Source organism: Ictalurus punctatus, chromosome 5 (genome assembly GCF_001660625.3).
Source record: "Ictalurus punctatus breed USDA103 chromosome 5, Coco_2.0, whole genome shotgun sequence".
Lineage (NCBI taxonomy): Eukaryota > Metazoa > Chordata > Actinopteri > Siluriformes > Ictaluridae > Ictalurus > Ictalurus punctatus.
The window spans coordinates 14,452,344-14,524,432 of record NC_030420.2 but is presented as its reverse complement, the minus strand read 5'-3'; the positions used below and the strand labels follow the sequence as shown (position 1 = coordinate 14,524,432).

Sequence of the window (72,089 nt, the reverse complement as noted above, 5' to 3'; positions counted from 1 at the left end):
AAATATCATATTGGAGTAGGTCGGGCAATTGATTATATGAGTTTGTTAGAAAAAACACTTTCCTTTGCTCCCAGCCACTTGAAACTCGCTGTATAGCGTTTTCAGGGTCTGAAGAGCACCAGTGTGTATGGACACACAGGATGAACATATATAAGTTTTGTTTGGGCTTATTTGATGAAAAGTGACTTTCTACACGTCAGTTGTCACTTTTTTCACCTTATCATACTTTATTATCAATTTATTGATTTTAATGTAAACAATCATATTTCGTATCATTTAAGGTCAGAAACATGTTATAGTATTATATTATGTCATAAATATATGAAAAATATCATTTTGGAGGCCGTCACGAAATTAATTATATGAGTTTATTAGAAAAACCACTTTCCTTTGCTCTTAGCTGCTTGAAACTCGCTGTACAGCCTTTTCAGCTTCTGAAGAGCACCAGTGTGTATGGACACACAGGACGAATGTGAATAAGTTTTGTTAGGGCACATTCCATGAAAAGTGACTTTCTACACTTCAATTTTCACTTTTTTCTCCTAATCATTCTTTATTATCAAGTTATAGATTTCAATGTAAACAATCATATTTCGCATCATTTAAGGTCAGAAACATTTCACAGTATTATATTATTTCATAAATTTTTGAAAAATATTGTACTGGAGGACGTCACGCAATTAATTTTATGACTTTGTTAGAAAACCCACTTTCCTTTGCTCCCAGCCGCTTGAAAATTGCTGAATAGTGTTTTCAGCGTCTGAAGAGCACCAGTGTGCACGGACACACAGGACGAATGTCAATAAGTTTTGTTATGGCACATTTGATGAAAAGTGACTTTCTACACTTCAAGTGTCACTTTTTTCACTTTATCATACTTTATTATCAAGTTATAGATTTTAATGTAGACATTCATATTTCGTATCATTTACGGTCAGAAACATGTTGTAGTATTATATTATGCCATAAATATGTGAAAAATATCATATTAGAGGACGTCACCCAATTAATTATATGAGTTTATGTTTATGATGTAATATGATATGTTTCACATGTTTATGATGTAATATATGTTTCACATGTTTATGACTTAATATGATTCTATGATGTTTCACATGTTTATATGATATGTTTCATATAAACATGTCATATTAAGTCATAAACCTGTGAAACATGTCTTAGTGTCATAATAAGTCATACACATGTTTCACATATTTATGACTTATTATGATACTATGACATTTTTCACATGTTTATGAGTTAATACGATATGTTTCACATGTTTTTGACTTAATATTACATGTTTCACATGTGTATGACTTAACATGAGATGTTGCCCATGTTTATGAATTAATATGACATGTTTCACATGTTTATGATGTAATATGATATGTTTCACAATTTTATGACTTATTATGATACTAAGACATGTTTCACATGTTTATGATTAAATATGACATGTTTCACATGTTCATGACTTAATATGATACTAAGACATGTTTCACATATTTATGACGTAACATGAGCTCTTTCAAATGTTTATGACTTAATATGATATGTTTCAAATGTTTATTACTTAATGACATATGTTTATGACTTATATGATACTATGATGTGTTTCACAAGTTTATGACTCAATATGACATATTTCACTTGTTTATGACTTAATATGATGTTTCACTTGTTTATGACTTATTATGACATGTTTCACTTGTTTATGACTTAATATGATGTTTCACATGTTAATGACATTAAATGTTATGTCTGTTTTGTTTATGATTAAATATATGTTTCACATGTTTATGACTTAGTACGATACGTTTCACATGCTTATGACTTAATACGATGTTTTACTTATTTATGACTTAATATGATACTATGATGTGTTTCTCATATTTATGACTTAATACGATGTTTCACTTGTTTATGACATAATATGATACTAAATAAATTTCACATGCTTATGACTTAATACAATAAGTTTTACAAGATTATGACTTAATATGATATGTTTCACATGTTTATGATTTAATATGAAATGTTTCACTTGTTTATGACTTAATACTATACGTTTCTCATGTTTATGACTTAATGTGATACTATGGCGTGTTTCACATGTTTATCACTTAATACGATAAGTTTCACATGTTTATGACTTACTTTGATACTATGACGTGTTTTACATGTTTATGACTTAATATGGCATGTTTCACATGTTTATGACTTAATATGATATGTTTCACATGTTAATGACTTATTATGATATTAAGACGTTTCACATGTTTATAACTTAATATGACATGTTTCACATGGTTATGACAATGCGATATGTTTCACAATTTTATGACTTAATATGATATTTCACATGTTTATGAGTTAATATGATATGTTTCACATGTTTATGATGTAATATGATATGTTTCAAATGTTTATGACTCAATATGACTTGTTTCACATGTTTATGACTTAATATGAGATGTTTCACGTTTATGACTTAATATGATATGTTCACATGTTTATGACTTAATGTGATATTTCACATATTTTGACTTAATATAATATTTTAAACATGTTTAAGACATAATATGTTTCCCATGTTTATGACTTAATATGATACTATGACGTGTTTCACATGTTTATGACTTAACATGATTTGTTTCACATGTTTATGACTTAATATGATATGATGTTTTCACATATTTATGAATTAATGACATGTTTCACATGTTTATGACTCAATATAACATGTTTCACATGTTCATGACTTATTACGATATGTTTCACATGCTTATGACTTATTATGATAATATGACGTGTTTCACATATTTATGACTTAATATGATACTATGATGGGTTTCACTTGCTCATGACTTAATACGATACGTTTCACATGTTTATGACTTAATATGTTACTATGATGTTTTCACATATTTATGACTTAATATGACACGTTTCACATGTTTATGATTTAATACGATACGTTTCACATTTTTCTGATGTTATATGATATCTTTCACATGTTTATGATGTTATATGATATGTTTCACATGTTTATGACTTAATATGACACTAAGACATGTTTCGCATATTTATGACTTAATATGAGATGTTTCACATGTTTTTGACTTATTATGATACTATGACGTGTTTCACATGTTTATGACTTAATATGACATGTTTCACATGTTTATGACAGTAGTTATATCATACACCTTCTGTCAAACTGTCAACGTAGTGTGTGCTGATTTATGACCCTTTGTGCTTCCCTGGCCGACATTTCTGTAGGTAATTTATGAGCGGGGTGGGGGTAACCCACTGTATCAGTGGGTCAATCTGTGTGTCTGGGTCTGTGTTGGGGGTGTGTGGTGAGTAGCCCACAGAAAGGTGTTTATGTTAATGAGACTGGTTATCAATGGTTAATATTGGGCATACGTTTGTGTTACTATGTGGGGGGATTTCATTTGTGTAACCACATTGTTAGAAAAAGCATGATGTTTGAATGTGTACATATATGAGTAGAATATTTGTTTGTGAAATAAATGAAAACAAATGTTGATTACATTTTTGGGAGCCCGGTTTGATTTTGAATCAAAAATTTAGGAGGTAAAACGTTTTTTAATAAAAGAATCTGATTAAAAGCATCGTGCGTATTACATGTCTTTCAAACATAACCCTTTAGGAGGTAAAAATGATTAAAAGTGCTGTTTAAAAGAATCGCCCATATTACATGACTTTTAAATATCATCCTTATGAAATAAATGTTAAAGTGTTGGCTAAAAGAATCACACATATTGTTTAAACCAGAAGGAAAGTTTTCGCGAGATGTCTTCCAGTCGCTGGGTAAAGCATTAATTATGTTAAAAACCCGTTCACCTGTCTCTTGCTCTCTTTCTCTCTCTACACACACACATACACACACATGTTTCACCGGCAGACAGTTTCTGTAGATCGTGTAAATTTATGACTCTACCACCCTGTCCTGTAGGCCATGTGCATCTAATTTATGACTTTTTGTGTTTTTTCCTGACCGACAGTTTGTGGGGCACGCTTATTTTAGGACCAGGGGTGTGGTGTAATCCTATCAATTTGTTTATGATAATGAGTTAGTGTCTGGGGGTGTTAATGGTTTTAAATATCGGCTTAAGACATTGTAGTTAAACCACAGAAGATACAATGGCTGCTCTGAGATCTCCTAATATCCCTAGAAGACTGTCCTGCATTACACCTATAAGAGAATCTGATGAAAAGCGTGAGGAGTTAAGTTTTGCTCCAAGAAAACAACAATGACAAGGTGTTAGATTGTCAAAAATTCTTCATGCGAATGATGTTTTAAAGGCGCTGATGTTTAACCCTGAGCAGGGCGTTACCAACTCCGAAGACCGTGTCTTAAGACCGCCTCATGCTGCGATGATTAAAACGGAGTGGAAGATATTACATTGAACACATACACAAGACGTCTCAAGATTCTGCATATGACTGCTACAGCAACACCCCGGAAACAGCACCGGCTTTGCCTGATGACAACACAAACATGTGACAACAGTTGGCTAGATAATTTCTGCAAGGAATTAGGAAATCACAACCTAAGTTTCCTTACAACTCTGTATGGAACCACCGGTACTTTAGCAGGTGCATCTGTCTACGCTGGTATTGATGACACAGACGGCTGTATTCGGTCTGACGCATTCAAGATTATAAAAGCAACAGTCGTGGTCCTTCTGGAACATCTTATCAACAGAAAGCTGAAAGAGCTCTGTTTGGGATGCAAAGTGAATTACCTGAGTCAGATAAAGACACTCGTGTCTGTTCGAACCTCACGTGTATTTCTTTGACAAATACTTTGAGGAACAATCACGTAATCCGGTCAAACCCGGACTTAAACATTTCATTGCTCAATTATTGAGTCGTGTGGTTTGGGGATTCACCCCCAGAGTATTCAGGGGTCAGTGGACGGCGTGGAACAATACATCATGGAAAGGCTTCATGAAGTCAGAGAGAAACTTGTGCATGTCAGCAGCGAGCAGATTGTCTATGACGCCGTGGACAGCTGGAAGGGGATCGCACCAGTCGTTTGAGATGGGAAATGCGTGTAGTGCTATAGGGTTAGCATAGAGTCTGCTTAATACAGTGGTATTAGGTGTGAGATGTCCAGCATGATGTACAAATGCCTTACGGACTGTGCTGATGTACCTGTTGCTGTAAACGGATGCGATGTTGAACTGAGACATTTAACAAATCTCATGAATCAGATGTGTCTTGTGAGAGGTACGGTGTGCGACTGGTCTGCTTTGTTGCATATGTGTGTTAATGCATGCGATCCAATTTGGGCTTCTATCACAAAAATACTAGATGTTGTGACTGAATGTGGCAGACGTGTTAGAATTGTAGACATTTTATGTATGTGTACATATGAGCATGATTTCTGTGTAATCCTTCTGTTGAGAAATGAGCAGACTGTTGTCTGTGAATTAATGCATACATTTATCGCATATATTGTTGAGAAAAACACTGTGATGAGTATAAAATTTCTACATTCCCTCAATGATGTATGATAACGTTTGTGCTCTTTTACTGAAATAAATACCATTACATTATTACCATTATTACCTCAGATATAACCATCTGAGTTATTCTTTTGTGGAGGCTAAAATGTTGATATGTCAGAAGAAATGAAAAAGGTGTATTATACACCTTCAAACGCGGGATCTTTTGGGGTAAAAAACATTTAAAAGACAGCGTTTTAAAAAGAAACAGGGATTTAACAGATAAACAAATTTCAGTTTGGCTTGCCAGTGAAGATGCTTGTTACGCAGAACTGCTCTGTTAAAATACAAAACAAAACGTGTTTTTGTTTATAGTATTGATATGCAGTTTCAAACCGATCTGGTCGATATGTCTGCATACGTCAAGGAAAACAACAACGTTCATTTTCTGTTGACGTGCATAGACATGTTTAGTAAATATGCATGGACTTGGGTTTTAAAAAACAAATCTGGGGTTGAGGTGTCTAAAGCTTGTGAATCTATATTCGGATTGCCCTCAAAATTCGCGTCATGGAAAGAATTGGTTGATGTACAGGCACCCATAAAACAAACGAAAACTCGTAGATAGCACACATTCATGTGGAAATTCAACCATGGCTGAGGGTGGCTTTTATGTAACGCTCCCCTGTAATGCCTCAATGGCTGTTTATCCAGAAAATCATATCTCATGTTATAAAACTCGATTATCGAAAACTATCAATCTAAAAGGAGAATGGCAAGTCGGGTTAATCGAATTTGAATATCCGGTCTCGTGGTACACATTTAATGAGGAAGATGCTACGTACATTTTCAACTATGGTGAAACAACAAAGACTGAGAATCGGGTCACCGAATATAATGTTGAAGGCAATATATCAAATGCGTCTTACAGGTTAAAGACGATATTATGATGGCATCGTTTTTTTGATCAGGGAGATCATGACACCACGTGCGAGTCTTGGCTATGATCATGTTAAAAATAAAGTGTTTCTGAAAGGCCCTCCAAAGGTGGCCAATATTTTAGTATTAAAAACAGGGGTAGCTATTGAAACTATGGACCATACTCTTGAAAGGTCTGGTATGACTTATGCGCCCTATCAGGCTGACATTAATGCAGGGTTTTACAGTATGTATATTTATATCGATATCATAGAATACCAGACCGTGGGTGATTTCTACGTATCGCTCCTAAGATGTGTACAGATAGAGGATGAGAATCACAAGATTGTTAGTGTTAGATATGACACTCCACATTATGTATCGGTTAATAAATCATCTGTCAGCAAGATAACCATACAAGTGAAAGACGATTAAAATCAAGATGTGCGCTTCAGTTACGGGAAGGTATATGCCAAGCTACATTTTAGGCCTGTGAAACAATTTGTTTTAAAAAAAAAATCATATTTCAACAATCACCACACAGACCCTCTGTTTTATGTTGCGTATTACCAGAATCAAGCATGGAACGGACTCTCCGGCTACGCAGGGGGTGGTGTTATGTATGGATCTGGGTTAGGGGGTATGTTTAGAGGCCTCTTTAGAATGGCTATTCCGTTGCTAAAACATGGTTTTAGCATAGCCAAGCCGCATCTTACATCAGCTGCAAAAAACATACTAAACGATGTTGTTAGCAGCACATTATCGCATACACTTAATAATAATAATAATTATTACTCTCAACAACAACTCTCAACAACTCTCAAGATGGGTCCGGACTAATGGTGATGGCTCGCAGAAGAGCATCTAGACTGCCAGGGGTTCGGAGGAATGGCTAATTGATGAAGAAAAGAAAACATAACACAGAGAAATCGTCAGTTGTAAAATGCAAACAAAAGAAGACAGAAATCAGCTCTACAGCAAAAAGACCAAATACCTGCATTAAAAAAATATTTTAGACCATGTCTTTACTACACAACATGTCAGAAGAATGCTTAAAAACCGAACTGGATCTATTCACAATGTCGCTGACTCAAACCGTTATTGAAAAAAATACATATATAGAAGTACCCCCGTTGTCAGCTATATCAGAAACATCACCTCTGGAGTTTTTTATAGCGGGGACTGGAGAGGAAACACACTGTTTTTTTTATGTCTCAGAATCACTAATGCAGATGGTACAGACATTGCAGATGGAGCCCCCGTGGGACTTATTAACTATGCCGGATCTACAATATTTTCACAAGTGGACGTGTCATTTGGAGACTGTCTCATATCAAAAGGCTCCAACACATATCCTTATCGTTGCATAATAGAGTGTCTTACCAATTATAGAAAAAATGCTCTTGAAACGCTATTCTCAGTGGGACTCTTTTACAAAGACACGGCTGGTCACAAGGACGTAACGGACCCCGCTGGTGATAATAGAGGTTAGACCAAATGAGCTGCCTTTACCAACGCCAGTAATGTATTTGAACTACTAGTACCCATTCACAGCGACATATTCTTTCAAGAAAAACTAATGCTTAATGGTGTGGACATTAAAATTCGCATGACGATGACAAAAGATGAATTCTGTTTGATGCGGAGCGATGCTGTATCCTATAAACTAAACATCGTGTCAACTTCGCTGTTTGTGAAAAAAATGTCTGTATCACCAGGTGGGGCATGCACAATCATTGCTCTCAACCCCTGCCAAATACCCCATCGACAGAGTATGTGTGAAAAACTTCTCAATTCCTGTAGGCTCACATGTTTGTAATCAAGAAAACTTGTTCTTAGGAACTCTACCAAAATCTGTGGTTCTGGCTATGGTTGATAATGACGCATTTACAGGCTCCTATAATAAAAATCCGTTCGCATTTAAAAACTACTACCTAGAATTTTTGGCCGTTTATCTGGATGGGCAGCAGCACCCCACAAAGCCTCTGCAGCCTGAATATGGAAGTGGATCTGCAGTGTGTGAATTTTACCAGTTAGCTCTGGCTTCTGGAAAGCATCTTAAAAATCAGCCTCTATCTATTGATAGGGAGGATTTTCTGCATGGTTCATGTTTCAGCACGTATCGCTTATCAAGTCTGGAAATATTAGACTAGAAGCACATTTTAGACAGCCATCAACAGATCAACTTAATTGTTTATGCCATATTTGACAGTATCATCGAAGTGTCAAATCGCAGACAGATCCTGGTTGATTACTATTAATAGGCTAAATGGACAACATCCAGCTTACGACTATAATGGATAAGATCTCATGTAATACCCATTTACTTGGCGTACTCCCATGTGACTACGAACCTAAAAGCTCCCTTAAGAAAATTATCGTCAATGGTGATAATCAACATGCATCCTTAAGGACTCCCAGGTGAACACTGGTTAGCCATCTACATGATAGTCAGCGTGGTTTGTTTTTACGACAGCTTTGGTAATAAACCAGATGACAATCGTTTTCCGCAGAATATCAAAAACTTTCTAAACCGCAATTCTGGGGTGGTACAGCGTCCATTAGTACAAGTCCAAGATTTTTCATCAGAGACCTGCGGGCAGCATTGTGTGTTTTTTCTCTATCACATGGTAAAGGGGTATAAATATGACCGTCTGTCGAAGATGTATACTGGCGATTTTATTAAAAATGACAAGATGGTGTCGGCATTTATGAAAAAAACTAAAACTAAAAAAAGTTTGTTGTAATGAAAATGTTTTCAAATGTATTCATTGTGTTCAGACAGGAGAAATGTTTATGTTTAATACTAGATTTTTTCAATAAAAACAAAGAACAGAGATTTCTTCTTCTTTTGACTCTTTATTATTATTATTATTATTATTATTATTATTATTATTATTATTATTATTATTATACATACGTCCCATCCAGCAATACAGATAATAACAAGATCAAAAACATTAGAAAACTCGTGGATGACTCATGTCAAGAGAGGGTGATTTGAATACTCGACCTTCTGAATAATTTGATTGTGTTGATGGTGAGCTCAGCAGTATTTTCTGCTTTTTACGTTTCTTAGATGAGTTGGTTATAGGCGACGTCGATTTGGTTTTCGAAAGAGTTAATTGCGTGTCTGACATAATGGTTTGGTACCGTTGAGTATGGTATGTTTAAAGTAGCAAAAGCCTCCAGAAATTCGAGCCAGCCGACAGGTCTTCGGGCATCAGAAATCATTTGTGGAGCTGTGATGCTTTTAACTAAATCGAGCATGTGTGAACCAGGGATTGTTCTACCTTTAAACACAAACTCTCCCGACTTGACCCAAGATGTGACATCTTTCATTTTAGACATTTTATCTAAAACGTAGCGAGAGTTTTTTACACTCCTCTGCAGAATATTCTTCAAAATATAGTTCAATACATTATCTAAATCATTGTGGGGGTTTACGCCTGTCAGCAAAGACGGCTTTTCTTTATCAGAGTGATCAAGGCTGGAGATGAAAGGAATAGTGACACTTAAGAGCGGTAGAAGAAATCCCCCCTGTTGGTTTATTACACATCTCTTTCTTTTAACCCCAACCGTATTTTAACCCCAACAAATTTGATTCCGTGTTTCCTCTTTCTCAGTTTCTGGTATTGTTGCGATGTGAGCGGTATATTACCATAGAGAACATTAAGAGCTACTTCACACAATGTCGCAATGAGTTCGTCTGTGGCAGTTTGTAAAATAATCCGTCTTTGTATGGGTGTTGCTTTTAATAATATTTTTAAAAGCGGCAGGTTTCTACAAAGTTTGGCCAACATCTTCTTTTCTGGAGATATACCACAAGATGTGCTGCAAGTAAATCTGTTCTGAGCTGATAGTGTTAGGGTGTTTTTGTTTTATAATCAATTGTCACATACCTGAAAGGTTTGTTGGTTGCGTCTTGATAACACATTAAAAAAAAGTGTTACCAGGATACATTTGCCTTCCTAGCACACTGACCTGATTGTCGTCTCTAGGGTTTTTAAACAAAATCAGATAATTTGTGTTTAAGTTGATGGTCCTGCTGGATTTCCCTTGGCAAAATAAATTCTGCACAATATAAATAGCGCAAATATTTCTATGATGTACATACTGGGTGAACACTGTTTCCACCTCGTTGCTTCCGCTGGCCTCTTTCATCAGATCATCGTGGATCAACATTCGTTGTGTTGGCAGGAAACAGAGTATCATCATGTCTGTGGTAATCCTTCAACAAATTTTATTTTGTACATTTTCAACAATTCATCATACAACAGTTGCCAACAATCATAATTGTTAATTATGTGCTTATCACGCATGAAAACGGGTGTTGTAATCTGAAATCCATCTGTGTCTCGCACACCCCTATGTCCAAAAAGATTGTCAGAAGCCATATGGGACCATTGTGAAATCAGGGAGCAGCAGTCGTTTGTTGTACAAAACCTTAAACTTTTTAATGACTGACCTATTGTGTATTTTGAATTTAACGCGTTGAGTGTGATACCTTTGGCTTTCAAACAAACCTTGCCCTTAGCAGTGTGGTAACAATATTCGATACTTGAACAAAATTCGATAAAGTGATCAACCTCTCCAACCTCATCAGTAAACTGCCGAGATAGGGTGCCAACAGAGGTTCCCTGTCGCCCTCTCTAGATGTAAAGATCACGCTGTCTGTCAATTTGTCCATCAATGCATACAGCTATAGACGTCCATGAGGAGTTATAAAAGCACCAAGAAAGATGTTAATGTGACGAGTCTGACCCCCTTTCCCATCCACGTAACACCACTGAATTAGTGCTATGCTGTCTGACATGAACGAAAAACGTTTTACGCCGTAACCATCGCCAAATATATGTTGTGTAAACTGTTCCGCGTACAAAATTAGTTCCGTACATGGCAAGTTTTCACACATGGAGAAACGACCCTAAAGTGAGTTCAGCAGAAGTTTGTTAATAGAACACCATGAGGGGTTATGACTTATCTTCTCAACATCCATCTTAAACCCCTTTTTCTCAAAGTAATCAGAGATGTAGGATTCCTTGTCAGCATCACATCAGCATCTGCCTCTTGTTTGTATTGTAAAAACATTTTAACATAGTTATAAAACAAAGTTTCTGTCTTTAATTTATTTATTCATTTTCATATGGTTCATTTACATGTGATTCATTTACATGTGATTCATTTTCATGAGATTCATATTCATGAGATTCATATTCAAGTGATACATTTTCATGTGATTCATTTACATATTATTCATTTACATGTGATTCATTTACTAATTTGCTTCTCTTTAAATCCTGTTTTAGACTGTGATATTACAAAGGTCTTTCCAGATTATTACTTGCTACACTGTATGAGATAACCCCAGTAAAATTGCCTGAATTCTATAATATAATTTGTTCACCATGTTAGGTTTAAATACTCTAAAAACGGATTCGCAATTAAATAACATTACATCCTTCCAACATTACATCCTTACTCTCACAATCCTCCAAACACCCACATACCCAGAGTCTCCATAAACAAATGAGTCAGCAGTGTATCCTATAGAAACCGAACGTTGTCCACAATGTAAAAACAACTCGGAGAGTAAGCTGGACTAACCAACAAAATTACCAAGACTGAAAAACAGTCTGCACACAATAATAAATATAATGTCCTTACCTTTTAAAGACTTGTAACAAATAATATAACAGTGTAGCATGTAAAGCCGAGGAGATAACACTAATAAAATTAAATAAACAGAAACTCTAACCCAGTCAGAGCATCAAAACAGAGAAGCACATTAGTACAGAAGTAAATTTTAAGAGGAGTAAGTCCACAAAATCTAGGTGAAGTAATGCAACGACAATATCTTCAATAAGAATCCGAATTCTGTAGAGCTGGAAGGCCGAGTGCAAAAAATAAAAATAAAAGAAGAGCTAAAAAGACTCTGCTGTGTAGGTGATGCAGTTCATCCCGATATCAAGAGTTTAACATAGTCTCCTGCTTCCTCCGCTGAAATAAAGTCCTTCTGAATACCATTATATGGAATGCGAAGCCAAGCCGGGTGAAGTATTCAATAGCGAGCGCCCTCAAAACCACAAAGTTGACGCCGAACCTTGTTAAATGTGGCCCGGGCCCGGGCTGTCTTGGCTGCGTAATCAGGGAAACGAAGATGGTCAAATCCCTCACTTTAATCCGCTGGATCTCTCTCACACAGCATAAAATGTCAACACAGTCACTGTAATAGTGGAATATGTACACAACAGCTCGTGGTCGTTCACCAGGCTTGGGCTTCGGCTGAAGGGTCCGGTGGGACCAGTCCAAAACCAGCTCCTTCTCCAGACCAAACGCTTCTTTTAACAAGGCCACTACAGCAGCAGTTGTACATGTGTCAGGGCCCTCTGGAACTCCCACTATCCTAACGTTATTGCGCCGTGACCTCGACTCTAAATCCTCACATTTATTCTCTAATTGAGTCACGGTCGCAGTGAGAGACTCGATAGTAGTCTTCATATGAACTATGTCATCGGTGCAACCGGAGAGAGCGTGCTCCATTTCCCCAACAGTACCTTTCAGTGTTGATATGGTAGCCTCGGTAGCAACTTTATCATTAGCCAGCTGTGTCTTCACGGCCTGCAGGTCAAGCTGGATAGTAGACAGTGCACCCCTGAGAGTCTCCTGGAGCTTCTGGAGCTCCTTTTTAAAAAATATCGGCGATGTCCTTCCTTAGTAAAGCCAGCAGCTCAAGCCTGAGTGTGGCGAAGTCAGGGCCACTGCTCGGCGATGTGGATTCAGGGGGAGAAGGGAACTCACTCACGGCACTCACACTTGGCCTCAGTCGTGTCTGAATGCTACCACAGGTTTTCGTGTTCTTTCCAGACATTTTAACACACCACAAAGTTAAAATTGCAAACAAGGAAACAGAGTAGAATAAGTCAAAATATATTGTATGACCGAAAAGCACTAATTAATTACAATTTTAATCAAAATCAGCAGGAGCCTCCAACTTCACGTCCTACTCCATCGAACTTCGAATTCCGAATTCTAAAAACATAGTTATTAAACAAAGTTTCTGACCTTTGTGGAAAATGCCATAACTCGTCCACTTTAGTAACAATGTAACCCTTTTCCACACCTTTCAACAGTTCGATGCTGACCCACCAGCCTGAAATTGCTCTTTCCTCATCAGTATGTCCACATGGGTCTGTCTGATTCTGCTGTTCTGCACATGTACGACAGTGTGGAAACATAAGCTTACCACCAGTCCTATAGGGAAGGACGGGGTGAAGCAGTTTTCGTGGTGGCAGCACTGTAGCTTTGACAAATCCGTAATAATTTTCAAGGGGTTCAAAATCCTTGAAAATTATTTGGGGATGTCTTATGTGGAAACATTTTTTTGGCCTGGCAAAAGGGATACAAGCTTGTAAAGTCGACATATCGTATTTTTTCACTAATGTCGGCTTTGTGAAACAATTTGTATGCATTAGTACGACCACCAAATAGAGCGTTGCGTGGTTTCAGTTTTTCAGGATGTGTGTAAGTGGACATAAAGGCCATTATATCAACATCGGTCTGTTTAGCCTTATTCCAATCACACTCCCACATTACCTCATCCAGACCATACGCTTCTTATAATATTTCAACTTTGTCATCAAATTGTCTTCTGAGCAAGCCATAGGGCACTTTTGATAACGGATGTAAATGGTTGGGGTTATAATGACAATTATGCCCGTGAAACATACAACCGTTGAATTCGAAAGCATATTTGACACCATCCTTTTCATAATAACCAGTGAGATGGTATTTTCCAATTACCATCTTGCCGTGCTATAATGCGTGCTGAATGTTTATGCCACCTGTTGTTTTAACATATTCAAGCCATTCAATGGAAATGGTTGAGTATGTCTTGTTCTGATTTGTGTATGCGTTGTTAGCTAGGGTGTCTTTTGGTAGGAAGCGGGTTTTATACATGGCCATGCAATATGCTGCTAAAGTGGTGTATCTGAACGGATCGAGTTTGGTACACTGTATGAATTCATGGCGGTACTTCATACATGCCTTGTGGAGTAAAACGACGTTGTTCTTGCCATACATAGAGAGTTCTTTTTTTAAATCAAACACGTCGCCCGATACCGTAACATACCACTCATCAAACAGAACCCTCTCTTTGTCAGACATTGTCTCATAGCCAGAGAAATGCTTGTCCGGGTATGGTCCTATGTAGTCTTAATTTTCTATTCTATTGAATAGGTGTGGAAAATGACCTTTCTCAGCACAGGTTAGATTTAACGCAGTGGACGTTATGGCCAGACGCATAGGGATGAATGAGTAGCTATCAATGAAACGTTGCTTGAATGTCTTGTCATACATTAAAATGATCCGAAGCCTTGCATAGTAATTTGAAGTGTTAGCCCTGCTTTTGTGAAATATTCCAAAATTATAAAGTTGTCAAACCCAGAAGCATTGTGTACAACCCATGTGAAATTCTGATAATGGTTCAGTGGCAGCCCATTCATTCACAACTGACTCTGAAAAAGTAAACATGAATTAGGAAATCAGAACGAATTAGGAAGACAAAACACTTAAATTTAAAACATTTTTTTTTTTAGACATACTACATACCGTCTGCCTGCCCGGGGGAATGTCTTGACTGCTTACATTCAGGTGTTTTAGGCCACGGGTTCCCAAATTTTTCAAGGGCAAGGCCCACCAAATGGCATTAACATTTGACTGAGGCCCCCCTTTTGCAAGATGTCTTTAAAACACATTAAAAATACAGACTTCTGAATATATTCCCCTTTTTATTAATAATTACATCTTACATCTTTACTTTACATTACATTAGGAATTGATTGTGTGTGTGTGTGTGTGTGTGTGTGTGTGTGTGTTTGTCTGAGAGTGAGAAATAGAAAACATATTAGTGGAAGGGATGGGCACACCAAATTGTTGAGGCCCCCACTTTGAAAACCACTGTTTTAGGCTTCACTAAGTCTGTGTCTCTCTCGACTGCAGAGAATCCCAACCCCCTTTCAGCATCGCGGACAGCTATGACAAACACACCAACTGTACCTGCTCAAATGGTAAAAAAAAATCCGGATCTCCAATCTGTTTGACTGCAGAAAAAATGATGAGAGTGGAGATGGAGACGGGGAAGTTAAGGGTGGAAAAAAGAGAAGCTTGAGCAACGGAAACTTGCATTAGAAATCTAGCTATTAGAGCAAAGGGCCAGCTACACAATCGAGAATGACAATGTGTTTAAGAACATCTAAATAATCCCAAACAATAAATATGACTAAAATAATATACTATAAATTATTTAAAAATAATTTAAAATTATTTTAAAAACATTTTACAGTCTTATTTTATTTCTCAATATACACAATTTAATCAGTAAATAATTTATTTTCAAGCTGGCTACAGAAATAATATTTATTAATGAAAATATTATGCCAGCAATCGTTTTGCACAGCTTGACTTTGTTATTCATTTTGCTTATGCTTTAAGACAATTTTTTTTTTTTAAATATTGAAGGAACAAAATTATTAAGGATATTTTCTACAATTCTTATTGCAATTCTTTTATAGGCTGATCAGTCAAATTATATTGCTTCTGATGAGATGAGCAGTCACGTCCTCCTCTGCGTCTTGTTCTCTGATTTGTTCCACCTCTGCCTCCATTGGTCCTAAATCCTCCATTGGGAGAGGCACTCTCTTGGCTATGCAAATGTTGTGCAGCACAGCTGCTATACACATGATAGTCCCTGGCTCCATCCTGATTTCACTGTGCAACCAGTGGAATCTAAAAAAAGTCATTAGTATGCCTAGCTATGCAGTAGCTATGCATAATAACCAATACCAGTTTAAGTGCAGGCTAAAATAAACAGGCTTAAAAATAAGCCACAGGCACACACCTGTGCTTGAGCACTCCTATGCAGCGCTCAATGATCGACCTCGCCCGTGACTGCACATAGTTGTATTGCCTTTCCTGCTCCATCCGGGTACCATGATAGGTGTCATCAGCCACTTCTTTAAAGGGTAGCCACTGTCACCAAGCATTATGCCAGAGAGCCGTCCCTCCTCACACATTTTTGCCAGTGCGCTCTCCCTCAAGATGCGTGCGTCATGGGCAGACCCATACCACCGCGCCACGACATCAATTAATTTCATGTCTGCATAGCGCACAACCTGAACATTAATTGAGTGAAAGCCTTTCCTGTTTTCAAAAAGGTATTTATTTTTAGATGGTGCCTGGATGTGCACATGAATACCATCAAAAAAAAAAAAAAAAAAATCAGGGTATGCTGGAGTCTCTGTGAAATCTCTCTTTGGTGTGTGTAGCCTCCTCCTGGGTGAATAGATGAACATATCGATTAGCCCGATCTTGAAGGGTCAGAGAAACTTGCCGTATCGCTTGGCATGTTGTACTTATGCTTAGATTCACCATATCAGCGACTGTATTTTGGAAAGATCCACTGGCATAAAATAAAAGAGAAATTAGCACCTGCAGTGCTGGGGACAGCATGCCGTTCCTATCCGTTACATGTTGCAACTGTGTCAATAACTCGTAAAGTAATTCTAACTGTTCAGCCCCGCTGAAACTAAATCTTTCTATAAGTTCTCTATCTCCATATATATCAAGAGGCTTGATGCAGTCTCTCATAACTTTCCTGCCTGATTGTGAAGCCAGCCATAATGGCATATCTAATATATTAGATATGCCATTATAACAACATTTTTATTTTCACCTTGAAAACTAGTCAAGACTTTTCACTTTACACCTACCTTTGACTAGGTATAATATTTCGTCTTAGATGTTGCTCACCTAGATAGTGCAACAGGTATTAATTCTACGTAGGATTTAAGGTTCATTATACGTCCAGCCTAGTCTTCCAACCAGGTGTACCTCCAACTGGTGCAACCGGCCCTAGAGCATTACACAGTGCCAGCACGGTTATACTCTGGAACCATGCATGGTCTTATCGAGCGGCTGCCCATGACAATTGAAGGGGAGCACATAAATAATAAAATAACAATAAAATAATAAAAGGGTGCTTAGTGTTAAACTGGTGGAGTAAAAGAGGTGTTATAGTTTGTGTTTAATTTTGTTTTTATAGTGTTTAGTTTCAGCTGTTTAAGGTTATTCATTTATCCTGTTTAATCCTTTTATTTATCCTTTTGGGAGGACGGTGCTGCCCTTCCGGCTACATCCTTCGGCCAGTCGGCCCCGCATCCTGGAAGCAGAAGGAGAGGTGAGGGTAGGAAGAGGGTAGTGAGAAGGACACACAGCAAGAGGGAGAAAGAGGGAAAAAAAACCCACTGGATCTCCAGTCCCCAGACACGCAATCATCTGGTCCTCAGCGAGCTGGGATTCAAACCCCTCATGACATCGGGCGATGGCACTGGACTTCCTGGTGGATGGCTACAGCTCCTCCCCTTTTCAGGTGGCAGCACCTCCACATCGAATGGCAGCAGGTCCTCCGTCCCCTGGAGGACGGTAAACGCTCCTCCATTTCAAGCAGACAGCAGCGGTGCCATATGGCTCCTCCGTCCACCACGGCAACCGCTCCAGCACCACCGCCTCCTCGACATCGTGATCCTCCCACAGTGGCAAAGGCTCTCCAACATCTCATCCCTCCTCCTTCCTTTGTTTCAGCACTACTGTAACTCATCAAAGACAAGCAAGGAGGAGAAGGGAATTGCTGAATGTAAATGTAATGTTTAATCATAAACAGAACATAAAACACAAAAGAAACACACAAACAGATCTCAAACATGAAGAACACATGCTTCTCTCTCTCCCCCTCTGGCACTTCCATCCGCTCCTTTATCACTCTCACCCACTTAGACAACTCAGTGCCAGGCATGCGTCCTCACAACCTGGCCCCTCCATCCTCCTCGTCACAAGGAGATATCGCTAATGTTCACAACATAAATTTATTTATTCAAAGGGACAACCATTTGCCAAACTAATAATTTTATAATATAGAATAATAATATAGAATAATTTAATAATGTAATATCTGTATTTTGCCATAATAATGTAATAATGTAATAATGCAATATATGTATGATACTATATACTGTTAGTAATATTATTATTGTATTATGTGTGTGTGGTAATTGGAAATTTGTTGGATATAAACACCACTGAAAGGAGATATATGCACATGATCAGTTTGCAAGGAATTGTGGGTGCTAACGGATGCTTAGCTGTATGCTAGGTATTTAGGAATGACAACTCAGGCATACTTACAACTATGTATACAGGAATATTCTGATGCCTGTATGCATATAAACATCGTATTCGGAATATGGCTGCAACCCGAAAATAGACCTTAAATGGAATTTGATGTGCATGTAGACATAGTCATTGTCTGATTCTCTTTGTGCTCTTTTGGAGCCAGGCCTTAGCATTAATATTTGGTACAAAATGATAGACAGGGCAGACTTAGTGATTTGGGGGCAGTAAGCAATTCCAACTTTTTGTCTGACAGGTGTTTTGGCCAGAGCGCAGGATCATCATTCATTAACACTAGCTGCTGTTTGTGTCTGAGTTGTGTTGTTTGTGTGAGAAGTCAGCACCAAATATTAGCAGTGCAGTAGAGTTGCTGCAGAACAGACAGTTTGTGATACACTTTTAAAAGTAAGACATTTAAGGAATAAGATTGCATATTGCCAGTAGATCTGAATCAAATTAACTTGTGCATTAAACCATGCTAGTGAATTATTCCTCACTAAATTAATAGGTTTAAGGGACGGTATCAGATAACAGATTAGGCTAGTATGGGCTACTGGAATTTAGCAACATAGCAAACCAAGAACAGACTATTAAATTAAATGCAAAAATTTGTTCTCTTAACACATTTTCATCCATGGTTGTGGAATTCGAGGAAAAGGCTTCTAAACCTGCTTTTTTTTGCGGGGGGTTAAATATTATTTAAATATAACATTGGTGTGTGTGATAGTGGTATGTGGAAGTGGTCAAATGAGGCTATCCATTTTATTCCTTATTACACATGTAATAAAGTATCAAATTCGTTATTGTAGGAAGAGAGCTATTTTTAAGATGCATCCTATTGATGCATATTTGAGTAAGCAAAAATGTATGGGTGGAGTGTTTTAGGCATTGTTATTCTGTTGACTATTACCTGTCTATATTATGTTTCAGCCCAGGTGATTTTTTAATTGATGTCAAAGGGAGAGGGGAGTTGATGGACCAAAGTGAGATAGAAAAAAAAGGTATAAAAAAAAACAAGCTTAAAATAGGTGTCACGAATTGTGACGGAGCAGAGATAGGACGGATGCAAGCGCAGGATGAACAGTTGTTTATTTGAAAGAGAGACAGGCAGACAAATCCAAAACGTGATCCAAAACGTAATCCATAAACATGCAAGAGGTCAGGCGATTGGCAAACAGGCATACACGGGGCAAGGCAGGAATCTAGGTCATGGTCATGGAAAACAGGGTCGATAAACAAAACAAGAAACGAAATATGACGAGGGACTGGAAGCAGATAACCCAGCGCGAACTAACTCTAAACATGGACCGTGACTATGACTACGATACGAGCTAAACTAACTCTAAAGTATTAATCTTACGCGTTGTGTGCTGGGAGGCGCGTGGTATATATGCGGACATGATCAGCGTCTAAACCGCTAGCAGCTGAGAGCAATTCAGACCCACGTGAAATCCCAGCCAATGACAGAACAGGGAGGAGACATGACAGAAACATAAACAAAATACACGTGTCCAGATCTCATTACAGTCAACAACGGAAAAGCAGGTACTCGCGCATTCGTGCTTAGAGCACGCTGCTTCAAGGGGGAATCGTGACAGAACCCACCCCCAAAGGCACTCCTCCCGGAGTGCCATGAGTCATCCCACTTCATTGGCGGCCCCGGCCCCCTGGGCTGAATGTCCCAAGCAGAGCCAGGAAACTGCCCGGTGTTCTTGGCGGCGTAGGGAAGCGGAGCGATGACCCTGGCTGAACAGGGAGGCTGAGCGACGTCCTCGGCTGAACAGGGAGGCTGAGCGACGTCCTCGGCTGAACAGGGAGGCTGAGCGACCTCCTCGGCTGAACAGGGAGGCTGAGCGACGACCTCGGCGGAGCATGAAGGCAGAGCGACGTCCTCGGCGGAGCAAGGAAACAGAGCACTGTACTCAGCAGAGCAGGGAAGCAGGGCGACGTCCTCGTCGGAGCATGAAAGCGGAGCGACGTCCGCACCCGGGCAGGCAGGCTGAGCGACGTCCTCGGCGGAGCATGAAGGCAGAGCGACGTCCCCTGTAAGGCCAGGGAGAGGAGCGTGGGTCTCCGTGCGGCCAGGGAGAGGAGCGTGGGTCTCCGTGCGGCCAGGGAGAGGAGCGTGGCTCTCCGTGCGGCCAGGGAGAGGAGAGTGGGTCTCCGTGCGGCCAGGGAGAGGAGCGTGGGTCTCCTCAAAGCAGAAGGGGGGAATGATGTTTGCCTTGGAGCAAGAAGGCTGAGCGATGACCTCAGCTGAACAGGGAGGCTGAGCGACGACCTCAGCTGAACAGGGAGGCTGAGCGACGACCTCAGCTGAACAGGGAGGCTGAGTGACGACCTCAGCTGAACAGGGGGGCTGAGGCTCTGAGGTCACCAGGTGAACCTTGGGCATGGGCGGAGCTTGGGTGGCCGTGTCAGCAGACTGTGGCGTGAGCAGAACTTGGCGGTGCGTGTCAGCAGACTGTGGTGTGAGCAGAGCTTGGCGGTGCGTGTCAGCAGACTGTGGCGTGAGCAGAGCTTGGCGGTGCGTGTCAGCAGACTGGGGTGTGAGCAGAGCTTGGCTGGGCGTGTCAGCAGACTGGGGCGTGAGCAGAGCTTGGCTGGGCGTGTCAGCAGACTGGGGCGTGAGCAGAGCTTGGTCATTAGGCTTAGATATTAGCAGAGCTTGGTCAACTGGATCAGCAGGCTTGAACGTGAGCTCAGGGACGAGAGGCTTGGCTTGGACCTCAGGGACGAGAGGCTTGGCTTGGACCTCAGGGACGAGAAACTTGGCTTGGACCTCAGGGACCTGAGGCTTGGCTTGGACCTCAGGGACCTGAGGCTTGGCTTGGACGTCAGAGCCTGGAGGCTTGGCTTGGACGTCAGAGCCTGGACGCTTGGCTTGGACTTGGATTTCAGGGACGTGAGACTTGACTTGGGCGTCAGAGCCTGGAGGCTTGACTTGGAAGTCAGAGCCTGGAGGCTTGACTTGGACGTCAGAGCCTGGAGGCTTGACTTGGACGTCAGAGCCTGGAGACTTGACTTGGACGTCAGAGCCTTGAGGCTTGACTTGGACTTCAGAGACTGGAGGCTTGACTTGGACTTCAGAGACTGGAGGCTTGACTTGGACTTCAGAGACTGGAGGCTTGACTTGGACTTCAGAGACTGGAGGCTTGACTTGGACTTCAGAGACTGGAGGCTTGACTTGGACTTGGATTTCAGGGACTTGAGGCTTGACTTGGACTTCAGAGTTGAGCTCTGCATGAATTTGCCTGTAGTAGTGGGTAAACGGCAGGGCAGGTTCGCCTGCCAGACTTACCACCCTGAGAAGTTGTTCTAGCTCGTCCTTCGCCTCTGGACTCCCGAATCGCATCATGAATTCCCCCACAAACTGTTCTACACTGTCCAGGTTCCTACAGTGCTTATCCAGTCTGAGCTGCACCCATTGACGGGCCGGTCCAAAGAACCGGGACCACATGAATCGGAGCCATTGCTTCTCCTCTGGCTTAGGGTCTAACAGGCTGGCGAAATAGAATTGACAGTCTACCAGAAAATATTCAGGGGCACCGAAAAATCCGTCAAATGGATCAGGAAGCTCCATAAACGTCCATTGTGGGAAGTGGATTGAGTCCATAGCGGGGACGGTTGGCGTCGACTTCCGGGTTCTGCGTCTCCTCCGTTCTCCTGCTGCATCCATGTTTCGGTGGAAGATTCTGTCACGAATCGTGAATTGTTTATTTGAAAGAGAGACGGGCAGACAAATCCAAAACGTGATCCAAAACGTAATCCATAAACATGCAAGAGGTCAGGCGATTGGCAAACAGGCATACACGGGGCAAGGCAGGAATCTAGGTCGTGGTCACGGAAAACAGGGTCGATAAACAAAACAAGAAACGAACTATGATGAGGGACTGGAAGCGGATAATCCAGCGCGAACTAACTCTAAACATGGACCGTGACTATGACTATGACTATGACTATGACTATGACTATGACACGAGCTAAACTAACTCTAAAGTATTAATCTTCCGCGTTGTGTGCTGGGAGGCGCGCGGTATATATGCGGACATGATCAGCGTCTAAACCGCTAGCAGCTGAGAGCAATTCAGACCCACGTGAAATCCCAGCCAATGACAGAACAGGGAGGAGACATGACAGAAACATAAACAAAACACACGTGTCCAGATGTCATTACAGTCAACAACGTAAAAGCAGGTGCTCGCACATTCGCGCTTAGAGCACGCTGCTTCAAGGGGGAATCGTGACAATAGGCAAGTAGTTTGGAAAAATGAATGATGCTAGGCTAAATGGGGAATCATACTAAATTCCAAAACTGTTATATACTACTACTGTATTATAGAAGTAATTATACTAAACATGTATTTTATTACTGTATTATTTACTTAAACATGTTAGTGTACTTTAGTAACCTACTGTATAAGCATTGGGTGCTGCATGCTGGAGGAGCAGTGATGCCACAGAACTGCTATGTGATGGAGCATCAGTGATGATGCAGGTCAGGAGTTCTGAGGGGACCATGGTGAGGTTGAAAACATAAGGTGTGTTTCAAATAAGCCAGCAATAAGGAATCATGATACATGTGTGTTATACTGGCATATTTTATAAGGAAAAATATTAAACTGAATATGTAATATATATAATAAATAATAATGTTAAGGAATCGTACTGCAGTGATATTGCATGCAGTGATATTGTGTGTGGGAGTGCTGCAGGGTGAAGATTAATGATGATACAGGTCAGGAGTGATGAGGACCAATGATGTTACAGGTGGAGGGCCAGTGATGTTGGCTGGCCGCTGGCAGGTGAAGGAGCAATGATAGCTGGCTGCTGGTAGGTGGAGGAGCATCACCCTCACCATGAGTCTCAGCTCCCCGGGTTTTGCAAGTCTTTCGCTTTCCTTATTTTAAAAAAACCTAACATTAAACTTCCCTATGGTGTGGTCTTTGTGAAAAAGTGCAAATACATTTAAATATGATTACCTCACAATTTTTTTTTGGTGTTGTACTGTTTTGTTATATTTACATTGATCCTGCTGATTTGAGCCAACCATTTTTATTCGCCACTCTGTGTCAGTGGGGAAACTCCGTTCTCTGAGCGATTAGAGCATCCCCATGCAGCACAGCAAAACATGCACAGCAAAACACTATACAAGGACAACATTGAGGAAAGGACACAGATAAAATTCTTGACATGCTTTTTAGTTTATTAGAAATTTATTTATAAATTCATTGCTGTAAATGAGTGCATAACAAAATTCAAAATAAACTCAAATTCCAAAAAAGCTGGGATGCTGTGTAAAATGTAAAGAAAAACAGAATACAATGATTTGTAAATCTCATAAACCCATGTTATTCATAATATAACATGAGTACCATCAAAAAAAATCTGAGGAAATGTACCATTTCAAGGAAAAAATAAGGTAATTTTGAATTTGATGGCTGCAACACATCTCAAAAAAGTTGGGACGGGGCAACAAAAGGCTAGAAAAGTAAGTGTTACTAACAAGAAACAGCTGGAGGAACATTTTGCAACTAATTAGGTTAATTAACAACAGGTCAGTAACATAACTACAGTAACATAACTGGGTATAAAAAGAGTAAAGATGGAATGGAATCTGGATCGAAGCATATGTTGCTCTAAAACCTGCATATACCTTTCAGCATTGGTGGTGCCTTTCCAGATTGCCCATTCCATAGGCACTAATGCACCCCCATACCATCAGAGATGCAGGCTTTTGAACTGAGCACTGATAAAAAGCCAGATGGTCTCTCACCTCTTTAGTTTAGAGGTTTAGTCCATGGTTTCCAAAAAGAATTAAAAAATTTGATTCATCTTGACCACAGAACAGTTTTCCCACTTTGCAGCAGTCCATTTTAAATGAGCTTTGGCCCAGAAAAGACGGCAGAAATTTCTGGATCATGTTCACATATGGCTTCTTTTTTGCATGATAGAGCTTTAACCAGCATTTGTGGGTGGCACGGCAAACTGTGTTTACAGACAATGAGTTCTGGAGGTGTTTCTGAGCCCATGCAGTGATTTCCATTACAGAATCATGCCGGTTTGTAAGGAGTGCTGCCTGAGGGCCAAAGATCACGGGAATACAATATTGATTTTCACCCTTGCGCACAGAGATTTCTCCAGATTCTCAGAATCTTTTGGTGATATTATGCACTGTAGATGAGATATTCATAGTCTTCGCAATTTTACGGAATATTATTCTGAAATTGTTCCACAAATTGTAGATGCAGTTTTTAATAGATTGGTGAACTCTGACCATCTTTACTCCTGAAACACTCTGCCTGTTACGCTCCCGCTGGCAGATGGCTCCGCGGCGTCGACATGCACACGCGGCTTTAGAGATCGCACGTGCACGAGACTTTTGCATATGGACACGTGCCTTTTGTTTGTTTTGGTTTTCCCCGTTTAAACATTGGTTGATGTTCGAGGGTGTGTTTTGATTTAATCCAGGTGTCTATGTTTCTGTTTGATTGCGTTTGTTATTTAAACCCTCGTGTGGCTGCGCACTTCGTGCAGTATTTATGTTCACTGAGTGTTTGAATGGTGAATGCATTACGTTCGCGAAGCAGTCTTATTTCCATGTCCTGTTCTCGTGCAATGCCTAGACTTTAGTCTTATGTTTAATCTAGTTAATCTTGTTCAGTACTGAAACAAAAAAGTGTCCTGATTTAAGTTTGAAAATAAAGACATTGCTCCTGCGTTTACTTCCTGTATATAGTCCTGTTTCGTTACACTGCCTCTCTAAGATACTCTTTTTATACCCAATCATGTTATTGACCTGTTGCCAATTATCCTCCAGCTGTTTCTTTTTATTAACACTTACTTTTCCAGCCTTTTGTTGCCCCATGCCAACTTTTTTGAGACATGTTGCGGCCATCAAATTCAAAATTGCCTTATTTTTTTCTTTAAATGGTACATTTAATCAGTTTTTTTTTTTTTTTACTCAGTCAAACATTTGATATGTTTTCTATGTTCTATTGTGAATAACATGGGTTTATGAGATTTGCAAATCATTGCATTCTGTCTACATTTACATTTTACACAGCGTCCAAACTTTTTTGGAATTGAGGTTGTACATAAAATATATATGTGTATGAACATGTGTTTTAAGTTGTTTTTAATTTTGAATATATTATTTATTAATGTTTATTTTAATAAGTGCAGGGGTGCATAACAATTGTAAACAATGGATTTTCAAAGAAAACACACTTAACATCATACTGCTGCTGATGCTAGTCCATTAAACCATTGTGCAGTGAGTTGACAATCATTGATAGTCACCTATCGGCCTCCTGTCTCTTGTCCTATCTGAAAGTCATAAAGATGACAGTAGTGATTGAAATTTAAGAACAAATATTAATTTAAAACAACAGCAATACGGTCTTTAACCATGGTATGTGTCAGAAAGCCTGTCATAGGATCTAATGTTTGATTATCATTTCCTGCACATTCCGTTATTAGTGACGCAAATTATTAGCGACGCACAGATGACTGCTAATTCTTACATGCTGCTGGTTATGTTCTGTGTAATGCGTTCATGCAATACGTGTAAGCATGTATATACGTTTATATCTTGTTAATATGTGTCAGGCAGGTGATTTGGTAATTTCCAATGTTTATATTGTTCAGTTTTACCATTTATTTCAGTCGTAATTTTACCGAACTAATCTGCTAAGTCATCACTAGACACAAGCTAAAGAAGCCCAGAATATTCAAGAGGAAGCTCTCGCAGCAAAGGAGGCCTTATCCAAGCATCTAGAAAGACAGCGCAAGCTGCAACAAGCAGAGACTGAGCTCGAGGTAGCGAAGCTCATATCCTCCATGCTTCTTAAAGACACTGGTTCCATGACACCTGCGCCTCCAGGCTCACCTGACCGCCTTTCGCCTCCATCTCAGCTCGTACATTTCAGTCCAGTCATAAGTCCACCTCATCTAGCGTCCTCCCCCCAGCATCCCTCTACTCGGTCACCAGCTGTGACCTCAACCATACCAACTTACCCAGCTGTACAGATTATTCCTGATGACTCTTGGGTGTCTCAGCCATCACTTAGACCACTGCAGTTGACAGCCGAATCCAAGAGTTCACCACCTGTAGCGCTCCACCCGATACCACAAGTAGTCTCATCATCCATCTCCAATACATCTCAGACTACTCCTATATCCGCACCAGCTTGCACCATGCTATTGATATCAAATATGGTACCCCAACCTCACTCAGGAGCCATAGACATGTCTACTGCTGCACACTCCATGGGTACAAGCATGCCGTCTGTGCCACAGCTGTCCACCACATCAACACAGCCATACACGATACTGCAGACAGCAATTCCTCCTGTGATCACACGTGCACGTCTTCTGCAGCCTTGTTACCCGCTAGCCATACAAGTTGCCCCCCCCACCAACGCAAAACGTCAGCAAAATTGTCTGAATCGTTTGTGCTCCGTTTGTGCTGGTTTGTGCCGTAAAAATTTTCATTTGTGCTGCTTCGGTTCAGGAGATATTAAAAGAATATTCAAAGGTCATTCTGGGGTCACCCAGCCCCCCCCCCCCCCCCCCATGCTCCAAATTAACCCGAAATAGTCTCAATCGTTTGTGCTTCATTTGTGCTGGTTTGTGCTGATAAAAGTTTCGTTTGTGCTGCTTTCGTTTTTAAAATATTAGGCACTGAATTATGGTGCGGTGACGTGACCAGCCCCCACATGCTCCAAGTTCATTCAAAATAGTCTCAATCGTTTGTGCTTTGTTTGTGCTGGTTTGTGCTGATAAAAGTTTAGTTTGTGCTGCTTCCGTTTTTAATATATTAGGCATTAAGTTCTATGAGTTTACGTCACCAGCCCCACACACGCTCCAAATTAACCCAAAATAGTCTCAATCGTTTGTGCCGGTTTTTGCCGACTGTCTTTTTTATTTTAACAATACAGTTGAAGTAACAAGGTAAAATCCAACGACAAATCACATTAAATAGTCGCATTCACGTAATTGTTACCTATCCACACTGCATTTTCAGGTATTTCTGGCATCTTTCTGATATAAGGGGGGCTCCAGAGCTATCACAACAATAATACTGCGTAGTAGCTCTCTTGCATTGTCCATGGATTGTGACTTGAGAAGCTGTGCCATTGACCTCACAAAGAAATCTTTAATGCGATGTGATTTTTTCTTCAAGCAGTCCCACTGGCAGATCATCTTGATGCAGTGTGCAACATCAACCCAAACAAAACAAGGTGGCACTTTTGCTGACACTTTACCGAGTAAGACACCACAACACTCATTGATGTAGGTCTTCAGATCAGGATGAGGAGTAAAAGCCTTGACCAGAGCTCCAAGCAAAGCCAGAGAAAAGTCACTCACAACCTCTTTTGGAATTGGTGCACCTGCACGTACCCATTCTGTCAGCCAATGTGTTATTGCATTAACATCGTGTCTCTCTGACTGCATTTGCACCACTGGGACACTTGAACTCTCATCCCCTGCCAGAACACCCTGATATAAGAAGATATGGCCAGACATGCCATTTGGTCTCTGTAGTTTCCTCACCACTGAGCCAGTTGCATCAAAACTCACAGTGGGGTTAGTAGACTTCTTTGATAATGTCTTGTACATAAACATTTGTGTTTGACTCCAGTAGTGACAGAAGAACTTGTCCAGTCCAATGTCTTTAATGCTACCACTGTGAGGTGCACTATATTTTAACATCTGCAGTGACAAAATAGGATCCTTGTTACCTAATTCCAAGTCGTTTCTCTCTTGCTTTGCTTTGCACAGGGTGGCCAAATTAGGAAGATGGCTTGGCTCAGGATCTCCAAAATCCATCAGCTTTGTTGCCTCTGATGCCCTCCATACATGGGGTTCCATTCTACCCCCACACAGTTCTTTGGCTATATGCACACGCAGGTTACCAGACATCGGACGCTTTGAACATCTAGAGTGCAGGGAGTCATCTGTGTTTTTAATTAAACAATTGAGCAACATTGGGCTGTTCATTTCAGGCTCTCTGTCACATTTTATGTGAATGTAGCCATGACATTCCTTACAATTGCCTCTGATTTCTAGGAATTTCTCTGTTACTGATGGATAGACCTTGGCTCTTTTAAAGACAAATGTGCAGGGCCTTTTTGCTTCTTCCCAAATGTGATGATTTATCACATGTGTCCAGATGCCAGGCTTCAAAATTGTGTATTCCCCTTTTTGTGTTTTAGAGAACTTGTTTTTATATTTAACTGTTTTGGGCATGAATTCAATCCATTTCTGAAATGGAACTTGAAGATCAAAAGTCCAGCAATCTTTTGGTCTTGGGGAAAGGGACCCTGGCTCAAAATCAGTGTCATCACTACTGCCACTTGTTTCATGATCACTTTCATAATCTGTATGATACACAGTTGTATGTTTCAGCGAAGCCAGAGGACAGACAGAAGCTTAGTAAAGTTGAGGATTGTGTAAAGGACATTAGACGTTGGATGTTAACTAACTTCCTTTTACTTAATTCTGATAAAACAGAAATACTTTTATTAGGCCCACGTGTGGCTAGAAGTAATCTTTCTGATCACATGGTTACTCTGGATGGTCTTTCTGTTTCATCATGTACAGCAGTTAAAGACCTTGGAGTGACTATTGACTCCAGCCTATCATTTGATGCTCATGTGGATAATATTACTAGGATAGCTTTCTTTCATCTCAGAAATATTTCTAAGATAAGAAACATATTGTCACTACATGATGTGGAAATACTAGTTCATGCATTCGTCACCTCTAGATTAGATTACTGTAATGCCTTACTGTCTGGATGTTCCAGTAGGAATATAAATAAGCTCCAGTTAGTCCAGAATGCAGCTGCTAGAGTCCTAACTAGAACTAGAAGATACGACTATATCACACCAATATTATCAGTACTGCATTGGCTCCCAGTAAAATCTCGCATTAACTATAAAATACTTTTATTAACCTATAAAGCACTAAACGGTCTCACGCCACAATATCTAAGCAACCTTTTGGTTTTATATGATCCGCCATGCCTACTTAGATCAAAAGATGCAGGCTATTTGACAGTACCTCGAATAGTGAAGGCTACAGCAGGGGGAAGAGCCTTCGCTTATAGAGCCCCACAGTTATGGAACAGTCTTCCTATTAGTGTTTGGGACTCAGACACAGTCTCAGTGTTTAAGTCTAGGCTTAAAACGTATTTGTTTACTCAAGCCTACCCTGACTAGATTCTGTTCTTCTACTTTGCAGTCATAATAATCTCCCTCTCTCCTTTCGCCGAGCCCCACACGAATTTATGGAGATACTAGAGATCCAGATCCTCTCTGCCTCTGGATGGAGCTCAAATCTTCTCTAATTCCAGACTGCTGAGACTACGGCTGCTCCTAAGGCCATACAGACTTCATATAAATTCATAATGAACTTTTTCACACTACCTGTTGTTACCCAGATGAGGATGGGTTCCCTTCTGAGTCGGGTTCCTCTCAAGCTTTCTTCCTCTTAAAACATCTTAGGGAGTTTTTCCTTGCCACCGTCGCCACTCAGTGGCTTGCTCAGTTGGGATAAATTCACACCTTTAATATCTGTATACCATGTTGATATTTCTGTAAAGCTGCTTTGAGACAATGTCTATTGTAAAAAGCGCTATACAAATAAAATTGAATTGAATTGAATTGAACTGAATCAAACCCTAAAGCAGTCCAAATGTTGTGTCTGTTCAATTTAACAAATGTATATAGAGCCTTTGCAGTGATCTTGTTTTCTACCTGCTCACTAAGCTCTGTCCAGATGCTCTGATTAGGAGTAGCTATGTTGCCATTTTGGACTATGGCCTTTTTTGATGAACAGAGGACTGTCAAAATTGAATCCCTGTCGACCGCTGCTTTCTTGGGCATCTGGCATAAGCAAAACATAATTACCCACTGAAGTAATCCTGATGCAAAAAATGTCATACACTGTAAACTTGTTTTCATGTATTACTGTATTTGCCAGAATACAAGGAAAATATAGTAATAATATATAAGGATATTATATCTTATATTAGGACCAATATGGTAATGTTGACAATCATAGCTCCATTAGCCATACTAGTATTAACAATGAGTTTTCTGTTCAAGAAACATTGACAATCTTAGCTATTTGAATGTTGTACCATTATGATTAAAGTTAACTAATAATATTCTAACTGACAGTGTTAAAAAATTGTACTTACACTGGCCAGAATTTTGATTTAGTAACTGTGTCGACTTTTCCTATACTAACAACACTAATTTCCACAAGAGCACCATGAACAGAAGTGTCACACCTAGTGGTGGGAGTGAAGTGTAACGGATTATTCTACTTGTAAATAAATGAAAAGTTCAATCATGAGAGACCAGTGAATGAAGTGAAGAGAATTGTTTATTGAACAAATTATGATATGATTTCTCTTGAAAAAGTCTTCGGCAGTTCGACTCTAAAAGTGTGCTCACACCGAGGAGATTTGCGCCTATAATTCAATGCCTAATATTTTGTAAATGGAAGCAGCACAAACGAAACTTTTGTCGGCACAAACGATTGAGACTATTTTGAATGAACTTGGAGCATGGGGGGGTGACCCCAGAATGACCTATAAATATTCTTTTAATATCTCCAAAGCCGAAGCAGCACAAACGATAATTTTTACGGCACAAACCAGCACAAACGGTGCACAAACGATTGAGACTATTTGGGGTGAATTTGGAGCATGTGAGGGGCTGAGTGACCCCAGAATGACCTATAAATATTCTTTTAATATCTCCTAAGCATCCTATCTTATCTGAAGCAGCACAAACGATACTTTTATCAGCACAAACCGGCACAAACGAAGCACAAACGATTGAGACTATTTTGAATGAACTTAGAGCATGTGTGGGGCTGGTGAAGTCACCGCACCATAATTAAATGTCTAATATTTTAAAAACGAAAGCAGCACAAACGGAACTTTTATCAGCACAAACCGGCACAAACGAAGCACAAACGATTGAGACTATTTCGGGTTAATTTGGAGCATGTGTGGGGCTGGTAACGTTACCGCACCATAATTCAATGCCTAATAGTTTAAAAACGAAATCAGCACAAACGAAACTTTTATCAGCACAAACCAGCACAAATGAAGCACAAATGATTGAGACTATTTCGGGTTAATTTGGAGCATGTGGGGGGGCTGGGTGACCCCAGAATGACCTTTGAATATTCTTTTAATATCTCCTGAACCGACGCAGCACAAATGAAAATTTTTACGGCACAAACCAGCACAAACGGAGCACAAACGATTGAGACTGTTTTGCTGACGTTTTGCGTTGGTGGGGGGGCCAACTTCACGCAGGTTTTGAAATCTACATGAATCACGTGATGATCAAGCATTTTGAACTTTCATTTACGCAACTCTCTCTCTCTCTCTCTGTCTCAAGGACTCTGGCCCAGGATTGTAGTTACACTACACACACATACTGAATAGTACGTACCGTCACTGTACCCAATTTCAAACTCTTGCAAACATTTCTAGAGCTGCAACAACTAATCGATAAAATCGATAATAATTGATTATGAACATCTAATCGATTAGTTGGTCTGTGTGCGGCACGGGGTACATTTACTCATTACGTTACTTCTGTTCCGAATGCACGCTTCGGAGAGTAAATACTAAAGTTGTGTCCCAAATTAAGTACTATACACTTACACTATGCACTGTGTATGAAGTTTAGAAAGGCAATATCATCTCAAATATATCACTAGCGGGTTTTTTTTTTACTAATAGGAAGTATAAGCCGCTTCCTAGTCGACGGCGCATGACGTGATACACACGCTAGCATTAGCAGGCACCCAGAGTCACCGACAATGACTTTCTTCAGTTTACTGTTTATGTCAACATTACCTTTTATTCCCTACATGACCTCTGTCACCATCAGATGGGGTGTAATCATCACATGACTGAGGAAGAAAGTCCTCTAAAGCAGGGAGGCATTTTATATTAAACATCGCGGAGATCAAACAGTGCTGCACGAAAACAAACTTATGTTTATATCCAAAATGCTCCACTGTGTGTAAGTGGCAGGGGAAACTGTAAGTTGCTTAAAAGGTTTAGTTTAATTTAAGTTTATTGTCATTATATGGTGTATTTGCACGCTTGCAGTGTAAATTCTGTTGTTTATTATAACGGAAGTGATGTGTTAGTAATGAGGTGATACACAGTGCAGAGTTCCAGAGGGCGCTGACACATGAACAACTGCTGCTGTAGCGGTCTTGTTAAAAGAGGCGTATTGTCTTGAGAAGGAGCCGGTTTTGGACCATTCCCAGCAGACCCTTCAGCCGAAGCCCAAGCCTGGTGAACGACCACGAGCTATTGTGTGCAGATTCCACTATCACAGTGACTGTGTTGACATTTTACGCCGTGCGAGAGAGCTCTAGCGGGTTAAAGTGAGGGATTTTGACCATCTCCGTTTTCCCTGACTACACAGCCAAGACAGCCCAGGCCCGAGCTGTATTTAATGAGGTTCGGCGTCAACTTCGTGGTATTGAGGGCGCTCGCTATGGAATACTTCACCCAGCTCGGCTTCGCATTACATATAACGGTGTCCAGAAGGACTTTATTTCAGCGGAGGAAGCAGGAGACTATGTTAAACTCTTGATATCAGGGTGAACTGCATCACCTACACAGTGGCGTCTTTTTCGCTCTTCTTTTATTTTTATTTTTTGCACTCAGCCTTCCAGCTCTACAGTATTTGGATTTTTATTGAAGATATCGTCGTTGCATTACTTCGCCTAGATTTTGTGGACTCACTCCTCTTAAATCTACTTCGGTATTAATGTGGTTCTCTGTTTTGAGGCTCTGACTGGGTTAGAGTTTCTGTTTATTTAATTGTATTAGTGTTTTTTCCTCGGCTTTATGTCCTACACTGTTATATTATTTGTTACAAGTCTTTAAAAGTTAAGGACATTATATTTGTTATTGTGCGCAGACTGTTTATCAGACTTGAAGTCAGTAGGGGCTTTTTCTCTTACTGGAACTTTATGTCTTGGTAATTTTTTTTGGTTAGTTCAGCTTACTCTACGAGTTGTTTTCACATTGTGGACAACTTTTGGTTATTGTGGGAAACACTGCTGTCTCACATTTTTATGGAGACTTTGGGTGGGTGTGTGTTTGGGGGATTGTGAGAGTAAACAAAACATGCCAATCCTTTGAAGGATGTGAACTGGAACGGAGTAATGTTAGTCAATTGTGAATCTGTTTTTAGAGGATTTAAACCTAACACGGTAAAGAAATTATATTATAGAATTCAGGCAATTTTACTGGGGCTATCTCATACAGTGTGGTAAGTAATAATCTGGAAAGACCTTTGTAGTATCACAGTTTAAAAGTGGATTTAAATAGAAGCAAATCAGTAAATGAATGACATGAAAATGAATCACACGTAAATGAATCACACGAAAATGAATCACATGTAAATGAATCATATGAAAATGAATAAATAAATTAAAAATGATTATGAAAATAATTGTTAGGTGCAGCCCTAATCACCTGACTTGACACCAATTGAACAAGATTTAAAGACAATATGTTTCAAAAGAATGGGCCAAAATCACATCTCAAGATTGCGGCAATTAATTTCTTCGTACAGAAAGCATCTTGAAGCTGTTGTTACAAACAAAGGCTTCTCCACAAAATATTAAATATATTTTAGTTAGCGTGTTCAACTTTTTTCCTGCATCATTCCTTTTTATTAAACATAACTTAATTTATGGACTTTAATGTTTGGATTTCTTTATATGTTTAGATTCCTTTAGTTAATACCAAAGTCTGGTTTGAAAAATCATGTGAATAACCACATTGGAAATATATTTACTGATTTTTTTTTTTTTGACGTGATAAATACTTATTTTCCCCACTCTACATTTCACATTTTACATGAAAGACTGGAATCACCAAATGCTAATGCGTAGGGCGATATAACTAAAATCTTATTTCATGATAATGATATGTTTTCTCAGGTAGGTCTATCAGTAGTATTCAAGTAAGAAATACTACAGAAATTAAATAAAGCAATTAAATGTAAAATAAAACAGACTTCACTACATGACACAATTAATCAAATATCGATTGTGATTACGATTTTGACTGCCCACAATTAAATGAACATGATCGACTCTGATATTAACATTTAAAGTTTATCCTCCGCTAATAGAAAACTCCACTGCAGATCAAATCAAGTGCTTCCTACACTTTCAGCCAATCACCATAGAGCGGCGCAGGGATGACGTCATTTTGTAGTGCCAAAACCCCGGAGTTAGCATTTTAGCCCTTGAGCTGCCAGCTTTGCTTCAAGTTCCAGCGCTTTGTGTGAGGAGAAATCACGAAATTAACATGATGCTAAATGGTACTACAGAGGTTGTTGGGGACATTAAACATCATCACGCCAAATGGGAAAAAACTTCGCAGATAAGCTCAGGGCTCTACAGTGTGACAATTTCAGTCGCATTTGTGACTGAAAAGTATTTTGTGCGACTGTGAATAAATATTTATTCGCACCGGTGTGAGTGACCTGTTCGGAGTTGTATAATACAATCGGAATAAAAACTACAACTCCAAAATGCATCTACACCGAACAACAGTTACTTTCACACTGCTTTTCATCTCCTCAGTAAACCGAACAAGTGTGGAAATACTGCAAAGAAGCCATTATGATGACAAGTAACTCTGTACATCTTTTGCTTCAAATTCCCGATCTCACAAATCCCCATCTTTTATTGATCCCGCATAACGACCTGAACTTGCACCTGCTTGTGTAGACACAGCGGCTTCACGCAGAGTAAATTAATAATAATGCTAACGCTACAAGGTTAATTCAAACTTCTAAATAATTCAAACATCTAAATAATTCCTCACCAATTATAATCAAGAGTAGCAACTGTTCAGTCTGTAAACATACAGTACGGTGCAGCTCTCCATTCACTAACTCTAATTCACTTCATTTAAACTCATGGTTGTCAGATATCACTAGAAAAATCAACTCCAGTTTCCATGTTTTGAATTTATAAATTAAATGAGAAATGAAATAATGTTTAATTACTATGGGTTGCATTTAATAGCAATTTGACATTAAGCTTAGTAAGCTATTTCCTTAGAAAGCTATTAGCCTTTTTCGTAATATGGATCATTTTTGTGTTAGTCTACTTTTAATTAGGACTCTCTACTGTTTATAAGATATTTAAAAATAAATATTTTATGCTTGTTTATTTATCCATTAACCAACAGTATCTCATTGCTATTATTTTAACTCAATTAACAGTGACCATGAGCAGAGAGCTTACGTTTAACTGTTTATGACAGACCTCTTGTTTAAACAAAAAAGATTGGTATCTGGATTGGTATCGGCTGTAAAAATCCTGAGCGGAGCATCCTGAGCGGAGCACCATTAAACTAAAGCGCTTCCCATCTGATGGGTAAATGAACTCACCCAATCACATCCTATATGAGATTATTCAGATATATACACAATATACACAGAGCGGTTTGAGAACTGTCTCCAGCCCAGAACCATGACAGCGGAAAATGTCTAATAGTGTAGCTTTGAATATATTTAAGAGGAGCAGACTTCAAACACTGAACATTGATGTTTATTGTATTTGTTTACAAGGTGGAACAGGTTAATGGTTGTTTTTTGCATACAGTCTGTAAAATTAACTGAAAATATAAAATTTAGTTTATCAGAAGGTAAATTCATTTGTCATGGCTCACACTATGTTCCTAAATTCTGTCATAATTGACCAGCTCAAGTTTTCTCATGCCTACTTGTGTGTTATATTGTGGCATGAGAAAACGTAATAAATGTGAGAGAGAAATAGTTTGTATATAATGTAACCTTATTTTTAACAGGTATAGGTCAAAGGTCAAAAAGATACATATTCTTACTCTCTATATCTAGGTCAAAGGTCATGATCATAAAATATATTTATAGTTATGTTAAATCGGGATCACATACATTCCTGACACAAACGTTACCATACATGGTACGGCCATATGTACTCCAGACACCCACACACGTTGCACACATGTTCTTTCTTTTCAAATAGAATATGAAACACTCTGAGGTAGGTCATAAAAATATATATAGTTATGTTAAATCTGGATCACATACATTCCTGACACAAACGTTACCATACCTGGTACGGCCATATGTATTCCACCCACACACGTTGCACACATGTTCTTTCTAACACTCTGAGGTAGGTCATAATATATATATAGTTATGTTAAATCTGGATCACATACATTCCTGACACAAACGTTACCATACCTGGTACGGCCATATGTTTTCCAGACACCCACACACGTTGCACACGTTCTTTCTAACACTCTGAGGTAGGTCATAAAAATATATATAGTTATGTTAAATCTGGATCACATACATTCCTGACACAAAGGTTACTATACATGGAAAGGCCATGTGTATTACACACACACACATCCAAACAAAAATATGACACACACAAACACGCTTTATTTTCACATTATTTAAAAGGAATTTAAGTGTTATGTACTAAATTACCATAATTATGAACACAAGTTGTTAAGTTGACAATCATTTTTAAAATTACGTTTCTCCATTTAGATTGTGTGCAGTAGAATGCAGTCTTTTAAACCAGGAAAAATGACTGCCTTTAAGTTGTATTACAATAGTAAGTAAAATCCAGTGTGATTTACATTACAAATCTCATACGTAACATCTCTGCAGGATTTATAGACGTTAAAGCAGTGAATGAAAGGAGCAATATAGACAAAAAATAAACATTACTGAAATAAATACTCTAAAACATTGATATACCCGAAGAAATGTAAAAAAAAAAAAAAAAAAAAAAAAAAAAAGGTTTTTACATACCTTCTAAATAGGTCCCTTTAGGAGGTAAACGTTTTAAAGACGGCATTTTATAAGAAACGCACGTATTACATGCCTTCTAAACCTAACCCTTTAGGATGTAAAATATTTAAAGTGTTGCTTAAAAGAATCGAGAGTTTTGTTTAAACTAGAAGACACATTTTCCGGGCGATGTCTTGTAGGCCTATACACACTGTCCTACACATGTGTTTTCCCGGGGTGACAGTTCTGTAGATAGTGTAAATTTTACATTTATGAGCTCTGGTGACAGTGTCTGAAGTGTGTGTGTATGTGGGTGTGTTGGTGTGCGTGCGTGTGTTAGAGAGAGAGAGAGAGAGAGAGAGAGAGAAAGCGAGAGAGAGAGAGAGAGAGAGAGAGAGAGAGAGAGAGAGAGAGAGAGAGAGTCATGTGTTTCCTGGGGGTTCCTGGCACCTGCTCTTGCTTCTTTTTACATTCACGTCTATGTCAGCTGCCGTGCGATCAACGGAATGTGCTGCTCCGGATCTCAGCCACTCACTGAACAGAGCAGATGCAGAGAGAGGTGAGAGTGCAGCGAGAAAGCAACGCCTCACACTTGCAGGACAGTACTGGCGACATTTGGAAAGTTGCCAAGGTTTGTCCGAATAGTTGCTAGATTTGTTGTTAATGTGCTTTAAATATATATATAAATAAATAAATAGTTGCTAAGTTGGCAACACTGGGCTGCACTGACAGCTACGTAAAAGGCAGGCTAAGCTCCGCCTCTCCCCAGCAAGAAGAAAATGCAGAGGGCATCAAATCATCGGTGCTCGGGCCCTAATAAACAAAGCAGATCCAATAGGGCCTCACAACATCGGTGCTCGGGCCCTAATAATAATAATAATAATAATAATAATAATAATAAGAAGAAGAAGAAGAAGAAGAAGAAGAAGAAAAAGCTAACGAAAACAATAAGGGTATTCGCCCCTTCGGGGCTTGACCCCTAATAATAACAATAAGAGGAAGAAGGAGAAGAAGAAGAAGACGAAAACTAACGAAAACAATAGGGGTCTTCGGCCCGAAGGGGCATGATGAAAACTAATGAAAACAATAAGCTTATAAAGCAAAACAGTATGTTGGCCTTCTCAAGCCAACATAATAATAATAATAATAATAATAATAATAATAATAATAATAATAATAACAAACAACAATAACAACAACAACAACAACAATAATAATAATAATAATAATAATAATAATAATAATAATAATAATAATGTGATGTTCTTGTGCAGAGTTTTGAAACTCTACTAAACACCAAGTTAAACCGTAACCAATGAAGTCGTAATAAGGTTGACAATTTATTGTCACACTTCCTCGTTAAAATGCTGGTGAAAACTGTAAATAAATGCAATACAATAATATTCAGTGTCCATGTTCTTGACTAAACATCACAGGTGTGAATAGCTGTAAACATGAATATACACTGCTGTTCCCACTATAAGCAGCAGTTACCATTGCTGCAGTTACTAGCATTGCTGTTAGCTTGCACACAATAGTAAACAAACCGTTTTTAACAAATTATCAAACATCATCTTTTTAACAAATTCATTACTAATATATGATCTTTAACATGTCTAATGTCACATAAATAAACTTACGGCATTGCCTCTAGGATGTTTCATAGTAGGTGCAACTGGATTCTTAGAGGGAGCACACCATATTTGTCTCTTTGATTTTGTGCAGAACCAGGAAGAACTAACAGGAATTGACTAAACAGGTAGTGACAACCTCTCATGACACAAATATGAATTTTACAAACGAGTTTGTTAAACTGAAAAGTAATTATCAGCTTCCCATTTTCAACTAAAAATAAATGGCAACAAATATTTAAAGGAAAGATTTGAGAAAGTTAAACAAATTCCAGGGCAACACCAAAATAAATAAATGAATAAATAGATAAATAAATAAATAAATAATAATAATAAATCTGTAATAGCTAATACTAGTACTACTATTACTACTACTACTACTACTAATAATAATAATAATAATAATAGTAATAAATTTGTAATAGCTAATAATACATATTATAATAAAAATAATAACAGCAACAACAACAACAACAATAATAATAATAATAATAATAATAATAATAATAATAATGAGCCACGATTTGATGACAAGCTATTAAATCATTATATCTATCGACATACCTACCCTACAGGTGGTTCATCTCCATCTCTAATCTTGACAGTCTGTCCTGTCAAAGTCCTCCGGCTTGAAGCGCTCAGTGCACAGCACAGAGGACTCACTTGCGGAAAAACCTTCCCTTCTTACAGCTACTTCCCCCTGCCTCCTCAACTCTCTTTAGGAAACCTTTAGAGTGTGAGAAAAGTTAGGTAGCCAACTAACGGCTGTAAGATACACAATATATGACTTGCTCAGCCGAAACGAGGAGCTCGTCATAAAAGTCGGTTTGGAGAAAAACTGCAGTATTAGATGGAAATCTCGATTATGGGCAATTTAGTTTATAATATAAACTATAATACAGGCTGAAACTTATTACTGTTGCCCGGACCAATATGGCGGCGACGCTGACATACGATCCAGCGGCCGAAAACTTACACTTAAAAATCATCTTCTCTGTTATGTTGGCTAAAACCTGCAATCGAAACTCATCCTCCACTTCCCGCACAAAGAAACTCCTCCTCTGCTTTCTGATTGGTCTGTAGCAAGAACGGTGAGCCTGTGCCAGCGCGGGCTTCGCAAAGGGGGCGCTCGCGAGGACCCTCACAAGTGCTAAAATCACAAATGGGTCACACTACGGACTCGTGAGCTCTGTCTGAAACTGCTCCCTATCTCCTATTACAGTGCACTATATAGGGTGTCGGCCATTTTATAGTGGTGTCTGGTTTCTGAGTGAACAACCTCATTCCCTACATTCGTTCATTCGTTTATAGTCGTTATTCTTTCTGAAATCCGCCTTTTTCTTCTCAGGAAAAAGTGTCACCAAAACCAAAACTAGTCAGATGGAGTATATTTTTACACCAGGTTTATCTCAGAAGTCAGCTTGAGGACACTGACAGGAAACCCCTCGAAAATTAAACCCAGCGGGAATAGTTATTTTCTACTTTTTTAAATAAAAATAAATAAATAAATAAAAAAATGTGACACAATAGTGTATGCAAATGTATCCCATAGTAAAGATCATCCTATTATTCTGTCTTGTATTCATTTACAAAAAAAACAAACTAAAGCAGCTCCCATCGTTCACTTAAAGGAACCGGCTCATAGAGGGCATTCGGTACTCGCATGATGAGGAGGCTTTCTGTGTGCGCCAAACAAACGAAACCTGCGCCTTTAAATCATGGGAGCGAAGTGTCCGTCAGTTGTACCCTTCGAAATGCTTCATTCCGAAGGGCCCTTTGAAGTGGCCAGTTTTGAGCACTTTGGAACCACCCTTCGATATGGCGACCATGATTGTTCTCACTCCGAAGTGCCCTTCGGAGGCGGATTTATCCAGTTTGGACCGCAGCGATCTACGGCAACAGTGACGTCCTATTGTTGCGACGAGCCATGAACAACCGCTTTGTTTTCATGCTTTAACCGCCGTTCGACTCATTTGTCGGACAATTAAATAAAAACACCCCTAAGTGATTCCGTACTTATTCATTAAGAACAGCGATGAGCAAACGGAAAGCACCGCAAGAAACTTTAAACGAGGGAATCACGGACTTTCTTATTGGTAAGCTTTGGGCTACCTTGACAGTCCAAACAAAGAGTGCTTATAGTTGGGTAATTAGCTTGACAATGTTGTGTGGATGTTGTTCCCCGCTGCGGTCTGCGCATTTTACACTGCCGTCTGTATTAAATTTATTGATTACATTTAGTTTTAATGCATTGTTAAACAAATAAATATTGTTGGGTAGCTGCATGTTTTGATAGGGCTATCCCAGAATAACAGACTGGGATAGCCCTAACTTCTAAGTTTCACAAGCTTTCGCTTTTGTTTTCGCTTTTTTTCCGCTTTTTTTTTTTATTACCGATTATTCATTCATTCTAGCGCAAGGGATACATTTTTGCAGATACAGGTCTTGTGCTTCAGTTAATCTTTACATACGGAATGGAAAATATGATCGCAGAGACTTCGACCATGCCATGGTTGTTGTTTGACTAGTATGAATATTTCAGAAACTGCTGATCTCCTGTAATTGTCAAGGATATTCACACTTTCATACTCAACTTTATTTACACAGAAAGCGCAGAATTGACAGTTTGAAGAACCAGTTGATTCAGGATTTAGAAAGTAGTTTAACTGTAAGATAAGAAAAATAGAAAAAAATAGTTACCAGTATAACTATTTTGTCCTTGCTCATACCTCACTGATCCTAGGAATGACTGCTCTGGGAATGCCCATGCAAAAAAACCCATACTATTCTGTGCATGTTTGGTGACCTGTAAAGGGGACGTCTTCGCCATACCTCCAGAAACGGCCATTGTATGTCGTGGTACTGAAACCCATGGAATTTAGTGAATGTCAAGAGGAAAATTACCATACCAGTTTTGAGTTGACAGGAGGGCTACTTTGAGGTGGATGGGCTACAACAATAGAAAACCACATCAGGTTCCACTTCAGCCAGCCAAGATCTGAAGCTATAGGAGGCACAGGCAATTGATTGTAGAAATTGGACAATTGATGAAAAACTGTGAAAAGCCTTGCCTACTAATATGGATTACAACATGCTTTTTTATAGTAGCAAGAGGGTAACTGTAAAATAATGCCATATGGCAGCAGAGAAAGTTTTTTTTTTTAATACTGTTTGAATAATGTGAAAATTGTGAGTTTTTCAATTTATTTCTGAATATGTTCACACCATATTTGTTATATTTTATGAAAACAAAATGTCTTAATCAGAGAATAGTCTTTAGAATATTTTTGCTCCTCTTTGTCCTACTCTACATTTCTGAACTGCCTCTTTATCACCCCCTCCTCTTTTTTGTATTTTTTTTTCTTTTTAGAATTGGCCAATTATGAAAAAAATGTAAATCGGGCTACCCATAAGTACAATGCATACAGGTAAATCAACAACATCAATCACTTATTCAGACAATATCGTTATTTGGTGCATTTTCAGTGTTGGCTACCTTTTGGTAAACTATTTGTAGATCGTTTAGGTTACTGGTAAAAGTCTACTTCAGTAGTGATACTTGAATAAACTGCAGCTGTGATGCACACTGTGTTCATGCATTCTTTTTAGAAAAGCTGCTTCTGTGATTGCTAAGTACCCAAATAAAATCAAGAGTGGCAATGAAGCCAAGAAACTGGTAAGTAAGCAGTGTTTGCTTATTATTTATCATTTAATATGGTCTGTTGATATTTGTAGAAATAAAAAATAAGGACATTGTCACCTGTAGAATAATATACTTAGAACGGATGAATTGTTGTTATAAAAAAAATTTTCTGTGCCTTTAGGATGGGGTTGGTGCAAAGATTGCTGAAAAAATTGATGAGTATTTAACCACAGGGAAACTCCGCAAACTGGAAAAGGTCTTAAGTTCATATGTATTTGGCAAACAGGTTTATCCAAAGAGTACTGAGCAGTTGAGTGTTAATGCCCTTGTGCATTGGTCTGAACATTAAAGTAATGCTTACACTCTTGTAAGGACTACTTATATTTATCAGACTTGTATACACATACATCTTCATAGCTGGCATAAGAAAAAAAACAAACTGCATGTGTTGTCTAATTGGTGTTTTGTTTTATCATGTGTAGATTCGCAATGATGACACCAGCTCCTCTATCAACTTTTTAACTAGAGTGACTGGAATAGGGTAGGTTCATTTTGATTTGCATAACAACTATTTTTGTTTAGTTATACTAATTCTTTTTCATTAATTTTCTTTTTAGCCCAGCTGCAGCTAGGAAGTTCTATGATGAAGGTGTCAAGACCCTAGATGGTGTGTCTTCTGTATTTTCACTACATTAATTTTTGTTCAATTGTTTACGTCAATGGCCACAGCCTTGTTTTTTCATTGGCCTCCTTTTCAGATCTAAAGAAGATTGAACATAAGCTGAACCATCATCAGCAGATTGGCCTTAAGTAAGTGTGTAATCTTAAATCTTAAAGATTAAGCCAATAATATAGATTGATGCTTTTTGTATATATGTTTTCATAGTGGTATTTTATTTATGTACTTTTTATAAAGATATTTTGAAGAATTTGAGAAGAGAATTCCCCGCTCAGAGATGGAGAAAATGGAGGTAGCTTATGTTAATAATGTCTCATCATTTCAGCATTTTTAAATGAAATAAATGACCATATTATTGTTTCTGGATGTTTTTCCAGGCTTTAATATTACAAGAGTTGGGGCAGCTCGACCCGGATTACATTGGCACCATCTGTGGCAGCTACAGACGAGGTTAACTACTCTGTAGTCATAAACCATTACTATACTTTACAATTGCTAGTTCACAGCTCTGCAACAATATAAAGAACATTATTTTCTCTCCACACACTGCGTATTAGGATAAACACTTTGAATATAATCTCTGGCATTTTCAGGTGCACAGTCGAGTGGTGATATTGATATACTGCTGACTCATCCAGACTTTACCTCCCAATCTCAAAAACAAGTAAGTACTCAATGATACACAAGTTATTATTATATACGTATTAACAAGGTTAATGCGTAGTGGTGGAATTATATGAAAAAGAGGACTATGCATTCATCTGTAACTCTAGAGTGCATTATGTACAGATGAATATTATGGATAGATTAACCTTTCTTTACTTTTGTGTTTTGGCAACATTTTAGTTTTTAAAAAGAGAAACGGACACGACTAGTTCAGTAGTTAGGGTACTGATCAGGGAGTTAGACATTTTAATGGCTGACAGCATTCAATGGCTGTCTCAATTGCGAAATCCTTCCAGTGCACTGGAATGTTTGCTCCCTAAAGAAACCCGCAAAACCCAGGGAGCATTGATGCTCACTATTTTCCCTTACTGGAAATGAGGTCATTTGATTTAGCTAACAAATTTATATGGCATGTAAAATTTAAATATTTTTTAACTTTTTAATTTTTGGTGACGTTTATGTAGTCATGTCGCCGGAAATTCAGTTATCAGTGTCCCAATGTGTAGTGAGCCATGGTCCTTGCCAGTGCCCCGAAAATTTATGACTTACACTCACCGTACACTTTAATAGGTACACCTAAACACCTGCATATTTATGCAGTTATATAATCAGCCAATCATGTTGCAGCGGCACAATGCATAAAATCGTGCAGATACAGGTCAAGAGATTCAGATAATATTCATATCAAACATCAGAATTGGGGGAAATAGTGTGATCTCTGGGACTTAACCGTGGCATGGTTGTTGGTTGTTGGCTAGTTTGAGTATTTCAGAAACTGATGATTTCCTGTGATCTTCACACACAGCAGTCTCTAGAGTTTACATAGAATGGTGAGAAAAAACAAAAAGCAGATGGTCTACAGACTGAAACACCTAGTTGATGAGAATGATCAGAAAAGAATGACCAAACTGGTCTTAGCTTACCGGAAGTCTAAAGTAACTCAAATAAGCACTCTTTACAATTGTGGTGAGCAGAATAGAACTCAGAATGCACAACATAACAACCTTGAGATGGATGAGCTACAGCAACAGAAGACCACATCAGGTTTTGGGCTGGAGCTAACGATTATTTTCATAGTCGATTAATTGGCCGATTATATATTCTTATTTTCTTTCGATTAATCGGATGGGGGGGGGCAACCTTCAGTACCTTTTTTTTCTTGTTTATTTTAAATAAAAATCCACAAACTGAGTATTACAAATTTAAACACTCATTAACACAACTGTTTGTCCAATTGTGTGTGTGTGTGTATATATGTATATATGTGTGTGTATATATATATATATATATATATATATATATATATATATATATAGATAGATAGATAGATAGATAGATAGATAGATATAGATGGATAGATATGTATAATATATTAGGGCTGCAACTAGCGATTATTTTCATAATTGATTAGTTGGCCAATTATTTTTATTTTATTTTCGATTAATCTGATGGGGAGCAAACTTTCAGTGCCATTTATTTTTTCATTTAATTACTTTAATTATTAATTTCTTTACACAACTATTTGTCCAATTATATAAGACTGAAAATAACCCAATACACACAGATACACACCAGAATATACATGATTAATTTAGGACTGTAGTTTAATTCGGTGCTTTTTGTGCATCCATAAAAAATAATGCATAAGCACTAAGTATTTATGCATTACTTTTTATGGATGCACAAAATGCACTGATTCTACAGTCCTAGGAATCCCTGGGTGATTGGTAGAACCTGTCATTCCCCAGGGTTTGGTTCAAATACCACTGGTACAAATGCCAGGTTCAATTACATTTTATTGTTGATGTGACATTTAATTTGACTCTCTGAGTTATCTTTTGTTTATTTTATCCATCAGTGTGACACTTGAACTTGTCTACCACTCATAGGTTTTTGCAAATTATCATTTCATTTGTAAATAAATTTAAAATAAATCCATCAATGAACGATTGTTAGCTCAGCTAACGTGATATTTGTGAATGCACGTGAATAACTAAATTGGTTAATTTTAAAACATCTCATTTGAATATTTTTTGATACATTTAACAAAAAAATAAATATCATTTAAACATTTTTAAAACTTTCCTACAGACCCCCTGCAATTACACCACTGACCACTAGGGTAAACACTGCACTAGACGGTAGAGTACACCATGCGTAGTGTATAGTACGTCATTTGGGACACAACTTTAGTTTTTATTCTTCGAAGTGTGTTTTTTCGAACAGAAGTAACGTAATGAATAAATGTACCGCGCGCAGTCCGACTAATCGATGTGTGTGTGTATGTATGTGTGTGTGTATATATATATATATATATATATATATATATATATATATATATATATATATATATATATATACACACACACACACACTGCTTTTAGACATATTATTTTACCGTTTATCACCATGTCTACATTCCGAGTGAGGAGCGACATGGTCTCGTTACTAATAGATCACTTTTGTTATAATAAACAACAGAAATTACACCACAAGCGCTCAAATACAGCATATAATGACAAAAACTGGAAATAAACAATCTTTTAAGCAACTCGCACCATTTATTTATTTTCGTTCACTCTGGGTATTCTACTAAAGCTAGCAGCATCGAATTACATGCGCCGTCGACTGGGAAACGGCTTATACTTCCGGTTAGTAAAAAAAACGTGTTCCATTTGAGATGATACTACCTTTCTAAAAGTCATACCAGTCTGGCCATTTTACTCTGACCTGTTTTATATTGTATTTTGCACCATTCTGTGTAAGCTCTAAAAAAACTGCTCTAAAAAAACTGCTGATCTCCTGGGGTTTTCACACACAGCAGTCTCTACTCAAGCCAGCCCATTTGGCACCAACAGCCATGCCACGTTTAAAGTGACAGAGATCACACTTTTTCCCCATTCTGATGTTTGATATTAATATTAACTGACAGTGTTGATCTGTATCTGCATGTTTTTTTTATGCACTTTGCTACTGCTACATGATTGGCTGATTTGGATAACTGCATAAATAAACAGGTGTACAGGTGTTCATATTAAAGATTTCTGGGTTGTAACACAAGGAAATGTGGAAAAATTCAAGGGGGTGATGGGTGGAGTGCCTTGTTTTGCACCTTTTTTCCCTCCAGTCTTATTCTCTTCTCTACTAGCCCTGGCTGCTCCATGCAGTGTTGGAGCACCTTGAGTCTATTGGCTTTGTCACTGATACTTTGTCCAAAGGAGATACAAAGTTCATGGTGAGAGCAGTCCACATCCTCTTTCTCTCATTGTCTGTCTCTTTTTCATTCTAATAGAACTTAATGCTTGTTTTACTTCAGGGTGTATGCCAGCTGAAAAGAGGAGTCAAGGATGAGAAGGATTATGATCATCGCCGTATTGATATCAGGTGCATAATAATAACTAACCATTTTGTCATCAGTATACTTCAGCTGAAAAGACTGTGTCCACCATGAATGTTTCCTATTTATCAAAACTTAATTAAACATTAAATATTATTCAGTTAAACCATATTTTTGTGGTGGAAATCACAATCCACATTATTATTGGGGCCTCTGTGGCTAAGGTGGTAGAGCAGGTTGTGCACTAATCATAGGGTTGGCGATTCGATTCCCGGCCCACATGCCGAAATGTCCTTTGGTAAGACACTGAAACCCACGTTGCTCCCGATGGCAGGTGTGTGTGAGACTAGGTGAATGAGAAACAGTGTAAAGTGCTTTGTAGAACCGCTAAGGTTAAAATGTGCTATATAAGTGCAGACCATTTACATTATTACTGGATCCATTATTAGTATATCCATTTATTATTTTCAGGGGTCTAAGCACCAAAGTCAACTCAGACCTAATATGTTCTATTGGTGGAAAGCTCAGGAATAGAAAGCTATATGGATTCAAAAAATATGACTTGGAAAAATTTAAATGATGCTCAAGAAATAAAGCTGTGGTTGAGAGTTTTGCGCTTTCACCTGGTACTCAGATGGTAACAGATGCAGTCACATTGATGTCACCATACCATTGGTGACTTTATTTATTACTTAGGTATACTACTTGGTGTGCATTGTTCAGCCGTGGGATTAATGTGTGTAGTGGAGCACAACCCACATTATAAAATGATCTTCTGCAAGAAGCTTGTAATAGCATTTTTCTACCAGAGATTATTTTTAAATTAAATTAATAAAATTCTTCTATTTATTAAAATATGAGAATTTTACATCCTGTAACTTTAAAATAAAATAATTCTTAGCTATTTGAGAAATTGCAGAAGGAAATTTAAATACTGTTTTACATAGTACATGCTTTGTTTCTTTTTTTATTGCTGTGTTGCACAATTAAATAATATAATCATGTAAAGATGCATACCTTTTTATGAATTATATAAAAAGATATTTTAGAGACACTTACTCTGAGCTTTTGGTTTTACTGTGAATACACTGAATATCATTATATCTCATTATCTTTATATCTGTAGGCTTATTCCTAAGGATCAGTATTACTGTGGTGTGCTCTACTTCACTGGGAGTGATATATTCAATAAGAATATGAGAACCCATGCGCTTGAGAAAGGCTTCACCCTTAATGAGTACACTATTCGTCCACTAGGAGTAACTGGTAAGAAAATATCAATAAGGAAAGAAATAACTCTTCTCTTACTTCAGTCTGTTAAATTTGCCATTCTATTCCATCTGACCAAGATTATCCTTCTCCTTTTGTTTTTAATGTTGTGTGAAATTTATTTATTTATTTATTTATTTATTTTTTTTTTTGTTCTTGTGAAAGGGCTTGTAAATCTCTTTTTTTTAAAGAGAAATTTAAAGCCTTCTTTTCAGCTAAGTTCCACTGTACTCCCTTTTCTTTACTCAAAAAATGGAATATGAGATTGAAATTAACTGTGTTCACATGGCAGGTTTTGCTGTTTTCTGCTCTGATCTATTCTGATGGTTTTTCTTTCAAGTTTTACATCTTTTCTCAGCCTAGGTATTTTGAAAGTGACATATTTGGACAACCAAATATTTGCTCATCTTTGAAACAGTGCCTATTAATAAACTTGATAAACTTGAACAAAACCACAAGGAAAATTTACTTTTTCAATCATTTACTTAACAGAAATATCAATAGATGTGATACTTATGTGGAAAAAGTAAGTACACCCTTGGCTTCAGAAGCTAGTATTGCCCCCTTTAGCAGAAATAACTTCTTGTAGGTGTTTTGCACAATTGTCCACCAGGCTTGATGGAATTTTTTACCACTCTTCCATGCAATATTCATTCAGTTGCAAGATGTTTGAGGGTTTTCTTGCATGTATTGCCCGTTTCAAATCCCCCCACAACATTTCAATGGGATTCAAATCTGGGTTTTGACTAGGCATTCCATAAACCGCTATTCCTTGGTGGATTTGCTAGTGTGCTTAGGATCATTATCCTGGTGAAAGGTCCACTTTCAGTTTAGCTTCAACTTTGGACAGATGGCCTCACATTATCTTCAAGCACTTTTTGATATGATGCAGAATACATAGTTGAATCAATGAATGCAAGCTGTCTAGTACTTGAGGCAGCGAAGCTAACCAAAACAACTATGGTGTGGGTTTGCTTCACTGCCTCAAGGACTGGACACCACCGTGGTACACAGTTGGTATGAGGTGCTTCTCCTAAAAAGCTGTCTTTAGTCTGCATCAAAATGTCTGCTGTTATGGTTATTTCTCATTTTATTTATATTTTATGAAGTTATTATAATATCTATTTTTTATATTAAATGATTTAACTAAGCACATTTTCTGTCTTTACATTTTATTAGTTTTCTGTTTGTTTGTTTATCAGTTGTTCCTTTTAGATCGGTTCCCCAGTACGTCTGCTCATAATATTGTTTTTTGGGGGACTAAATCAAAACATGGAAATTGGAGTTGACTTTTCTGATGATATCTGGCAACCTTAAGTTTAAATGACGTGACTACGCTATGTATTTGAGTTAGTGAAGAGTGTGAAGGAGAGCAGCAGCGTACGCCTTCTGAACAGTTGCTAATCTTGATTATTAAATAATTCCTCAACAATCATAAAGAAGTTTGAATTAAACCTACCTTGTAGCGTTAGAATTATTATTAATTTACTCTGCCCGACACCGCTGTGTCTACATGAGCAGGTGAAAGTTCTGGTCATTTTGCGGGATCAATAAAAGATGGCGGTTTGTGAGATTGGGAAGTTGAGAGAAGCAGATAATGTTCAGTGTTACTCTTGTGATCATAGTGGCTTCTCTGCAGTATTTCCACACTTGTTTGGTTGACTGAGGTGATGAAAAGCAGCGTGAAAGTAACTGTTGTGCGGTGTAGATGTATTTAGGACTTCCTGTAGTTTTCATTCCGATTGTATTATACAACTCCGAACAGGTCACTCGCACCGATGCAAATAAATATTTATTCACAGTCGCACAAAGTACTTTTCAGTCGCAAACACGGGTGAAATGGTTGCACTGTAGAGCCCTGAGTTTATCTGCAAAGTTTTTTCCTGTTCGCTGATGTTTAATGTCCCTGACAACCTCTGTAGTGCCATTTAGCATCGTGCTAGTGTCATGATTTCCCCTCGCACAAGCGCTGGAGCTCGCAGCGAAACTGGCAGCTCGAGTGCTAAAATGCTAACCCCATTTCTGGGTTTTGGCACTACAAAATGACGTCATCCCTGAGCCACTCTATGGTGATTGCCTGAAAGTGTAGGAAGCGCTTGATTTGATCTGCAGCGGAGTTTTCTATTAGCAGAGAACAAACTTTAAATGTTAATATCGCAGTCGATCATGTTCATTTAATCGTGGGCAGTCAAAATCGTAATCACGATCGATATTCGATTAATTGTGCAGTCCTACTTTGAAATAATATCCACAATCTGAGTGTTACAAATATAAACTTCAGACTAAAACTTTACACAACTGTTTGTTCAATTATATAAGACTGAAAAAGAACCCAATACACACACGCACACACCAGAATATATATTATTCACTTAGGACTGTAATTTAATTCTGTGCTTTTTGTGCATCCATAAAAAATAATGCATAAATACTTATATATAATGTAAACTTATATATAATATAAATTATAATTTTTATATATATATATATATATATATATATATATATATATATATATATATATATATATAGAGGGGTGGCTATGGATCAGGTGGTAGAGCGGGTTGTATAGGTGGCAGAGCGGGTTGTGCATCCATAAAAAATGATGCATAAATACTTATATATAATGTAAACTTATATATAATATAAATTATAATTTATGTATAGGGGCGGCTATGGCCTATATATATATATATATATATATATATATATATATATATATATATATATATATATAGGGGCGGCTGTGGATCAGGTGGTAGAGCGGGTTGTCCATTAATCTTAGGGTTGGCGGTTCAATTCCTGGCCAGCATGACTCCACATGCCGAATTGTCCTTGGGCAAGACACTGAACCCCAAGTTGCTCCCGATGGCAAGTTAGCGCCTTGCATGGCAGCTCTGCTACCATTGGTGTGTGAATGGGTGAATGAGACTTGAATGAGCGCTTTGGATAAAAGCGTTATATAAGTGCGCCATTTAACATTTTATATATAAGTATTCATGCATTATTTTTTATGGATGCACAAAAAGCACAGAATTAAACTACAGCACTAAATTAATAATAAAAACTCACTTTCACGGCACCTTGTGGTTTCTGTTACTCACTGCCTTTAGGCATATTATTTTACTTGTTTACTTTTGATCGTAGTGTATTAATTAGACATTACAGATCTTACTCGTGCTCCCACTGTGCATCACCGCGTCTACAGAGCAACGCGGCCTCGTTACTATGCGCAGACCAACTAATCGATAATGAGATTCTTTGATAGCGATTTTCATAATCGATTATTATCGATTTTATTGATTGGTTGTTTGAGCTCTAGTTTTAATTAGACATTGCAGATCTTACTTGCGCTCCCACTACGAGTGAGGAGCAACGCGGCCTCTTTACTAACAGATCACTTCCGTTATAATAAATAACAGAAGTTACACGCAAGCACGCAAATACACCATATAATGACAATAAACTTAAATTAAACTAAACCTCTTAACCATTTGAGACAATATTACCCATCTAAAATTCATACACTAGAACAGTAGTTCTCAACCTTTTGTGAGCTCTGGACCCCTAGCATATTTCGAACAATCCACAAGGACCCCCTCACTCCACAACAATTACAAGCTTTATATTTAACAGTCATTTCAATATATGTTACTTTATTTTATTAATATTTAATATTAATAATATTAACATTGGACATTCAAAATTTAAACAAAACATTTCAAGATTTTATTTTTTACATTTTATTGTTGTGACATTTAGTTTGATACTCTGAATTATCTTTTGCTTATTTTATCCATCAATGTGACACTTGAACTTCTCTACCACTCATAGGTTTTTGCAAATTATAATTTCATTTGTAAATAAATTGAAAATAAAATCCATCAATGAACGATTGTGATATTTGTGAACGCGAATAACCAAATTGGTTAACATATCTCATTTGAATATGTTTTGATCCATTTAACAAATATATATATATATATATATATATATATATATATATATATATATATATATATATATATATATATATATATATATATAAATAATATATTGATTGTTTAAACATTTTTAAAACTTTCCCACGGACCCCCTGCAATTACACCACTGACTACTAGGGGTCCACGGACCCCCGGTTGAGAAACACTGCGCTAGACAGTGGATTACAAAGTGCATAGTATAAGTATATGGTACGTCATTTGGGACACAACTTTAATATTTACTCTCCGATGCATGTTTTCAGAACAGTGGTAGCGTAATGAGTAAACGTGCCGCACACAGGCCAACCAATGGATAATGGGATTTGTTGACAACGATTTCCATAATTGATTATTTTATTGATTAGTTGTTGCAGCTCTACATTATTCCAAAATGCCTGGTCTTTGCCTATATGCTTATTGGCAAATTATAGTCTTCCAAAGGCTTTTTCCTCATTTGCAGGTCAAATTTGTTCAATCTGTTTCTGATTGTAGAAGCATGCACATTGACACCAACAGTTGCAAGTAGATCCTGTGATGCAATTTTGGGGTTATTGGAGACTTCTTTTTGCATTAGATGGTGTGCTCTTGGGTTGAAATTGCTGGGACGGCTAGTCTTGGTTGTTTGAAATGTGCGCCAGTTGTAGATTATTTTCCTTACAGTGGAATGATGTATTTCAAATAATTTGGAGATCTTTTTAAATCCTTTGCCAGACTCATAGGCATCCACAACCTTTTTTCTGAAGGCCTTACAGAACTCTTTAGTTCTTGGCATTATGACACCACACACCTCAATAACAAAGGGAACACCAGACACTAAATTTGAGGGGTTAAATAAGACAGGTTCCACCTGCACTCTCTAAGCAGGTTCTAAACACTGGCACCCAATCATGAACACCTGATTCTAATTTTATGGATTTGAAGGTGTGATAAATGTAGTGGTGTACTTACTCTTTCCATGTGACTTATCTGTTTTTTGTTTAAATTGTGAAAATTACTACAAATTGTCAATTTTATGTGTCATTTGACCAAGTGTATCAACTTTATTAATAGGCAGTTTCAAAGAGGATCAAATGTTTGCTTGTCCAAATTTGAAAAAAAAAAAAAGCCAACAATTTCCATGGGGATGTACTTATTTTTTCACTTGACTGTATTTTCACCCCATGCTGTGTTGTAGGTGTGCCTGGAGAGCCCTTACTGGTGGACAGTGAGAAGGACATTTTTGACTACATCCACATGAAATACAGAGAGCCAAAAGAACGCAGTGAATGAAAAAAGCAATTGAGAGGTTTTTTAGTAAACTTGTTGATGCCTCAGTGAAATAGTCTTCAGTGGCATAACACAAATTGTGTTTACAGAAGCAAGGAAAGTATGTCGGTATGGGTAAAAGTATGGGTTGGATAACTTTGTGTTTTTTTTTTTTAATGATTTAGATTTTGTTTTAGTTAAACCATATCAACAATAAGTTTGTCATTTAAATTATTTTATTTGTTTTCAGTTATTCAATATTATATATTTAGGAAAGTACTTTTTTGAAAACTATTATTTTAATAATTGGCATTCTTTATCAAGGTGTTTTATTGTGGAGGACAAGTACATTTCCAACAAACTGTTACTTATTGACACATGACAACTTATGTCATCTTTTAGAACTCTTAGGAAATGAGATGCAACTTAAAGTACTCATGTATTATTGTAGCAGGTTTTAGTACTCATTCATATTTATATTGACTATTAATGTTCATGCGATTGGCAGTGGAAATGTGCAACATTTGATTTGACTATTAAACACCACAGCCATAACGGATGGTTTTCTTAAAGCTTGTTGAAAACAGTACTGTGGAAATATTTTCAGTTAGTATTTTACACCTGAAGTTAGGGCTGCACGATTATGTCCAAAATGATAATCCTGATTATTTTGATCAATATTGAGATCTCAATTATTTTTCACGATTATTAATTGATTTTAGTGACGACATATTTTTATTGCACTTTCACATTTATTAAGTTTTCTCATGCCACGATATAACACACAAGTAGGCATGAGAAAACTTGAGCTGGTCAATTATGACAGAATTTAGGAACATAGTGTGAGCCATGACAAATTAATTTACCTTCGGATAAACTAAATTTAATATTTTCAGCTGATTTTACAGACTGTATGCAAACAAAACAACTGTTAACCTGTTCCACCTTGTAAATAAATACAATAAACATCAATGTTCAGTGTTTGAAGTCTTCTCCTCTTAAATATAATTAAAGCTACACTATTAGACATTTTCCACTGTCATGGTTCTAGGCTAGAGTCAGTTCTCGAACTGCTCTGTGTATATTGTGTATATATCTGAATAATCTCATATAGGATGTTATTGGGTGAGTTCATTTATCCGTCAGATGCAAAGCACTTTAGTGTAATGGTGTTTATTAGGGATGCACTGATCAGGATTTTTACAGCCGATACCGATCCAGATACCAATCTTTTTTTGTTTAAACTTTAATCAGGAGGTCTGTCATAAACAGTTAAATGTAAGCTCTCTGCTCATGGTTATGTAATAAGGGTAAAAACCATGTAGTGGCATGCGGAGTCATATTATAGGCGTGGACAACTTCGGGCAAGTGCTCTGGCCAACGGTGTTTCTTTTCTGGAGACAATGTGCGTAACAGGTTGTGCAGGGTTTGGTTGTACCATTCACATTGGGCATTTCCCTGAGGCCTATAAGGAATCGTACGAGTCTTTTTCACCCCATAGAGTCTGCACAGCAATAATCTCGTTTTCAAAGTTTCTGCCTTGATCAGAGTGTAGCCGTTCTGGAACTTCATACTTCATAAACCACTCTTTCAACAAATGTTTTGCTGTAGTGTCTGCCTTCTGATGTTTTGTGGGGAATGCCTGTGTGAATTTTGTAAATACATTGATAACAATGAGAACATTTTCATGGCCGTCAGAAGCAGGCTCTAGGACTGTGAAATCGACCACAATCACCTCTAAAGTCCTGGAAGCTAGAAATGCTCTTACAGGGGCGCGTACTTTGGGTTGAGGCATTTTGGTGAGGATGCAAGGCCGGCACTTCTTTACTCATTCCTCCACATCTTCATAAAGACCAACCCAAAAACACCTCTGTTTCAGCAAACTCATGGTGCGTTCAATGCTCTGATGCCCCTTACCATCGTGCACGCTACTCAACACTTGGTCTTTCAAGCACTCTGGTAGCAACAGCTGCCAGCAGCCCCCATCAGAAGAGTCATCTACATCCCAATACAAAAACCCTTCCCTTTCTCTTATGAGAGCCCATTGCTTCAAAAGACGTTTCACTGACCCAGCTAAGGTCTTCCTTACCGGAAAAACTGGTCTTTCCTTAATATACCAAAACCTACTGAATTCTCTGATAACGGGTCCTTTTTTTGAAACTCAGTCAGCTGTTCTTTGGTATAAATGTGAGTGTGAGAAATGTGTGAATGAGTGTTACCTTGAATGGTAGTGATAGCTTCTTCACCGGCCTCAAATGCACGCACCTGCCTTAACCTACAACACTCAACACGTTTCAAGGCAAGTTCAGGTTCCAAGACTGTCCCTCTACTAAACACACTACAGATCGCTACACACTTATCCCAGTCAGCATCGGGATCAGGCTCGGGCTCCCCTGCAAACTCCGGCCTAGACAAAGCATCAGCAGCAGCATTACTCTGGCCCGGCCTGTATTTCACCTCAAAATTAAAAACGGACAGCTGCGCTACCCATCTCTGTTCGATGGCTCCTAGCTTAGCAGTGTGCAAGTGACGGAGAGGATTATTATCCGGGATCACTTCGAACCTAGACCCAAGTAAGTAGTCCCGAAATTTCTCGACTACAGCCCACTTAAGGGCCAGTAGCTCCAATTTCATGCTACTGTAGTTACGGTCATTTCTCTCAGCATTGCATAACCTCCTGCTTGCATATACAATGACCCTCTTCTCATCACCTTGCATTTGGTACAGGATGGCTCCTAAACCATTCTGGCTTGCATCCGTTTCTAGGATGAAAGGACAGGTGAAGTCAGCAAAACCTAGTACAGGGGCTGTTGTAAGTTTCTCAATCAACTGGTTGAATGCACTGTGACATTCAGATGACCAACGAGTAATAAAGTAGAGGTTGCCTTTCATACACTTGCCTTCACGCAAGCAAGCATTCACCAGGTCATGCAAGGGTCCAGCTATGTTTGAGAAGCCCTGCCTTCTGATCTTTTGTGGGGAATGCCCACTTCCTATAGTAGCTACAAAACCCTAAAAACCTCAACTCTTTGACCATTTCAGGATTCTTCTACTCACTGACAGCAGCGACCTTGATCGGATCAGATGCAGACCCCTCTGATGACACCTGATGACCAAGAAATCTTACCGCCTCCTGGAGAAAATGACATTTCCCCAGCTTGACCTTTAAACCGGTCTCAGCCAACCGTTTCAGCACCATCTCTAATCTTTCCAAGTGTTCTTCAAAAGTCTGTGAAAACACCAGAATATCGCCCAAGTACACTATCAACACTTGAAAGATCAAATCACTCATGATGGCCTGCAGGAGCCGCTGAAAAGTCGATGGCCCATTACATACACCAAATGGCATCCTCTGATACTCAAATAAACCAAAAGGTGTAGTAAAAGCTGTCCTGGCCCTATCTCTCTCACTGACCGCAATCTGATGGTACCCGGACACCAAGTCAGTGGTTGAAAAAAACTTAGCTTCCCTGAGGGCATCAAAACGCTCGTCAATTCTGGGTAAAGGAAATGCATCACGCCTCGTTCAGGCATTGAGCTTCCTGTAATCCACACATAACCTTAGTGCCATCAGTTTTGTGCACTAGTACCATTGGAGAGGCATAAGCACTGACATTCTCCTGAATAACACCCTTCTTCAACAACATAGCAATGTGCTCTTTAACCTACTGATACTGGTTCGGGGGAATTATCCTGTATGGCTGGTTCATGGGTATGTCATCAGTCAGATGTATCTCATGTCGAACCTTGTCAGTATAACCCAAACCCTCATCTTCCAACGCAAACACGCTTGAATACTTATTCAGCACTCTTTTCAACTGGACCTGCTGTTCAGGCGTGCCTCCCATACTGATCTGGTCAAAAAGCGACTTGACCAGAGACTCACAACCGTGATTTGCACCTATGGTGGCCTGCTCCGTGTCTGCAGAAATCTTCTGAAACCTCACCTCCCAGGATGCATCTGCACTGGAGCTGTCTCCCGCAGACAACACTCCCAGGCGGGCCCTAGGCTGAAGCCAAAGGTCTTCTTGTGACAGGTTAAGTACCCTTACTGGGAACACAGGTAACTCAGACGTGACTAAAGTAGGCACTACAACTAAACCTTCTGACAAGGGCATATTCGCTGATTTTAATAACCATATAGAACCATTCCTCTTTCCTACTTCCACACTCTTAACCATAATTGTAGCTGCAGACCAAGCAGGCACATGCACCGCAGTCTTACCTGCGACTTGAGCAAAGGAAACCTGTTTGACTAACTCGACTGACTGTGCCTGCTGGAAAGCGGTCCTCCAGTTTGAATAAAGTCGACCGTTTAAAGTGGTATCAAATTCAGGGTATACTATCTGTCGGCATTTACTAATAATGTTCATGCCAATGAGCACTGATGCAGGTGACGGATTTGGAGTTTAACAATTAAGAAACGACAATCAGGTAAAGCCATCCCCAGAACCTCCACATCCAATTTCAGGTAATCTAAGTAGGGAATATCTAAACCGTTGGCTGCAGTGATCTTTAACCAGCCGGATCACGTCACTTTCATCATCACTTTCATCCCCAAATAAATGCTCTCGTAAGAAACCCTCAGTAATCGTACTGACCTGACTACCAGTGTCTAGTAAGCATGACACAGACACACCTTTGATCTTCAGATCCACCATCGGGCATGTTCCAACAGCCCGTTCAAGGAACCTGTTTCAAGTAGTTCCTTCTAGTGGTAAGCCAGAAACGACACCTTGGGCTGCCTGGCTCAGAGCAACTGAGGAACCTCGTTTTTCCTGCTCTTCTGTAGTTTTGGCAGCACTCTTGGGTTGCCTACCTTGTCTCACGGTGCAACGTCTAGCAATATGCCCAACCCCGTTGCACCTGAAACAGATAGGTTCTCCCTCCTCCGTAAACCTTGGAAGGGCCTTAGACAAAGGTGCACAAGCCTGAGGAACTAACAGCGACCGTTGTAAAGTCAACTCCTTAACCGCTTTAGTGAGCTCTGAGATATTCTGTTCCTGTTCACTTATTCTCTTGTCCTGTCGAGAAATCACCTGTACAATATCATCTAACACAGTAGACGTTTTGTTCTCAGCCACAACAAAGGAACATCTAGTTTCGCCAAGCACTTCTGAATGGACTGGTCTGCTACTCACAGCCCTCGCAGGCCTGGTCTCCTCCATGGACCAAAGAATGGCCTCATTACAAATCTCTAGCAGGGTAAGGTTGGGCTTTTTTCTGATGATCTTGCGTAGTTCCCACCTTTACGTAGTGTCCCTCACCCCCTCCACAAACTGATCAAGCAATATCACCTGCTCATTAGCCAAGCCTCCTACGGATTGTTTTGCAACAGAGCTTAAAATGCGAGAAAGTGCGTGAGAGTAATTACGAAGGCTTTCACCCTCTAATTGTTTGCGATTGTAAAAGGTTTGTAACAATTGAGTCCCACTACGCCATTCCCCAAATGCCTCAGGCAGGAAAGTGAAGAGATCACCAGCCTACATGGACTAATTTCCCACACACAAACGCACCTCTTCTAGCGCAGAGCCCCTCAAATGTGAGACAATGAAGTCCAACTGTTCTTCCTGAGTTTGATCTCTAGCTCTTAGAACCCTTTCCACCTCCTCAATAAACTCCTCTACGAACCTCCCATCTTTGCTATAGTCCCCGCTAAAAGGTTGAACCTGACGTTCCCGAGGAACATAAATATAAGAGCGGTTCGGATTGTCCCCAGCAGTAGCCCTATTTGCCAGGGTATCATTCCTCCAATCCCTTAACTCCTGAATTTGACCTCTCATTTGCTCTAGTACATCATTACCCACAGCCCCCTCAACTGGAGCCAGCAGGCATTTCTTCAGAGTCTGACATTTTACAAGAATAGGTTGGATAGGAATTTCTCAAGATTAAATTGATTTTAGTTGAGTTAAAGTCCTTGGTGTAAAACTCATTAAGTCCTCTCAGTCCTTTCAGTACCTCTACCTGACACACTGCCCCGGGATGCAGCCGTGAAATCCTGGGAGCTAAACCTTTGGTTGTAGGAACATGCAGAACCAGGATGTGCATTAATTGTCGCTCCGGTACACTGGAAACCCTCTGACAGTCCCACGTTGATCACATCCTCCACAACCTCTGCAACCTCTGCTCCTACTAATCTTCACTACGGCCGTATTGTTTAGCTTAGCTATGCTATTTGTTGCACATTGGTCAAATTGAATAAACAACCCCACTCCTGGTACCAAAAATGTGTGACCGTGGATTTAGATTTACCACCAGGAACACATTTAATGGGTTCTTTAGATTTAAATTTATTCAGTAATTGATCTGATAAGTCATTTGACTATAATGTTGCTAACAAGTTTGACATCTGACAATATGGCAATGGGACTAATTTTATAAAATAAAAAGAAAACAAATGAATACATTCTTCATATTGCCCACTAACATTGTTTGAAAGAAATAAAAATGAAATAACACACAAAATTATGGGCTCCTGCACCGCTCAATACCTTCAATTCCCAGGAGTTGAAACTCCCAACATTTTAGACAAACACTGGATAAAACAACAGAAAATGACAATCACATAAGACACTCAAAAAAACAATTGAAAATGAAGTGTATAACATCATGAACTAGCAAAGGAAAAAATTAAATGAATAAATAGCCTTGCACCACAGGGTGTTGCATCATACCATCACAGACATTACAGGCGATATAACTCTCTTAATATGATACATTGTTGTCATAAACCAAGAAAACATACATCCAGAAGTGGTATTTAACCAAAATATTGTCATGAACGATTACATTTACCACTGGATGATGTGAAATCTACCAAGCAAATCCAAGAGCCTTCTCTCCCGCACTTCTCACAGAGCATTACGTACCTACTGATTGTGTTGAAAGCAACACAAAAAACATGTGATGTGTGTTAAACATTTCCACACAAAGATGTGTTAAAATGTTAACACAAAAATTGTGATGCTCAGAAATAAGAGACACTAGACTATTATGGTCAAGTGTTTGGTTCAATAAATAAACATTACAATAAAATTGCTGCGTTCCTGTAGAGCCACTGTTGCATATAAAAATAAAGACGTGTGTGAGAGAGTGTGTGTGTTTGTGTTTGAGCATTATATTGCTAATAGATATATTCCTAACAGACAACGCAAAGACTAAGATATTTATATATAATAAATATATATAATATTGTTAACTTGAGGTGTAGAATGTGTAAAGTGTGTGAAGTCCAAATATCAGACAGTACAAAATAAAGACGTGTAGCCTATGTGTATGTGTGCGTGTGAAAAGAGAGAGATCATTCAAGTGGTTACTGGAAGGAACACATTTGATATATAAAATAAACACTTTCACAAAAAGTTGCCACACACCCCAGGACCCTCCTTTTCTTTCCAGGGCTAAGCGGAGGTTTTGGAACAGAATATTGTTGTTGATGTTGCTTTTTCTTTTCTTTTTTCATCTTTTCTTGTACGCGTTTGCGCATATATCAACGTGAAGCAGTTATATTCAATATAAATGCATACAATTGATCTGTGACTATAACAATCTGTGTAAATTTATGTTATATTTATATAAACACTTCATGTGCTACCTGTGAAAAACATTGTGCGTTATGAGTACACAAAAGACTGTAAATTGCTGTGGGTGTGTTATTTACACACACTCACTCTTTCTCTCTCACACGTTTTTATTTTTATACCGTATGATCTGTACACATTCTATAACAAGGTGGGTACACTTCAAGTTCACCTTATTTCGTTCGTACTTGTGTGACACATTTATAATGCATAGTGTATCGTGCTTATATCACATATATGGGGAATTATAACAGTAACCATAAATAATTTGTCTTTTAGCACTAACTTTTACAACTAACTTGCTTCATAATAAATTTACACAGACTGTTACAGACACAGATCAAATGTATGCATTTATATCAAATATTAAACTTATATGTGATATATGCACAAACAGGACACACACATCTTTAGTTTTATAGTCTGAGTTACATAAATGATTCAATGCAGCACTGAGTTGAAGATTTCACTTCTGGCTGGGGGATAACTTCGACTGAGTGATTGTGAAACATTTGCAAATCAAAAGCTGTCAACGGCGCAGCAGCTAGGGTGTTATGTCGGACAGACTTGCGGTAGGGAGAGGGCGCTTTGTTTCTAATGTTTGTCACAAAGCCAGCGGCTGGGAAACACAAAACTGTCCACTGCAGCCTCGCGTGAAGTTAAGGAACTTTTTGTAATCCAATTTACTGGATTCATATCCAAATCTCTTTGTAAACAATGTGTCCAATGAAAACAAACATGGTGCACATCCTCTGATTTGATTACTGAATGGATCTTTAATAAAATATACATAAGAATTACATGGTGTTAAAATTAAGGTGGGACATGCAGACAAAACAATAACATTTTTGTGCATACTGGGCAATTTTCATATTTTGGCATATTTGCTTCTATAACATGTCCTACTTATCACTGATACCGTCAAAATGACAAAAGTTCACATTAAAATGTTGACTTTTAGGTATTTGTTGTGCTTACGTTTGTAAATTTCCTCTAACTTTGTCACAAGTTAGCATTTTTCAGCCAGATATATCGCCGTGATCGCTCTTGAAAACAGCAAGTGTTTGGTATAGTTGGAAAGCTCATTCCTCATGATAGCTGATCTAAATATGGTCATTTCCTTTCAAAAGCTCACCAATAGTGAGAAACTACAGTCATGTGAAAAAATAAGTACACCCTATGGTAATTGGCTTTTTTGACATATTTCTACAAGCAAACATTTTATCCTCTTTGAAAGTGCCTATTAATAATGGTGATACACTCTATCAAATGACACATAAAATAGACATTTTGTAGTAATTTTCATAATTTACATTAACCAAAAAAAAAACAAAAAACAGATCAGTCACATGGATAAAGTAAGTGCACCCAATCACACCTTCAAATCCATAAAATTAGAATCGGGTGTTCAAGATTGGGTGGCAGTGATTAGGACATGCTTAGGGAGTGCAGGCTGAACCTGTCTTATCCCTCTCATATCTAGTGTCTGGTATTCCCTTTGCTATTGAGATGTGTGGTGTCATCATGCCAAGATCTAAAGAGTTCTGTAAGGCCTTAGGAAAAAGGTTTTGGGTGCCCATGAGTCTGGCAAGGGATTTAAAAAGATCTCCAAATTATTTGAAATATATAATTTCACTGTAAGGAGAAATGTCTACAAATTGCACAGATTTCAAACGACTGCCAATTTGTCCAGGACTGGCCGTCCAAGAGCCCAAGAGCAGACTGTCTGATGCAAAATGAAGTTTCCAAGAACCCCAAAATTCACCACAGGATCTGCTACTAAGTCTTGCAACTGTTGGTGTCAAAGTGCATGCTTCTACAATCAGAAAGAGATTTGACCTGCATGGGAGTCATGTCAGGAAAAGACTTTGGTTTCTAAATATTGTAGAGCCCCAGGTGCGTCACCCTCACCCAAGTGGAACTTGACAAGCAAGGACACCTCACCTGTCCACCTGTGGAGCAATTCATTGTCCACTATGCAGTACAGATATAATACAAGTTAAGAATTTTCTTGGCAAAGATATACTCACGCTAGTTCAGTTGAGTCTTCATTCAGGTTCAAGAAATACCACACAGAATCAGTGAGTGGGGAAAAGCAAAGGTCCAATTTTATTTAGCCCAAATACATGAGATCCAAACCGTTTGAGATATCCCAAAGAGTGATCTGACTAGCCTGGAGCGGGGCTCCCCTTTTATACAATTGTCCTATGAGCCTCCGCCCCTTCTTCTATTTCCAAATACCAATATGTCTAGCTATTTTTTCCACCCGTTCCCCTTATGTCCATATTTGCACAGGTTCTGACAACCCTTATATTTCATCAGTACTCTATTTCAGCAACCCTTATAATCGCATTTTATCTATTTCCTTAACCCCTTAGGTTCCTATTTCAGTCTTTTCCCAATCCCCTTAGATTCCACCCAGCCCGGTTTGGGTTTTTTAAAACCGTACTTCCCGTTTTGTTCACCACTTGGCTTCTAGTCGTCGGACAAAGAGGATCTCTGTTACTTCACCTTTGGATATTTTTTCCATTAATTTGAACATGGGTGAGTGTTGTAGATTATTTACTTACAACTGTGACTGTTCATGTTTACTTAATCTTTTTCCAGTATTGTCTCCATACATTTTTTTTTCCTTGCTTCTGCGTGTATGTGCGTGTGTGTTCATAGACCTATAGATAGCTCCCTGCTTTTGCCTCATTCCCTTCCTTTTTTGGTGGTCCATTTGCTACTTAATGCTGCATGTGATTTTGGCTACTAGTGACCAGGTGCACATGGTGAATGCCCTCCTTTACATGCCTCTCTTTATGTCTCTTGGTATGCAGCTCACAACGTGGGACTTGGTTTCCTATTCGCTGCCCTAGAGGGACTGGAGGGCTATGATCTTAACACTAGATACCAGCTGTCTCACCTATTTGCGGACCTCGCTCTTTTGGTTGACATCTTACGCACTCCGTCTACAATGTCCACTTTTCCTCCCCCTCTACGGTATCGGCTGAGCCCAGCTGCTACCCTTGTTGATGCCTCCACTCAGATGGGTCCCGTCGCCAATACGCCTTCTCTGTTTTCTGCTGATGATTACGAGGCAATGGATTCCCCCAGTACTGACTATTCTGATGACCCGCTGAGCCCAACTCCCTCACCAGGGCATACTCCTTACCATCCGTCTTTTTCTCCCTCCTATTCTCCTGCCAGTCCCTCTTATTCTCCTACTAGTCCCCCTTATTCCCAATAAATGTGGTAACAGACTACTACCCTCCGTGTCCTGTGGTTATTTTTCTTAATTTTTATTTGATATACTAAATTATTTTACAACATTCCCTCCTCTGAGGCTTTTGGGGAAGCCTCACCTCCTAATTTAAAGGGTATCTGTGTATGAATTGGTTCTGGCCCACCTTTCGCCCATCTGGAGTTAGTTGCCAGAGTGTCAGCCTTACAAAGCCGTACTGGCTCTGTCCATATGCCTCCTCTTCTCCTGAATCACTATCCTCACTATCAGAGTCTCTTGCATTTATAACTTCCACACTACACTTATCGGGATGGGCTGTTAAAAGATCTTGATGTGCCTGAGGGAGACTTCCTAGAGCAATGTGGCGTGGGGCTTCATAGTAAATTGGCAACTGGAGAATCGGCGATAATACGCCCCCTCTTCGCTGCCCTGTCTTTAGGTATACATAGCTCGTCATGCTTTTTCTCGTTATAACATGCTCGATAAGCACTACTAAATACTGATTTTTCTACTGATTATATAAGGTTGCTGAGAACTACCACTACTGTTACAAGGGTTATATCCATATACAAAGAAACGTAGTACCCTAGTTTTCTCGGCCAGGGTCTTGCGACCTGCAGCCTTGTATCCTTCGGGTTTCGTTTTTAGTGCCTCATGCACTATTCTCGTGTTGCGTGTATTCAGGGGTGGGCGAAAAAACCTTACACGAGGAAAAATTCCCACCCTGCTAGCCTTTGTTAGTGCTCGACAGCATCTATGACCAAGCAATTGCCTGAATACACGGGTTACTGTCTTTTACTGTTCTCAGGGTCTAGTGTTCAACACTTCTTCGATACGGATGGTCGGATGGTCTTCAACCCAGCTGATTTACACACCATTGAGGGCCATCCTTAGGGAGAGGTTAGGCTAGCACTTTCACCTAGGGCATGGCTCATCTCATCTTCTTCTAATTCTTTCTGTAGTGCTGGATACTTTATGGAAGGGTCCGACGGACTTGCCAACGGTCCTTTTTCTCAATCAGGTTTCTTACAGTTGATCAATTCTTTGGATATTTATGTACAGACACAGCTTTTCGTACTCTTTGATGTTGTACTGACCATTGTCATACTATCACTGTTATGTATCCCCACAGGTGTTGGTCCTCCTCATCTACACCCAATCCCTCCTCTGTGGGTTCGATTTGTACGATAGCTTGTTCCGGGGTAGCTTTCAATAAGTCCAGGACAGTTTTGTGTTCTCGCACAGTATTGCCAGAGCTATGCAAGTAAAACGTGCAGGGTAACCGTAGAACTGAATGTAGTGCGCCAGAGTCCGGTTGTCCTGGACTGGTATACCAAAATACGGTCATGCCGGAAATACCCGCTTTTTCTCGGATAGGCCTTTTCCGGCCTCTACCTTGTATTAGCAGGAACTGTGTGTAATCTCTGTCTCTTTGTGTGTGATGTGCTTGCAAATGTAACGTACTTGTAACCGTCTGGCTGTATCACTTGCATTTGTCCTACACGTCGACTTCCGCCTCTCGTGTCTCGCTGTTGTTTGCAGTAGTGGGTTCTGCTACATCTGTGTTTGAAGTCACATCAGGGGCCGTATGAGGCACGGTCAGATCAGCAGCGGGAACATATGGGTGCATGTCAACGTACACAGCCTCTGTTTCATTGCCCTGGCTCTGTCGTCTGCACACAACCACCCCCCGTTGAGGCGGACACGCCTCACCCAAAATGACGTATTGGCCAGAAATGTTATTCGTAGTAACAGCAGACACGGCCAATTTGCGAGTGCAAGGTATAATGCAACAGGTAATGAAGGCAAGTAGCAGAAACAATGCCAGTACCGCAGTGCCAATACGAGCAATTGTCGCCATCCAGCTGCCCGACATCATCCAGGAGAGCCAGGATGGCAGGTGTAGCGTGTCACCCTGACCTGAGTTGGCCACATGCTCCCTCTGTAAGGCTTGCAGGCGGGCGAGTACCTTGGACAGGGCACCCCGTTCACCCGTGTGGAGAGGAATAGCCGCACAGCACTCGGGGCCAATCATTGTACAGACCCCCTCCTCAGGAGCTCTCATTTGGTCAAGGGTGAAGCGATTCTGGGCCGCCATTAGTGATGTAGCATGAAGTTGGTCCCGGATAAGGCTCAAAGCGCCCAAAGTGTAGTTAATGAACGTCTGCTGATTGTACCACAAATAGTTAATCCAAGCAGTGTTGCGAACAACTTGCACTCCAGGGAGCAGGGTGGCGGCAAACCCACTTCCAACCGACCCCATGGCCTTGTACTTCTCCGGGACATTCACAGGAGCACCTGCCCAGTTCAAGGTGACTACCGTGTCGGCTGTCCAGTCCGTGTAACTCATTGTGTCCGCCCGCATCCTTAAGGTACTGACTCCAAAGCGCATCACCACGGCGCGTGTGGGAGCACGGAGGAGGAGGAGGCCCGGGGGGATCAGGCAGTACAATGACACGTGTCTTCCCATCAAGTCGGACAGGGGCGCAACACCCCTGCCATTCAGTTGGTAATGTTTGGCGGACCCGGTCCCCCCCGCAATACCAGAACACATCCGCTACCGCCCGGGTGCCAAAGACCAGGTCCGGTATAGGGATGTCAACACATACTGGCAACACACTGGAATTGTCTGTCGTGGAGTTATATGATGGACGCATGGGGATACGCAAATCCTCCGAGGGGAGGGTGAGGTTGCAGCGGGCTGATAGATTACCGACGTCATAGGTGCCGAACGGGGAGCACACACACAGGGGAAAGATGTTGGGTAATTCCTGGTGAACGGACACAAAAGCAGCGTCGTGCGTTTGCAGCGGCTGAAACAAACACGAGGCACTGGCATTCCGCATCCAGTCAGGGCCATAGTCCTGGATAGAGAGCCCAGTAAACAGACCGTGGGACACAGGAACTGTTCTGTATATGGGGCGAGAGACATTCGGCGATGTCACCTAGGGGAAACATGAGATGTGGCGCAGATGCCCGGTCATGACAGACCAGGCACGAACGATCCGGTGATCCAGGTGAGATACAGGTTAGTTTGATCTTCAGTCAAAGGTGTGTCAGCCATAGACATAGAGTAACGTTGCAATTTCATGAAGGCATCGGCATGAATAAGTTGCACAGCCATGGGGACAGAAGCCTGGTGAGAGAACAAAGAAGTCTCAGACCCACGGGTAACACAAGCAGCGGCTGTACAGCGAAAGGGGAGACGGGGCAAGGCACCAAAGGCATTCGAGGGGACGGGGTGTGATTGCTGGAAGCGGCACCACCAACTCGTCGGGATCCCCGTGATCTTGAGGTGACCTATAGTAAGGTTCAGGGAGTTGTAACCGGCTTCGTAGAAGGCCACATGTGGGCTACCACGAAGCAATGATGCCTGATAGGCGAGAGTAATCAAGGTCAGAGCACAAAATATCTCGTGGGAGTGGACAGTCGACAGGGTGGCTATATACAGGAATGGGACCTTCACTACGGAGCGAGGGGGACTTTCTGGCCGAACAACTCCGTCAGGTCGACCTTGATGACATGACGCAATGCGACGTGCCCCGATGTCCTCTATGACCCTGTTTTCGAGATTCTGGCTGAACACGGACAAGGAAAGAATGTCCATCTTTAGACGTTCCGCTAGGTGTTTTGCTGGGTTATCGTCGAGGTCAACTGGTGAGATACTACCTACTTGTGCATTTCTCTTGCGTCTTCGGGGTGGTCTCAGTGTGGGTGTGGTAGGAGGGAGAAATGAGGTAGCAACAGGTACCTTGGCCCTAGGTAACATGGTACTTGTCGGGGTATAACTACATCCGGGGGTGGAATCATGGGTATCCTCAGGCCTGCGAAAAGGCGCATAAATGAGTAAAAGAGCCATAATTAGTCCGGCCACCAGGACCACAGCCCATACTATAATGATGGCCTTGTCGCTGCTCATGAGTCTATACGGAGGGACCGTTATCCGGGAGCCCGGCATGGTCATGTACGGGGGAAGGTCCCGCTATGTTGTCCAAGAGTAGGGTCGGGGGACTCAATCCGCCCAAATCCGTAAAATCTATAGTCTCGCATGGTACAGGTGACTGAACAGGCGGGTCGGCTAGACTTTGTACTACAGAGGCCAAGTCAGCTGAGATAGAATGCAAGTCTTCAATCTCTGTGGGGGGGATCGGCCACGTTTCCTGGCTTGCTGGTGGCCCCTCAATTCCTGATGGGCCAGCTGCTTCCCCAACTGTGGTGAGTTCGTCGCTGGACCAACCCTCGCCGGAACTGGAAATGGGGCTAGGGGTCTGTCGGTCTGCCCGTCTTTTGGTTTGCGCCCTTGTACCTTGCGCCGGACTACGGTCTTCTTCAGTTCCACTGTCACTGTCCGTGCTGGAGTCGGTAGCCGAATACTCAGGAGGCTGGGCTGGGTGAGTCTTTCCTGACGCTGAGGGTTGTTCGCCAGGGGATAACGGCTGTTCGTCAGTTGGTTCACGAAGTAGTGGTACCTTGCCAAATCCTCCTCGGCTACAGTGGTTCAAGTGATACCAGTGGGGTCGTCCCGCTACTTTGACCGCCATTGGGGTGGCAGCCACCACTTCAAACGGCCCTTCCCTCCGTGGCTCCAGAGAGTTCTTTCTTGTGAAGACTCAGATCCATACGTGGTCTCCTGGATCGATTTGCCTCACCGGGGGCACTTCCTCGCTGTGGACCACCTCTTGGACCTGCGAATACAAGTGTCTGTGGATTTGTGTGAAGGTGTGTATATAACTTTTCATTTCACCCTCCAATTGTTCTAATGAGGGGCCCGTGTACGGGGCATGTGTAAACGCCATGGGCATCGGGCGCCCCGTCAACATCTCGTGGGGCGTAAGGTGCGTCACTCGGCTAGTTTGGGAGTGCATTTTAAGCAGGGCTAGGGGTAAGACCTGTACCCAGGTTAGTCGTGAGCTGTCACATATTTTTGCCAATTTACTCTTCAATATACTGTTGGCCCATTCTACCATACCTTGGGACTGGGGATGATACACACAGCCCAATTTGTGCTCAATCCCCAGTGCCTTGGTAATCAATTCAATGGTCTGATTGACAAAGTGAGCTCCATTGTCAGAGCTTAGATAGTCTGGAATACCAAAATGTGGAATGACTTCTCGACAGAGAAACTTGGCAGCAGATTTAGCGTCCTCTCTAGAAGTGGCCGTAGCCTCTACCCATCTACTAAACCGGTCCTCCACTACAAATATGTAGCGTTTTGATTCCTTCCTATTCTCGGCCCCCATATCCACATAGTCCATCATCAAATGTCTGAACGGACCCATAGGCAGCGGAATGTGCCCTAGAGGTGCGGTAAAACTCTTCCGCACATTGTTTCTTATGCACGTTTCGCAGTTATTGAGTGCCTGGTCCACCGCACTCGCCAAATACTGCGACCACCATTCTTGTCTTATCTTCTGGATCGTCTCTGCTCTGTTGGTATGGTCAAGACCGTGGGCGTCTTTTATCAGTAACGGTAGGAGACTAGCAGGGGCCACACACATGCCATTGATGCTACGCCAAAGGCCAGTTAACTTATCCTTTTTCGTCCCCCGTTTTATCCATGTGGGGAGTTCTGCTTCCCCGGCTGTGTTCTGCACTTCCACTATTTGTGCTATGTTGTCCTCCATCGGGTGACGGACTGAGATCTCTTCTGGCTGCGTGAGCGCCATCATCTGGGCCAGCTCTACTGCAGCTTTCTTGGCGGCTTCGTCTGCCAACGCGTTCCCTTTAGTAATAAAAGTGCCATCTGTTTTGTGTGCTTTACATTTAATAATAGCTACCGCTGACGGTAAGTTCATAGCATACAATAAGTCCGAAATTGCCTCTCCATGGGTCACAGTAGACCCGTCAGCTCGTTGGAATCCCCTCTGCACCCATATAGGGCCAAAAACATGGCATACCCCATGTGCATAGGCAGAGTCCGTGTACACATTGCATCGTCGTCCACTGCCCAGTTTACAGGCAGCTCTCAAGGCTTTTATCTCTGCCAGCTGGGCTGAGCACGGTTGCGGAAGGGGAACACTCAAAACTACCCTAAACCCCGGGGGAGTTTTGTCCGCTTCTATTACGGCATACCCTGCCCGATTCCCTTCATTGGTACGGAAACAGGTCCCATCTACAAAGAAGGTGCGCTCCGCATCGTGTAAAGCATCAGTTTCTAAATCAGGTCACGCCTTCAAGAATTTTTCAGACTCACTGACACACTCATGCGGTTCTCCATCTAGGGGCGTCATCATTTTTCTGCTGGATTAACCGTACTGCATCTTTCAATAGTTAATTCAGGGGCTGAGAGTATGGAGTCATACCCTGTACGTCGCGAATTGGTTATTACAAAATTCTGACTGGTCAAAAGTGCATGAAGAACATGAGTTGTATACAGGCTGACTGGATGCCCCATAGTAATTGAAGATGCCTTCTGGTATGTGAACGCTGCTGCCGCCAACAAACGATAGCATGGTGGCATGCCTCTTTCTACATTGTCAAGGGCTGTACTGTAGTAGGCTATAGCTTGTCTTCCTTTACCTTGTTGTTGCTGGGTCAGTACGGCGGTCGCATATCCTTTTCTTTCCGAAACGTACAAATGAAATGGTTTTCTATAATCTGGATTAGCGAGGGCTGGTGCCGTGGCCAGCACTGCCTTTATATCTATAAAGGCCGCGTCCCCTTCAGGTGTCCACTCTAACTTGGCATTCGGTTGCGTATGGTCTGCTGCTTTAATCGTGTCCCGTAAGGGTTGGACTCTCAAAGCAAATTCACATATCCACGGACGACTAAATCCTGCCATACCCAAAAAGGCCAACATCTGTCTTACTGTCTGTGGCCTAGGGGCCTTATTAATAGATTCCACATGTCTGGGAGCTATTGTACGGCTTTCTCCTTCTAATATTCGACCCAGATATTCCACTTTGGTTTTGCAAAACTGTAGCTTCTCCCGACTAACTTTGTGGCCATTGTCTGCCAGTAGCCGTAATACTTTTAGAGAATCTCGTTGACACTCTTCCTTTGAGGAACTGCATATCAGGAGGTCATCGACATATTGCAGGACCGTGCTCTGGCAGTCCAAAGTGGCCAAATCTTGGGCTAACACTTGGTTGAATATCGATGGACTTTCACAGTATCCTTGCGGCAGCCTCGTATAGGTGTACTGCTTCCACTCATACATGAAGGCGAACAGATGCTGCGATTCTGGATGCAAAGGCACACTGAAAAAGGCTGAGCATAAGTCAATGACTGTATACCACTTTGTTCCCTCTGGGATATTCGTCAGCAATGTGTGAGGATCCGGTACTATGGGCGTTTTTGGCACTACTATCTGATTGACGGAACGCAGAT

The 72,089-nt window shown here is 39.8% G+C and overlaps 2 protein-coding genes and 1 long non-coding RNA gene across 3 annotated transcripts; 2 read left to right on the top strand and 1 right to left on the bottom strand.

Moving 5' to 3' along the window:
• Positions 1–15,187: 15,187 nt before the first annotated feature.
• LOC124628185 (uncharacterized) lies at positions 15,188–40,797 on the bottom strand. Its single transcript, XR_008396439.1, has 3 exons — positions 37,523–40,797; positions 17,706–18,046; positions 15,188–17,619 (listed from the first exon to the last, which is right to left on the bottom strand). It is a non-coding gene; the product is annotated as an uncharacterized LOC124628185 (long non-coding RNA).
• On the top strand, positions 27,294–31,340 carry LOC128632843 (uncharacterized). Its single transcript, XM_053680244.1, has 2 exons — positions 27,294–28,217; positions 28,413–31,340. Exon 2 carries the CDS (start codon positions 28,901–28,903, stop codon positions 29,852–29,854), a length of 954 nt encoding a protein of 317 aa, XP_053536219.1. The 5' UTR covers positions 27,294–28,217; positions 28,413–28,900; the 3' UTR covers positions 29,855–31,340.
• Positions 40,798–40,951: 154 nt separating the features above from the next.
• polb (polymerase (DNA directed), beta) lies at positions 40,952–54,937 on the top strand. Its single transcript, XM_017467387.3, has 14 exons — positions 40,952–41,228; positions 42,503–42,560; positions 42,742–42,808; positions 42,957–43,031; positions 43,258–43,316; positions 43,393–43,442; positions 43,534–43,585; positions 43,692–43,746; positions 43,832–43,904; positions 44,048–44,118; positions 47,269–47,355; positions 47,437–47,504; positions 48,584–48,723; positions 53,884–54,937. Exons 1-14 carry the CDS (start codon positions 41,168–41,170, stop codon positions 53,976–53,978), a joined length of 1,011 nt encoding a protein of 336 aa, XP_017322876.1. The 5' UTR covers positions 40,952–41,167; the 3' UTR covers positions 53,979–54,937.
• The last annotated feature ends 17,152 nt before the right edge of the window (positions 54,938–72,089 follow it).

Coding starts and splice junctions, on each gene's coding strand:
- LOC128632843 (XM_053680244.1), top strand. CDS start 28,901: ATGGAACTTGAAGATCAAAAGTCCAGCAATCTTTTGGTCTTGGGGAAA.
- polb (XM_017467387.3), top strand. CDS start 41,168: ATGAGCAAACGGAAAGCACCGCAAGAAACTTTAAACGAGGGAATCACG. Junction 43,905..44,047: donor CTGTGGCAGCTACAGACGAG/GTTAACTACTCT, acceptor TGGCATTTTCAG/GTGCACAGTCGAGTGGTGAT. Junction 44,119..47,268: donor CCTCCCAATCTCAAAAACAA/GTAAGTACTCAA, acceptor CTTCTCTACTAG/CCCTGGCTGCTCCATGCAGT.